At 39.8% G+C, this 72,089-nt stretch overlaps 1 protein-coding gene across 1 annotated transcript; it reads right to left on the reverse strand.

The window, feature by feature from the left end:
• Positions 1-32,361: 32,361 nt before the first annotated feature.
• On the reverse strand, positions 32,362-38,004 carry LOC109244424 (glucomannan 4-beta-mannosyltransferase 2-like). Its single transcript, XM_019411511.1, has 8 exons — positions 37,467-38,004; positions 37,109-37,207; positions 36,631-36,883; positions 34,078-34,188; positions 33,853-33,989; positions 33,624-33,737; positions 33,142-33,539; positions 32,362-33,026 (listed from the first exon to the last, which is right to left on the reverse strand). Exons 1-8 carry the CDS (start codon positions 37,794-37,796, stop codon positions 32,867-32,869), a joined length of 1,602 nt encoding a protein of 533 aa, XP_019267056.1. The 5' UTR covers positions 37,797-38,004; the 3' UTR covers positions 32,362-32,866.
• Between the last annotated feature and the right edge of the window lie 34,085 nt (positions 38,005-72,089).

A 72,089-nucleotide genomic window follows, 5' to 3' on the forward strand; every position in this document is an offset into this window, starting at 1 on the left:
CCAGAGCCGGTTGTGCCAAAAGCCAAGGCACCCTTGCCTAGGCCACCTCCCCCTTATCCTCAGAGGCTAGCCAAGCAGAAAAATAAGAATCAATTCAAAAAGTTCATTGACATGATGAAGAGCTTATCCATTAACGTGCCTTTGGTGGAGGCTTTAGAGCAGATGCCTGGCTATGCTAAATTCATGAAAGATTTGGTGACAAAAAAAAGATCCATGGACTGTGAAACTATCAAGATGACCCACCAAGTTAGTGCTATAGTACATTTAATGGCTCCGAAGTTAGAGGATCCCGGTGCTTTCACTATCCCTTGCACTATAGGGAGTGCAGACTTTGCTAAAGCTTTATGTGATCTAGGGGCAAGCATCAACTTGATGCCCTACTCAGTTTTCAAGACTTTGGGTATTGGGCCACCGAGGGCAACTTCCATGAGATTGCAAATGGCAGATAGATCAATGAAGCGACCATTGGGTATTGTTGATGATGTGCTCGTCTGGGTGGACAAATTTATCTTGCCAGCTGATTTTGTGATCTTGCACTGCGAGGTAGATTATGAGGTCCCGATCATATTGGGGAGACCTTTCCTTGCTACGGGGAAGGCTCTAGTGGATGTGGAAGCAGGGGAACTCACTTTCAGGGTGGGTGATGAAAAGGTCGTTTTTCATGTGTGCAAGCCAATGAAGTAGCCCATTTGTACAGAAGTGTGCTCATTTGTGGATCTTGTCACGGCTATGATAATTGATGATACTAGTGCAATGATCAATGTGGAGGACCCTTTGGAGGCTGTATTGTTGAATCTTGATGTCAATGATGATGAACTCCGAGTGGAGTGCGTGAATGCTTTACATGGAATGGGCTCTTATTCTTATGAGCCTAGGAAACTCTCCTTGGATCTTGAAAATAGAAAGACCCCTCCAACAAAGCCTTCAATTGAGGAACCTCCGGTGTTGGAGTTGAAGCCATTGCCTCCACACCTCAGGTATGGATTCTTAGGCCCTAATTCAACTTTACCAGTTATTATTTCCTCTTGTCTTACTAACATGAAGGTAGATGCCACATTGGCGGTGGTCAAAAAGCGGAAAAAGGCAACTGGATGGACTTTAGCTGACATTCGGGGAATAAGCCCTGCATTCTGTATGCACAAGATTATTCTGGAAGATGATGCAAAACCCTCCTTGGAACATCAAAGGAGGTTGAACGAGGCAATGCAAGAAATTGTGAAAAAGGAGGTGATCAAGTGGTTAGATGCCGGATTGGTGTATCCTATCTCTGACAGCTCGTGGACTTCACCGGTGCAGTGTGTACCAAAGAAAGTTGGTATGACCATGGTGACCAATGCTAATAATGAACTTATTCCAACCCGGACAGTGACTGGATGGAGGGTGTGCATGGACTACCGCAAGCTGAACAAGGTGACCTGCAAGGATCACTTCCCGTTGCCTTTCCTTGACCGGATGCTTGATCGTCTTGCTGGGCGTGCCTTCTATTGTTTCTTGGATGGTTATTCAGGGTACAATTAAATTTTGATAGCTCCAGAGGATCAGGAGAAGACAACCTTTACTTGTTCATATGGCACCTTTGCTTTTTCTCGGATGCCCTTTGGGTTATACAATGCACCGGCAACATTCCAACGGTGTATGATGGCCATTTTCACCGATATGGTGGAAAATATTTTGGAGGTGTTCATGGATGACTTCAGTGTTGTGGGTGATTTATTTGATGAGTGTCTGAAAAATCTGGATAGAGTGTTGGCCCGGTGTGAAGACACCAACCTTGTGCTAAATTGGGAAAAATGCCACTTCATGGTTGAGGAGGGCATAGTTTTGGGTCATAAAATTTTAAAGAATGGTATTGAGGTTGACAAAGCCAAAATTGAGGTGATTTCAAGACTTCATCCCCCACTTCTGTCAAGGGGGTTAGAAGTTTTCTTGGGCATGCGGGGTTCTACCGGTGATTTATCAAGGACTTCTCGAAGGTAGTGAATCCATTGTGCAAGCTACTAGAAAAGGATGCAAAGTTTGTGTTTGATAAGGGTTGTATGCAAGCCTTTGAACTTCTCAAGCATAAGTTGACCACCACCCCGATCATTACCGCACCCAATTGGAGCTTGCCTTTCGAGCTCATGTGCGACGCGAGTGATGTTGCGGTTGGGGCAGTCTTGGGTCAAAGATTGAACAAAATGTTTCATCCGGTGTACTACGCGAGCAAGACAATGAATGAGGCTCAAAGGAACTACACGGTAACTGAGAAAGAGTTGTTGGCTATTGTGTTCGCAATGGAAAAATTTCGGCCATATCTTATTGGAGCAAAAGTCATAGTGCACACCGATCATGCGGCTCTTAGATACTTGATGACAAAGAAAGACTCCAAAGCTAGACTGATGCGATGGGTCTTATAACTTCAAGAGTTTGATTTGGAGATTGTGGACCGGAAAGGTAGTGAAAACCAAGTGACGGATCACTTATCCCGCTTGGAGGAGGAAGGAAGGTCGTGTGATGGCCTAGAGATCAATGATGCATTTCCCGATGAGCAGCTACTTTCTGTGTCGATGAGTGATATTCCATGGTTTGCGGATGTTGCTAATTTCCTTGTGACTGGCATCATCCCGTGTGAGCTCTCTTCTAACCAAAGGAAGAAGCTCAAACGGGATAGTCTGGACTTCTATTGGAATGAGCCATACCTGTTCAAGATTTGCACCGACGGAGTGATCCAGAGATGTGTCCCTAGGAGGAGAAATCGAGTATCTTAGAGGCTTGTCATTCCTCTCCCTATGGTGGCAATCATGGATGGGCGAGGACAGCTTCGAAAGTTCTAAGTTGTGGTTTTTATTGGCCAACTTTGTACCAAGATGCAAGTGATTTAGTGAGAAGGTGTGACCAATGTCAAAGAGCGGGCGGTATTTCGAAGAAAGATGAGATGCCTCTAAACACCATTCTAGAAGTGGATATCTTTGATGTATGGGGTATTGATTTCATGGGCCCATTTGTAAGCTCGTGCGGAAACACCTATATCCTTGTAGCGATTGACTATGTCTCAAAATGGGTCGAGGCCGTGGCTTTGCCCAACAATGAAGCTAGGAGTGTGGTTGCATTTCTAAAGAAGAGAATTTTTACAAGGTTTGGCACTCCTCGTGCAATTATAAGTGATGGAGGATCGCATTTTTGCAATAGAGCTTTTGACACCTTGCTTGCCAAGTATGGTGTCAACCACAAAGTGTCTACTCCTTATCATCCTCAGGCAAGTGGCCAAGTTGAAGTCTCAAATAGGGAAATCAAGAATATTCTGTCTAAAACGGTCAATGCAAATAGGACTGATTGGTCTAAGAAGTTGGATGATGCTCTATGGGCGTATAGGACTGCTTACAAAACTCCGATTGGTATGTCTCCGTATCGGTTGGTGTTCGGGAAAGCTTGCCATTTACCGATTGAGTTAGAGCATAAGGCCATGTGGGCCTTGAGAAAGTTGAACCTTGATTGGGATGTGGCTGCAAATCTCCGTGTTGAGCAACTCAATGAACTTGATGAATTTCGTTTCCATGCCTACTCCAGTTCGTCCTTGTACAAGGACAAGATGAAGTACCTTCATGACAAATATGCTCGTGGCAAGGAGTTTAGACTAGGTGATTTGGTGCTCTTGTTCAACACTCGGTTACGCTTGTTTCCGGGAAAGCTAAAGTCAAAGCGGAGCGACCTTTTGAGGTAGTGTTTGTGACCCCGTTTGGTGCCCTTGATTTGAAGAACAAAAATGGGGAGATTTTCCGGGTTAATGGTCACAGGGTCAAGCACTACTTGGGAAAGTTTGATGATAGCCATGTGGTGGCACTTGTTCATTTCAAATGATTGGATGGTAACATGCGTCGTGTCACGACGTTAAATCAGGCGCTTCTTGGGAGGCAACCCATGTGTTTTTCTTTGTTTTTCACTGTAGGATAGGACTTATTTTTTGTCTAACTGGTTGTGAGATGCTACAGGATTGTGTTGATGCAGTGCATGACATAGTGGAAAAAGTGTTCAGGTCTCTGAAGTTGTCAATGCGGCCGCACTACATTTAGTGCAGACCGCACTGGTGAAGGATTAAATGTCCAACTCTCTGAAGTTTGCCACTGCGGCCGCATTACATTTTGTGCGGTCCGCGGTGGACTACTGTGGCCGCATTCCTTTATGTGCGGACCGCAGTGGTTGCCTTCTCAAACTCTGGAAATTGAAGTATTGTGCGGACCGCGGTCGATTTTGTGCGGTCCGCATTGGGTTGGTAAGATGGGCCCCAGGTCCTTTTCTATAAATAGGGCTTGAGGTCCTCCTTTTACACTTTTCGACCCTTTGCTCTCAGAACTCATAAAAGCACTGTTCACATTTCCCTTTGCTCGTAATTAACTACTTGGACTCGTTTAACTTCAGTTCTTCTCACATTTGGTAGCATTAACTTCTTTTTATTGTTTTGATTTTGTTAATTTCATTTAATTTTTGTTTTCTTTGTTTTCCCTCTGTTCTTCCCGTCCTGTTTTTTATTTGGTAGAATTCGGTTAGTTAATTTCTTGATTAAAGTAGCATTAGGTAGTTAAAAACACTGGGCAAACACATAGGAACCTTTCTTAGGTGTAAAATTGGACTTAAAATCAAAATACATTAAACCCTAAGTTAGTGTTGCTTCTGGGCACTCAGTGCAGACCGTGGTCGATTCTGTACGGTCCGCGATGCCTTAGTGCGGTCCGCAATGGCATTTGTGCGGACCGCATTGCTGAGTGTAAGTTCTCTGAAGTTTGGGGACTGCGGCCGCACTACATTTTGTGCGGTCCGCATTGGTCCCAATGCGGCCGCACTACATTTCCGCATTGCCTGGATACAGAGAGTGGGTAGTCTGAACCCCACCTCTGTGCGGACCGCATTGCCATTTGGTCCGCATTGACCTCTGTGCGGACGCACTACATTTTGTGCGATCCGCACAGTGTATAATCTGCACTGTTCACCAAATTCAAATGTCTGCAACATTTTCTTTCACTGCAATCTTGAACTTCATTGTGTATACTGATACTAACAAAGCATGACTGAATTTGTTTGCAGATAATGGTAAAATCAAGAGGCCAGGGTGCTAAACAACCAGGCAGAGGAGAGTCCTCCCAGGGGAGGGGACGAGGGAAGATAAAATTAGTCCCCAAAGTCCGAGAGGCAATTAAAGCAACAAGGAAGGCGATTCGGGCCGCTGATAGAGCTTCTTCCCATTCTTCGGGAAGTGAGTATGTGCCTTCCAAGGACCTGACTGACTCTGATTCTGTTCCGGAATACATGGATGATTTCCCGGACAGATTCAGGTTGACAGATGTACCAACTCTTCCAGCATCCCCCACTGCTCAGGCTTCAGTGCATGTATCTTCTAGGTCGTCTAAGGGCTCAGCCGAAGGCAGTAAGGATGAGTACTCCACCTCTCCCACAGCTTCATTATCTGGAGAGGGTGCAGTAGGAGAAAATGATGAAGTAGGGGGTGATGAGGTAGTAGGTGAAGGGGGTGAACCTCAGGTTGGCGAGCTTGCTAGAACTAGAAATCCAGAGGTGTGGCAGGACCGATTTGTCAGTGAGGTAGCTTATCACAAATTTAGGGAATGGTGGCCGGTGAGAAAGTTAATCCCGGAGAGGAGTTTTGTTGATAGAGATTTGTTACCTCACAACCCCAATGTGAGGAGGCAGTTTAGGGAGAGAATTGGCTGGGAGCACTTTTTGGGTGAATGTATAGATGCCAATGAGCACTTGGTCAAGGAATTCTACACCAACGTTGCCCACATCAAAAAGGGCACCAAGGTGACCAAGGTGCGAAACCTGAAAGTGTTGTTTGATGGGAAGACAATAAATGATTACCTAGGCTTTGATGAGGAGGATGAGTCCCTGTACATGGCGAAGATGGACTTAGGTGAGGAAGTCCGTCCGTGGTTGGCACAGTATCTGGCAATCCCAGGTACCACCCCCGATTGGCTGAATGTGGGCGTGAAGATTTTGAGAAGAAATTTGAACTTTGAGGCCAAAGGGTGGGAAACATTTGTGTGCAGCAGATTGGACCCCACTACTCATGACAACTCCCTCCCTCTTCACCGGGCAGTTTGGGTGGCATCGATCATGGCGGGGTACCCGATAAATGTCAGGAAGGTAATGTCTCGGGTAATCACACTTGTAGGCAGTGAGCATGACAGAAACTACCATTTCCCCAGCTTCTTGACTATGTACTTCAGTGACCTCAAAGTTGAAAAGAGGCCATTTAATATCAAGGTCAAAGCGAAGTCCCCATTCTCATGATACAGCATGCAGGGGGATGACAATCCAGAAAACAAAAACTTCAAGGGAACAACCACCGCATCAACTGGCCAGTTTGAAGAGCCAGTTGTAGTAGTGGCTCCTACTCAGCCAGCCTCCACCTCCACTGCCATTCCTCCGGGCCCATCCACTTCAGCAGACCCCGAGATCACCTCTTCCCGAGCCTAACCAGTGACTGCTCAAAGACTGAGCCAGCTCTTCTCAGCATCAACAATTGGATAAAGACAGCTTCCTCCAAGTTGTCTATCCTCACTACTACAGTGGAAGCTCAGTCGGCACCTCCGCCTCTGCAGGTCCCGTAGTCTATTGAGGATGCCCACAAGGAGATTCTGGTCAACCAGAAGAAAATACTTGACAACCAGAAAATGCTCGCTGATGTTGTTGATTCACATAGCAAGGCTCTCAAGGAGCTTGCTAAGGAGCACAAGAAGTTGATGAAGACGCGGGCCTCCAAGGAGTCCGTGAAGGAGCTGAGGGTTGATGTTGACAGGTTGAAGGCAGATAAGCTGCCTTTGGATTTATTGCTTCATGACCCTGCACCAGCAGCTCATCCCCAGCTAGAGCAGTCTCAAAGGCCTCCCAAGAGGAAGAGGATGATTCCCCGAGCGGACGATGCAGTCATCCAGTTGGCAGACCCACTGGAGGCCTCCTCCAGTCAGCCGCAGGATGCACCTCAGGAGCCTGTCCAGGTCCAGGCCCAGGTCCCAGCAGCAGAGCAGCAGGCCATAGGGGAACCAGTCTGAGGTTCCCGAGCACAGTGAGGACCCAGGGGCCACTTAGGAGCCCATGCAAACAGACAGGCCATAGGGAGTCTCTATATCCTTTTCCCTTTTCTTTTTTGTGCTTATTTGGCTTAGTTGGCATTGGGGACAATGTCACCTTTCATTTGAGGGGGGTAGGCCCTACCTTTTTTTTTTTGGATTTGGATGATTGTATATATTTGATAGTTTTTATGCTTTCTTGATTTTTCATCTTTGGTTTGTATATAATTTTAACATTTTGTCACATTTCTCGTACTTGTATCTTACTTTGGGTCTGTATATAAAGTTATGTTACATTGTACATATTCATCCCATCTATTGTATATTCGATCAAATCCCCTCTTGTACATATTCAGTTTACTTTCCGCAATTTTTTGTTCTTAGCTTCTTATTTATGTTCGTAGCTTCTTGTTTTGAACGTTTGCAATAAGCCTTTGATTTTCTTAATGCCACGGTTCTTTCCAAAGGTGGAGTTTGTGTGAACCGGGTGGCTCTTCCCAATGATGGATGGCGTGAAAACCTTCTTAAGGGTTTGAGTCTGTTTTTCTTTTCTTTTTGGCTTTTTAGTAGTTAGTGGTTAAGGGTGCCTCAAGCAAAGCTTCACTTGGGCCTAGCACATTTGCCTTTGATCTCATGGTCAAAAATAAATTGTTGTGTTTAGGATGGTGAAAGTCGTGACCCTGAGACTCTTGTGTTGACCGATAATCATCAAGTGGTTTTTCGGGACCATTGTGTGCTCAAATCTTATCTAAGGTCGTTGTGGGCCCTCGACTCTGTGTCTTTAGCAATCCCATAGCGTGTGTGGTGAGAAATTGCATTGCAAGTCCAAGTCCCGAGCCATTAGTCTAGAACTTGCCTTGAATGTTTGTTGAGGCAAAATCCTAAGTGAATTTTGACTTGAGACATGATTATAGGCTCTCCTTGATCCAAATGATAGCTTAAACACTTTCATAGCCTACCAAAGATAAAATCCTTAGTCAACCCTTTTGAGCCTTCCTTCAAGAACCATGATACAAGCCTTTACCCGTTCTAAAAGATACCCTCTCTTGGCATCCGATCTTTCCTTAGCACATGGCAAAAGTATAAGTTTGGGGGGGAGAGATGAGGATTGCAACAAAGTGGTAAAAAGGTACAAAATGAAGAAAAGGAAAGGCAATGAAAAAGAAAGAAAAGCAAAAAGACAAAAAGAATACTCAATGTGGAAAAGAATAAAAAAGGGATTCAAGAAAGCAAAGAATGAAAGGTGTGAAAAATTAAGAAAGGAAAAAAATTTGAAATGTATAAAAAAGAGTGACAGTGTGTCTCTCTTACCCCTGAAAGAAGTGAAAAGATTCAAAGAGTCAAGTGAATCTGTGCCCAAATGAAACAAAGAAGTGTTTAAGGGAAGATGGAACCTACTTAGACCAAACATTGCCTACCCGGAACCAAAAGCCTTCACTATGTCTCCACAAAATCCCTATATGATCTCTAGTTGAATGAAGTTTACATTAGTGGTGACTCACATAAGGGGCAAGCATATGGTACTTAGTGCCGGACTTGTGACTTTTCTTTGAGAGGGATGAGTGAATTCCATTAACCTCATTCTGAGTGCCACTATTCTAAAGGTGAGGTTTCCTTAGAGAGAGCCGAGGATGTGTGAGTTTGGGTTCCACAATGACTAAAGTAATTGAAAGAGTCCTTTGATGTGTTATGTCAACTCTTGATGCTCTTGTGTCTCACTTGATCCATGGTGTTTTAAAAGAGTAAATGTTGTTAACAATTCATGTGTATTGAAGGCAATTGTTAGTCCCAATTGATGCTAGATGAGGTCACTTTAGGATAGCTGAATTGTCTTGGATTTTCTCTTAAGGGGTGGGTCTTATTTTGTTTGCTTGAGGACAAGCAAAAGCTTAAGTTTGGGGGAGTTGATAACTAGGGATTTTGATACATTTTATACTCCTCCTTGCTTATGTTTTGATTAGAAATTTGTACAAAATAGTCTCAAAAGGCTGACAAGTTGTGCTTGATTGCAGGTTTGATCAACAAAGTGACAAGATTCAAAGTTCAGCTCAAAAAAGAGTGAAACTTACACAAGTACAAAGACAAAACAAAGCTCAGGCAAAACAGGCCCAATGCGGCCGCACACCATTCTGTGTGGTCCGCACAAGTGAGATTCAGAGAAGGTGATTTCCAGGCCAACAGGCAATGCGGCCGCATGAGATTTAATGCGGTCCGCATTGGAGTCACTGCGGCCGCACTCCATTTAGTGCAGTCCGCAGAACCAAAGATCAGAGAGGTGCCAGTTTTGGAGATTGAAGCCAATGCGTTCCGCGCTCCATTTCATGCGGACCGCACTAGAAGCCACCCCGGCCGCACTCGATTCTGTGCGGTCCGCATTGCCTGAGTTCAGAGAGCTGGAATTTTATCTTCAAAGCCCTAGTGCGGCCACACACCATTTTGTGCGGTCCGCACTAACCCCGCAGGGGTATTTTTGTCCAGACATTTCAGCTTAGTATAAATAGCTTCTTTTCCATTTTTAGGTCAAGCAGATAGTAAGTACTGAAGGCTGCGCTCGTGACTTCCGTTTCTTTAGCTATTTTGGGCAATTTTATCTTCATTTCAACATTGAATCTTCTAGTTTATCTTAGCAATTAATTAATATGAGTTGTTTTTCATTTATTTTTTTTGTTTCTCTCTCTAATTATGAGTAGCTAGACCCATCAGCTAGGGTTGTGGCTCAACCCTAGTGTGGGTAATTGATGGGTCTAGTATTTTAGAGCTTGATTGACTATGGGTGTTTGATATTTGGGCTAATTCCATATTTAATTGATAAATTAGTGGTTGCAAAAACTAGTTTGTGTTTAGTTGACTTTTCCTCTTCTTGAGAAAGAGAGCCTAAGTCTCTAGAATTAGTCCAACAAGGAATTGGGGCGTACTCAAGAGAATTGATAGCCCCAATTAAAGGGTTAAACCGAGAGATCGTAATACCCGACTTGATCCTCAATTGCTTGTGCAAATTCGCATACCCAATTGGTCTTGAGAAAGTCAATTCGGGCAAAATCACTTGAACTACCGAGAGGTATAGAGTGAGTAGAATCGAGCAATGGTTATATCATACTCCCCAAATGTGTCAATCTAGCTTTAGATTCAAGATTCCGTCAATTGACCACCTAGGCGAAAGTCACTACCCAGTGCCCTTTTAATCATTTGAACAACTTGCAATAGTTTAATCCTAGCTTATAGTAGTTTAATTGAGCATTGTAGTTTATAGAATTAGAACCATAATTAAAACCCAAAAATGTGTAGAAGTGCAATTTGGAGCAAATACACAACTCCACTTTAGATAGACACCCAACTCCAATATCTAGCTCTCTGTGGAATTCGATCCCGACCCTAAATCGGGTAAAAGCTGCTTCGACCTCTCTCGCTACTTAATAGTAGTGCAGGGTTGGCTTCGATCAAGTAGCGAGAAGAATCGGTGAATCTTATCCGAGGACCTCGAGATGAATTGCCCTAGGGCAGCTATGCATCCGGTTAATCTTTGCATGGCCTTCATGTTGTCCACGACCGCAATGTCTTCGACGGCTTTAATTTTGTCGGGTTTGATCTCGATTCCTCGATTGGATACCATGAACCCGAGGAATTTACCTAATCCGACTCCGAACGCACACTTCTCCGAGTTCAGCTTCATATTGTACTTCTTCAAAATACTGAAAGTTTCCTGCAAATGTTTCAAATGGTCCTCTGCTCGCAGGGACTTAACCAACATGTCGTCAATATAAACCTCCATCGATTTTCCTATTTGTTCCTCAAACATCCGGTTTACTAGGCGTTGATAAGTGGCACCGGCATTTTTTAGTCTGAATAGCATCATGTTATAGCAGTACTTACCATAATTAGTAATGAAGGAGGTTTTCTCCTGATCATCCGGGTCCATCCGTATTTGGTTGTACCTAGAATAGGCATCGAGAAAGCTGAGGATCTCGTGGCCGGCCGTGGCATCGAACACGCGATCGATGTTAGGCAGAGGGAAGGAGTCCTTCGGACATGCTTTGTTCAAATCCTTATAGTCTACACACATTCTTAGTTTGGTCCCCTTTTTAGGGACTACCACTACGTTTGCTACCAATCCGGGTATTTAACCTCCAGAATGGACCCTATTGTAAGGATTTTAGATACCTCGTCCTTGATGAAAGTGTGCTTGACCTCGGACTGGGCCTCCTTTTCTGCTTGACCGGATGAAATTTCGGGTCCAAGCTTAGTTTGTGGATGGTTATCTCCGGTGGGATCCCTGTCATGTCAAGATGGGACCAAGCGAAACAATCCACGTTAGTTATAAGAAATTGAATGGAGTTTTTCCTGAGCTTGGGAGTTAACCCTGTGCCCAGGTATACCTTTCGATCAGGTAGATGTTCGATCAATATGACCTGTTCCAGCTCTTCGACTGTTGATTTAGAAGTGTCGGAGTCATCAGGGACTATAAAGGACCGGGGAACCCCGTAATATCGTCTTTTTCAGTCCCTTGCTTGTATGGTTGGACGAGGCCGGTATCGGTGATTGCTATTTGGCCTCTTGCTTTGCTCCCGAACTTGGTTCCTTTGGCGCTGTGAGTGTTAATATCAGAATTACTTCATCGACTGCAAACATCTCTTTTGTTGCTGTCTTTTCTCCGTAGATCGTCTTAATCCCTCCTGGCGTTGGGAATTTTAACACTTGGTGAAGAGTCAAGGGCACTGCCCTCATGTTGTGGATCCATGACCTCCCGAACATAGCGTTGTACCTCATGTCACCTTCGATCACATAAAACTTGGCCTCCTGGATGGTCCGAGCAGCATTGACCTTGATGTTATTTCCCCCTTAGTGGTTTCACATGCCATGTTGAATCCGTTCAAAACTCGAACCGCGGGCACAATTTGATCTTGTAGACAGAGCTGTTCTACGTCTCTCGACTAGATGATGTTGGCCGAGCTACCTGGATCAATTAGCACACGCTTAACTCGAGATTTATTTATGAGTACAGATATTACCAGAGCATCATTGTGAGGTAGCACAATCCCCTCTGCGTCCTCGTTGCTGAAAGACAAGGTTCCTTCCGGTATGTAATCTCGAGTCCGTTTTTCCCTTGTGATGGACACTTCGGTGCGTTTCAACATCGGTCCTTGAGGGACATCGACTCCACCGATGATCATGTCGATAAGGTGTTGAGGTTCTTCCGGTTTGGTCTGTTTGTTAGAATCCTTGTTTGTGAAATGATTCTTGGCTCGGTCGCTCAAAAATTCTCGAAGGTGCCCGTTATTGAATAACCGGGCTACTTCCTCTCTCAACTGTCGGCTATCCTCCATTTTGTGCCCATGAGTGCCATGATATTTGCACATCTGGTTGGGATCTCTTTGGACTGGATCGGATTGTAAAGGTCGAGTCCATTTGGTATCTTTGATGCGTCCGATAGCTGACACGATGGCAGCCGCATAAACATTAAAGTTATATTCCGATAATTGTGGTGCTTCTTTAGGTCCGATAAGCTTGTCGAAGCCGTTCTTGCTCATGAGTCCTCGAGAGCTTTGACCTCGATCTCTTCTCCTTTCATTTCGCATAGAACTTCGCCCGAACCCACTGCTTCTACGATCTCCATTATATGGCTGGTACAGATCTCTGCTTGACCTCGGTTCACGGTCAATATCTCTCTTGATTCTGTCGACGGGTCTGACAGGATAAACGGATCCAGTAGGAGCCCCAAGTTGATCATCTTCGACCCTGATCTTTGATTGATACCGGTTATGCACATCGGCCCAAGTAACAGCCGGGTACTCTATTAGATTCAGCTTCAACTGCTGTGAAGCCACCAAGCTTCGAACATTAAGTCATTGGGTGAAGGCTTGAACGGCCCAATCATCAGCGACCGGCGGTAGGTCCATCTGTTCAATTTGGAATCGGGACACGAACTCTCTGAGCATTTCATTGTCCTTCTGCCTTACTTTGAAAAGGTCCGACTTCCTAGTCTCGACCTTGATAGCCCCAGCGTGTGCCTTCAGGAAAGAGTCTGCAAGCATAGCAAATGAGTCAATAGAATGAGGTGGGAAATTATGATACCATATCATAGCTCCCTTCGACAGGGTCTCTCCGAATTTCATCAGCAAGACAGATTCGATCTCATCATCCTCCAAATCATTCCCTTTGATGGCACATGTGTAAGAGGTAACATGCTCGTTCGGGTCGATCGTTCCATTGTATTTAAGAATCTCGGGCATGCGTAACTTCTTAGGGATCAGCTTGGGAGCCGCGCTTGGGGGAAAAGATTTTTGCACGAACCTTTTAGAGTTCAGGCCTTTCAATATCGGTGGCGCTCCTCGGATTTGATCGACCCTGAATTGTAGGTTTCCACCTTCTTGTCGTATACCTTGATCTTAATCTCTCCCGACTCAACCGGTTTTGTCAGTTCCTCCAGCATCTTCATGATTACCGGATTAGTCCCCGATTCCTTCTCATTCAATCTCCTTGAGGCCGATTCAACTCTGTGAACAACTTCTTGGGATGGCTCGGGCTCAATCCTACTTGGTGAGCGACTCTAGTTCTGGAATTGGGCTATCGCCGCCTGTTGAGCCTGTAACATTTCGAAGATCACCCGCAGGTTTATTCCACCATCTTCGCCACCATGTATGCTTTGAACAGCCGATCGAACATCCCTACAGACATTGTCCTCAGGATCGGTGGGCAAATTTGTGTTGATGGCCATATGTGAGCTAACGTCGATTGGATCTGCAATCGGGACTCCATCGAGATCAACCGGGGCATATCCTTCCCGGGTGCTACGTTATCGTTTTTACCGTGGTGGCAGAAATCATTGTCAACGTGTAGGGGTGCTGATTGAGAGTTCGACATTTTTATCCTGAAATAAGAGACACTCCAAAGAACAAGTGTAAAATAGTACGTGTTATGAAAATTTATATCAAATAACCACTATTATCCTTAGCCCCACGGTAGACGCCAAACTGTTTATCCTCAAAATCAGATAACAATTGAATTTATACGCGATTTTAAGGATACGTGATCTAACTTGATACAAATTGAGAAATCAGATTAATATTGGAATTAATGATAGAAAAGTAAATGAAAACCGCACAAGTTGAACAATCTTGGCCTTGAAGGTTGGTCACCCTCGAGTCAAAAATGTCTTAATCGATATCGGAACAGAATGATAAGATAGTAAGATCTAGTAATAACAGTATATTACTTTGGGATGCGTGTTACAATGCGCCCAATGAATTATCAGACCCCCTTTATATAGTAAAAGAGTCCTACTCTAGGTACATTTCTATAAAAGGAAAAAAGCTCTTGATTTGCTAATTGCCGGTTCCTTGCCGGTATGCACCGAGATTCCTGCCGTAATATCCGCCCGATCGCAGATATTCCGGTCTTCCGTTGTTACCTTTGAGCTCGCTCGAGGCTAAGGTCGACACCGGACTCAACGTTCCTCGAAGATAGGTCTTCCGACCTCAGGTTCTAGCTCGGTGAGACTCGAGGTCAATCTTCAGTCCGTAGTAGCCACGTTCTAAGCCAAATTTACTAAGTTGTAGTCGAGCTCGACTTCGACAGTATACAATATATATGGTGGACAATTCCAGGTGGAGACTTTTGTGAATTCTGCCATTCATCAATGTCAGGCAGAGACAGAACCTCCAGAAAACATGTTACAACTTCCTTTACAAAAAACATATTGTTAGGTGGAGAAGAAAACTTCATGTGACTTAACCTTTGTAGCTAAACCCTAAAGGAAGTCATCAAATTAAAGATTCTACTCAACCTAGATATATTATTTCAGAAAAAAACCTCTACAAATGTTCTTAGAGGTTTTCATTCAAATATCACTAATTATCAAGCCTATTCAAATAAAAAATTGATTATTTATATATTTTTGCTTAATTTCAAGGAAAGGGTTCAAATAAGAAATCCAAAAATACTAAAAGGTAACAAGGAGTCCTCAAAAACGATTCTATATTTTTAACGATAGTGGGAGGTTTTGGTATTTTGGTTTTTTTTTTTTTCCCCATATGTTGGTAATCTTTTAATTCGAGCTTTGAACTTCAAATAATCATTTTTCAGATTGCCACATAAGCGACTAAAATTTGAACTCTCTGGGATGTCCACTTAAATAAAGTTATATGGTTTTTCTTTTGAAATCTTGTGTCATTTTCGCAAAAGATACTGCACAGCTTCATGGTTACTTTCCAATTCTATTAATCAAATCCTTGATGATTGTGACAAATATTAATATATCAATCATCCAAATCCTGAGACACTCAAATAATTGCTTGTCTTTTGGTACTATGTCATAATCTTTTCTGAGACATATGCAAAGGTACTTTAATTTTTATGTGTCAGCATTAGCACGTTTTGAGCAAAGAATGCTAAAAGTTGGTCATCTCATATTATAAAGGGCATGATGGAATATGTATCTTTCGGCTTTTGCTTGTAACGATGAGAAACAAGGGAAAGAAACCAAATAACTTTTAAGAATGGTGAATTTATCTTTAATTTGTCGGCAGAATGATGTAGATCTTGGTTGTTTAATTTTATCTATTTAACTATGAGTAATAATATAATACAACAGTGGTTTTCTCTTTGCAATTCCCTAAGTTAACTTTATATAACTATAGATTGACACTCATACTTTATGAACGACTTTTACAAGTGTTAGGTGTATACTGCAGATATATGGTTGCTAATTCTATAAAAATTGCAGAAATACGCTTAAGGTAATTAATGAAATTTCTTTGTGACCCACATCAGCTTTAAAAAAATATATGAATTTCACCGAAAGCATAAAAAAATTACATTAAATTTTCCATACTCAAGGCTGCACTAGTTTTTCCTTAAAGCAGCACAGCCTATGACATGGACTTTGCTTATAGAAATTTCCAAAATCTCAAATCAACAAATGATTCAACACAGTTGGCATCCCAAATCTTAATTTTACTATAAGGTAGGACAATCTTAAATTAAAATAACAACTTTTCTTCTCTATTCGTTATCCTATTATAAAAAGTGATCACGCCCAACTATGCCTTATAAAAAGGATTAAGCGGTCGTTGCAAATATAATCCGGTTCACAAGTCCGGAGTCGAATCTTACAGAAAACTAAGGCTTAGTTACAGTTGTTCAATATTGCTAAGAAACACAAGTCCAAACAATTTCCTAATTATAGAGATTATAATATTTATTTCTAACTAATTAACTAACAGCTGTTATAAAGCAATAAACTTATCAACTAACAAGGATAAAATTTGAGACAAGACTAAGGAGGTCTAGAGTTATGACTTCCCCAATTGTCGGAATCCTTCCCGCTATGCCTTCTATAATTTCGCCTAAGTATTCTCTACTGATCGTGAGTACTTCGGGTGTCATAATTCTCTTCCGAGCAACTATCACAATTTACTAGACATATTCTTCCGAACTACGCTAGCTTGCACTAGTTTGCCGCTCACTAAGATCGCACCAAGGTTTCGTTATTCATAATCCCACCTTTAAACCCTTCGTATCGATTTCTCACATACGTCAGGAGTGATGTTGTTCAACAACTACCTAAATACGTACCCTTTTCCAAGCAATACATACTAAATAGGCACATTCAATTGATGGTCATTCAATCAACAACAATAAACACGTAGTTGAACAAGTAGAGAAATCCAACGGCTCAATTATATACAAACATAACAAGAATTTATCCTACAAAAGGTTCTATCAAAACTCTAGATAACAAATTAGCTATTCATAATAGTATGAATAACTACAATACTAGAATTCATAACCAATAATGGAAATAGGAAGAAGGAAGTGAAAAACTCGTAGAAGAATTCTCTGCCTTGCTCCTAATGTGTCTCTGCCTCCTTAGGTCCAAAGTCTGTCAAAGTCCTCAAAATATCATTTTTCCATGTATATATACCAACAGTGGCGGACCCAGAATTTTTATCAAGCTGGTTCAAAATGAAAAGAAGAAAATATACAAAGAGGTCAACAAAAACTATATATTAATAAAATATATTTTTCAACTATCCTCTACGAGTTTTCATTTCCTGAAACGTATTCATAATAGTCTCATCAGAAATGGTGTTAAATATTTTACTTTCTACATAAGGTACCAAACAACCGCTCATGAATTCGTCATTCATTCGGTTTCGCAATTCACTCTTGACCAACTTCATCGCCGAGAAATTTCTTTCAACTGTAGCAGTGGCAACTGGTAGAAGCAAAGCAAATTTCACAAGGCGAAACACAAATGGATAATTCAAATGCTTCTTTGTCTTAACTAGTGTTTCAGAAAGATCAACAAGTCCTTGTAGATTTGCGAACCATTCATCAACATCACGAACATCAACAATATAAGTTTCAAGTTGATTTTTGAGCGTTACCATTATATTATCATCAAAATCATCAGGATAAAATTCAGTCATCATCAATATCTTGTTTATGTCAAAACTTGAAAATGAATCAACTAGATTTAAGCAAGCTACTCCAACAAGCAAGTTCGTTGTCACCTCATTAAAACGAGCATTGAATTCTTGAACTTGCCGATCAATAATCTTAAAAAATATACAACACGATAGTGATGTAAAATAGTATAATCAGCAACTTTACGTCGAGATCCCACATTACTCCATATTCCCCCTTTTGGGGAGTACTTACATTTAGTGCTACAATGATCTACGTATAGTTGTTTAACCTCTTGATTATTGGCATCTTTTCACACCACCGATGACCCTTACTCGCCTTGCGGTAATCCTTCTGTACTAAGGGTAACGAAATTCATTACTCACAAGGTTGACAATTACTATAACTGACACATATAGTCTCTTAAGCTTAACTTTGCTCACATTGCTTGCTTTAGGGAAGCGTCTTCCTGAGTGACCATTCTTTGAATTTCTCATGAACCTTTTTCTGTTGCCCATTCTGTTATCGCTGGAACGAAATCTAAAATTCTCATGATGTCCACCACTATCAAATCACTCAGCCCCTAATATATGTTTGGTTTATCTTGTTCACCAGTCCATACTAATTTCTATTATTCTGAGGTCTAACTTCTCCTTCTGGTAATCATGTTAGAGCCACGAACTTATTTTTCGAAATGAAGGTGTGACTTTATGGCCTATACCCTTTTATTGTCTCAAGGCCTGTCACCTCTCGTATTTTCCTTCACTTGACTATAGACTCTGTAATACTGTCATCTTTTTGATCTACCGTTGTTATCCATGTATCATATCTTACTCATAATGCTCCATTAACTCTCTCCTCACTTCCCGCCAACATGTATGTCTATCACTTTATTCTGAAAACTTGAACAAGACGTTCTTTTGCTTTTAGCTCCCCTTGCTCCGTCCATTGGCTCATCGAATTTCCTAATATTATTTCTCTACTAGGACCGGAGCCACACTAAGGTAATATTTATCCCTTCTAGGCTTCCAGTGGGTGCTAATATATTTACCCACTTTCCACAACCCTGTTTCCTTCTTGCTCGCACGCAGCAACCAGTGACAACCCGTAAACCATCTACGGCATTTGACCTTGTATACCTCCGGAGTTGACTCCCATACTATCATCTCACGACACTCTCTTACGCTGTACATTTTACAAGCCCTGGATAGGCGAGCTTTATCGGGAAAATACATGCCCTTTTCCAGCACCGTTGGTCTAGACTCATCTCGCATTGCTGGCCGAATTTTGTCAAGATCTCTTGTGAGGGCATCCACATCCGGCATACTTGGCAAATTATCAAGGTAGGGAATATGCCCTGAATGAAACGGCACTGGAACTCGTACACTCTTGGTCTAACGGGAGGTGGAGGAGCATGCTCCCTCGTCAGCTCAGGTTCGACATTCACTTCCTCCTCCTCACCACCCTCATCAGGGAACGGTGTGTCATCTCCAGACTCATCGACATTGTTGTCATAATCACTATTATCTTCCTGACTCTGCGCATCTGCCAAATCACGAGTAAATACGTCGTCTACGGGCAACTGAGTGTGGTCAGGACCACCAAGTTGCTCGTTTGCACTGCACAAACAACAAAATGATAAGCTACTCAAATTGATAAATACTTTACATATAGATATATCACTTCACTTATAAGTCGTAATGTGTTGACATTCCATGATGGACATTATCCCGTTGGTGATGACTCCCGGATGGACCACCGTGATGCAACACACCAAAACTACGTATATTCCAACTAGGCGTGGGGTCATAACTTGTAAAATTCATATCTGGATGGTACCCCCTGTGGAATATATGAGCGTTAATACAAATTCAATACAACAAAAATATACATCGTAACACAAAGGAAAATTGAAGTTTACCACTCGTCTTGTGGATTATGTAAAGCATGAGAGAAATTATTTCCTCGCTGCTCATTCGCCGGTGGTGATAAGTTTAAATCAAGGCAAACTCTAAAATTCATATCTGGACGGTACCCCATGTGGAATATATGAGCGTTAATACAAATTCAATACAACAAAAATATACATCGTAACACAAAGGAAAATTGAAGTTTACCACTCTTCTTGTGGATTATGTAAAGCAAGAGAGAAATTATTTCCTCGCTGCTCATTCGCCGGTGGTGATAAGTTTAAATCAAGGCAAATTCTTTCATTCGGAACCTATTCGGCAAAACCTGCTCCAGAATAACCACTCGATGACTGGGGGTTATCCCTACTATGCGCAACCTCATTATTGGGAACGTCTTCAACTTTGACGTACATTTCCAATATTTTTATTACAAGAAACTCCCGGTATTCATCCGGAGTCCTCAAAAATCCCTCAAAGTTTCATCATCGTCGATGTTAAACTCAGCGTAACAAGCAACCCCTTGCGGAGTGACGGAATACGGATATCTTCCGGTTACTTTAAGGTTCACCGAACGTTTCCTCACACTCAATTTATTACATAACAACGATACCAATCTATTGTACTCCATTGTAAGTGGCATTTAACATGACACTTTGGAGATAAACTATAGCTCACAGAGTTATTCGCCACCACAACCTCACCCCCCCAATATAATGAAACCCTTATTTTTCGCTCTTCAGACATTATGAAAAAATGCTTGAGAATTTAACAAGAAGAAAAGTTTGAACGGGAGTTAGAATATTTTTTGAATGAATTTTTGTAAAATCCTAACGCCTTTAAATAAGGCATGCCTAGCTCGGGGGGTTGAATTTTTGAGGTATAGCGCTCTTTTAAAGAGCGCTATACCCATCTGAATTATTGTTATGTCAGTTAAACGCAAGAGACTTACTGGTGGGACCTTTATCTATGTATAGCGCGGTATATAATTGCGCTATACATATATAGCACGGTTATATACAGTGCTATACATAGCTGTCATATCAGCCCAGCATAGCGCGATTCTTTAATGCGTTATATATATATAGCGCTCTTTAAAGAGCGCTATACTTTAACGGCCAAAACTCCGTTAAAGTATAGCGCTCTTTTTATATATAGAATGATCACTCTTTTTTTACACGCATTTATGTCACTTGTGTCCAAAAGAACCACAATTAGGTTCTGGGCTCTTTTAAAAAACATATCTAGCTAATATGTACACTTAGACAAGGTACTGTGCCCCTTCGTTACCAGCAGATTGCGGACAAAAATTGAATGATGTGCTTTTCTTCTATGACAAGATTACTGCCATCAGCACACTTAATATTCTTAGCTTTTTGATGATAAGCTATAATTACGTATTTCGGTCGCTTATTACACTCTAATTTACTGCACTTTAATTGAGTTTGAGCTTTAATCGCTAGTATTTTGCACTAACTGTGTGTTTTATACCTTGTAGGAGTGATTCCGATCTATGTAGATGTTATGAAATGAATTCAAGTTATTCTGGAGCTTTGAAGTCTGAGTAAAAGCCTAAGGATTAAGTTGGGATCGTGTTCGGGATCAACGGATGATAGGGCAACGAAACGAAGAATCGAGCAGGCATATTGCGCATTGTCTAGTAAAATACATATAACTTTTCTCTCAGAACTCCGTTTGGGTTCCACAATATATTTTTGCAAAGCTAAATCAAAGGGTACAACTTTCATGTTTTACGTTTTTTTAAATAACCAACAAAACAGGGTGAAAAGTGCGCGGCCGCGCATATGGGCCAGAAAGTGTGAAAAGTGCGCGGCCAAGTGCGCGGGCACACTTCCAGGTGTGCGGCCGCGCACGTCCTGTCTGAAAAAAGTGTCCTTTTTCACGTAGGAGAAGGTATAATTGTTTGGGCCTTACCCTACTTGGTATACATGGGCGAACCCACATGGAGTCAACGCTTCGTCGAAAAATAATACAGTGTATATAGGTATATTTTTTCTGTCTTCGAAAAAGTAATGGTATAAAGATTATTTTGAACCTGCTTCAAACAAGTAAATTGCCTAGCCTGTTGGTAAAGAGGGTTCAAATTTTCCACATGGTCCTGAGTTCGAAACCAGTTAGTCACATATGCCCTCTATTTTTAGTTTTTTTAATATAGGTCTCTTTTCCTATAAAAACTATGCCATTTTTTTTAAAATACCCCCCAATTTCCCAAATCAGAAAACGATTAGAATCTCTAATCCGAAGCCCTTCGATGCCTCTCTCTCTCTCTCTCTAGTTCAATTTCAAAGAGAATCGCTTCCATAGTCACCTCCTCCGTTAGCCCCTGCCGAGAAGGTCATCTCCCTCAAAGACAAGGGGCTTCATCTTGGTATCTAACTAAAAGTTCAGGTGATCAATAAGACTAATTCTAGTTTTCCAATTTCTACTATTTATTCCTCTTTTGCATAAAGATTTAATCCCAATAAATTTCCTTCACCTCTATGTACTTTCTTCTCTTTGCTGTAGTTCAATTTCAAAGAACATTGCTTCATAGTCGTCTCGTCTCCTCCATTAGCCATAAGCCACTACCGGTTCTCGTTGGGTCGCCTTTCTCCGTCTCTCGCCATTAGCCCGTCAATTGTCCCTATCATGTTTCTCACTTGCTTATATTGCAGATTATTGTAATTTATGCTTTGAAAAAAAATTCAGATTGTTTTAATGGGTTTTGGCTGAGAAACTCAATTTCAATTTGAGATATACCAAGTTAAGTGTTTTTTTAATATAATTTTTACTCTTAATGGAAAATGGGGAAAGGTGAGAAATTGAGAGTAATAAACTTGCTTATATTGAGAAGTTAAGCACTTTTTCTCTTTAGTTATAATAAATCTTAGATTGTTGTTGTTGGTTTTGAGTGAGAAATCCTTTTTTAGTTTGAATATGCATATACGTACACATGATTTTTTTGGGGGTGTATGTGTACTTTTGATATGGAATGGAAATCAGTTATGTTTCCTTGATGTAGTCAAGGACATTTTCCTTGGCTCGTTGTTGAATCAACAAATTTCCCTTTATAAAATAATATTTAGCATGCAATAGAAGTTTTTAGGACTGAAGTTCCAAAATCTAGGAAGATCACCTTTGTTGTTATCCATGAATGAAAGTTTCATTGCAATAGTTCTGTAATTTGATGAGTGATCATTACTTGGGTTGTCTTCGGCCACATTAATTCTTCTTGTTTAAATTTAAGGTTAAACATATACAAAATTATTCTTCTAATTCTAACTCTAATTTGGCAATCCATTTTGTGTTATGAAGAGATTTTACCCTCCAGTATCTTCCAAGTTAGCACAACCAAGTTCATCCTCTCCAATTGCTACTCCCGTGGAACAAAATTTGAACCAATTAGAAGAGCAACCTCAGTCCTCTAAAAGATAAAGACAATAAATTGATCTTGATTTTTTACCGACTGATCCAAAGGAGAGAATACCTATTAGAGATTATCATCCAAATGAGAGTGATGAGATTAGAAGAGAAGATCTCCGAAGAGGTCCTTACCAACCCCGATATCATAAATTTCCTCAAAGAGATTTTTCAGACTTAAAGCATCGTTTCAATCCTAAATGGTTTGATGAATATGGTAATTGGTTGGAGTACAGTGTGATAGAAGATGCAGGTTATTGTTTGTGTTGTTACTTGTTTCAAGATAAAGACATTCATAAAGGTGGAGGCGATGTATTTTCAAGTTTAGGATTTAAGAGTTGGCAAAAAAAGAAGAGATTCGATATGCATGTTGGTAAGTCGAGCAGTATTCATAATCATGAAAAAAGGAAATGTGAAGATCTATTAAAACAAAAATAGTCAATTCAAACTTCATTTGATAGGAAATCCAGTCAAACCAAGCTCGAATACAAAATTCGCTTGAAGGCGTCAATTGAGGTTGTGAGACTCCTATTGAATCAAGGATTGGCATTCCGTGGACATCGTGAAGATGAATCATCATTAAACAAGGGTAACTTTCATGAGATTCTTTCATGGTATGCAGAAAGGTGCGATAAAATCCGTGATCTTGTGTTGAAAAAGGCTCCAAAGAATGATCAGTTGACCTCTCATAAAATTCAAAAAGACATTACCATTGCGTGTAAAATTGAAACAATTAAAGCAATTATGGACGATCTAATGAATCATGTGATGTATCACGCAAAGAGCAATTAGCTATTGTCTTGCGATATATTAATAGATGTGGATCTGTGGTGGAGCATTTTATTAGGATCGTTCATGTTCGTAATACTAGTGCTTTATGTTTAAAGGAAGCAATTATTGATTACCTTGCTCAACATTCTTTTAGTTTATCTTATGTGCGTGGACAGTGCTATGATTGAGCAAGCAACATGCAAGGGGATTTACGTGGCCTCAAAACTTTGATTCAACAAGAAAGTAAATCCGCTTATTTCATTTATTGTTTTACGCACCAACTTCAATTGACTCTTGTTGCGGTATCCAAAAAGTGTCTTGAAGTGGGAGAACTTGTATTATTGGTTTCTAATATATTGAATATAGTGGGAGGTTCTTTTAAACGTATGGATGATCTTCGAGAATCTCAAGAAGAAAAAGTTCAAGAGGCATTAGACATGGGTGAACTTGAAACTTGTAGGGGTTTGAATCAAGAACTTGGTCTTGCCAGAGCTGCCGATACTCGTTGGGGTTCGCACTACAAATCTTTTAAGAACTTTATTTCTATGTTTGGCTCAATTATTGATGTTCTTGATACTATCGTTGTTGATGCTCAGACTTTAGAAGAAAGAGCTAAGGCAAAGGGATATCTGAGTACTTGTCAAACATTTGAGGTTGCTTTCATGTTGCACCTAATGAGAGATGTTTTGGGGATCACAAATGAGCTTAATACATCCTTACAAAAAAAGGAGCAAGATATTGCAAATGCTATTCTACTTGTTGAAGTGGCAAAGAAACGGTTGCAAAAGCTAAGAGAAGAAGAATGGGATTCACTTATTGATAAGGTATCTGCATCTTGTGTCAAGTATAATATTTTGATACCAAACTTTGATGACTTCTATGTTAACTCCGGATCAATGAGAATCACTTCAACTTGGATTTTGACTTGATTTATCTTGTCTTGATTCCTCACTTGGAAGTGTCCATTACGTACAAGATCAAAGAGTGTATTACATTCGTCTACTAGGAATATGGGTGTACTATTACCAAAAGAAAGGCATATCTCGGGCACAAACGTGCATTTGAAATTATTTATGGTGACTGGGATAAGTCATTTTCATCTCTACCTAGGTACGTGGACGCACTGAAACACTTTAACCCCGGGACTGTTGTTGAATGGAAGCATGAGCAGAGTCCAGGAATACCGGAATATATATTCAGATACGTGTTATGGACATTTAAACCGTCAATTGATGGTTTTGTGCATTCCGTCCGGTAATTTCCTTAGACGGTACTCATGTCTATGGAAAGTATGATATTAAGCTGTTGATCTTCGTTGCAGTAGATACCAATGGACAAATATTTCCACTAGTTTTTGCCATTTGTGCCAATGAAAGTGAAGAGACGTGGATGCTATTTTTGAACCACTTGAAGCAGCACGTTGTCAAACAACGTTCAGGTATTTGTCTAATATTTAATCGGCATGGTGGTATTTTAAGTTTTGTACAGCATTTGCCTAAATGGCAGGAACCCTATGCATACCATTGTTACTGTGTGAGGCACCTGAAGGCCAATTTCCAAAAGAAATATCCCAACAAGGACTTGCATGATTTAATGTGGATGGCTGCAACTGAGCACCAGCAGTGCAAATTCAGGAGGCGTATGGAATCGATCCGGCAGTTAGACGAAAGAGCCTATAATTGGTTGATGCGACATGAGCTTCACAAGTGGACATTGCATGATGATGGTGGCAGACGATGGCGAGCCCTGACTACAAATGTGTCGGAGTCTTTCAACGGGTTATTGAAGTCTGCACGTGGATAGCCTGTCACTGCCATGGTCCGGATGATATTCAAACAGATGGCGGAGAGGTTTGTTGAAAGGCATAGAGGTGCATCAGAATTGATGGACAGGGGTGTTGAATATATGCCAATACCGATGAGAAGATTTGAGAAATACAGGAGGCGAGCACATTGGCATTCATATTTACAGTATGATCACGACCGGGGTATTTTTGAAGTTCACACCCTTATCCGTCAACACCGGGGGAATCTACACATCGTAAATGAAGCCAGCATGTTGTGTTCATGTGGGAAATGGACCATCTACCACATGCCGTGCTCACATGCCATGAAGTGCTTTCAACAAACAGGTTTAGGGGCAACCAACTATGTTGGTAGGCAATACAGTGTTACTGCATACGTAAACACATATAGTGGGCAGTTGCAGCCATTGGGTGCTGAGCATTATTGGTCGCCGGAACCATTTAAAATGTTGTGTAACAAGGACTATTTGCGCAAGCTACAAGTGCAAAAGAGAACGCGTATACGGAACCAAATGGATGTTGGTGATACCGTTTATGCGCGTAAATGTGGCATATGCTCGCAAACGGGATACGACCGTCGTAAATGTCCTTCAGCTGGTTTGGGTGGCGGTGGTAATCCAGCTCCTCGTGCAAGTTCGTCTAATGAACCCAACTATCAAGGATACACCTAGTGTTTTGTTTTCGTAATGTTTTTTGTAATAAGTGTCTGTACTTTTTTATGTTGCAAGATGTATCAAATAAAATTATGTTTCCACAGCCTTGTTACATCTTATTGATATTTAACTTTTTCAGTTGAGTAAATTAATGAATTTCTCCCTCCTGTTCATATAATCAAAAATAGTATTGGATTAAAAAAATAGAAAATTTTAACGTTGACTTTCGAGTTTCACTCTAAAATTATTAGAAAACTACACTGTCAGAGGAGGAAGATGTTTGATAAATAAGTGAATATATGTAGCGCGGTTAAATACTACATTTTGTGTGTTCAATCTGAAAAGCTGCCGCTGTGAAAAAGTTATTTCGTTTCTAAAAAAATATTTAACACGCTATATATAGCACGGTTAAATACTACGTTTCGTGTCAATATGTATAGCGCGGTTAAATACTACATTTTGTGTGTTGTCTTGTCGAACTGAAAGCCCGCCTGAGAAAAAGTTGTTTTGTATCCGACAGAATCTTTAACACGCAAAGCATAGCGCGGTTAAATACTACGTTATGTGAATATATATAGCGCAGTTAAATACTATGTTATGTGTGTTGTCTTGTCGAACTGAAAAGCTGCCCGCCTGAGAAAAAGCTATTTCGTTTCAGAAAGAATCTTTAACACGCAAAGCATAGCGCGGTTAAATACTACGTTATGCGTGTTGCCTTGTCGAACTGAAAAGCTGCCCGCCTGAGAAAAAGTTGTTTTGTATCCGACAGAATCTTTAACACGCAAAGCATAGCGCGGCTAAATACTACATTGTGTGAATATATATAGCATGGTTAAATAGTACATTATGTGTGTTGTCTTGCCTATAAATAACGGGCGCATTCTAGTTATTTTCTGCGCTTAACAATAACCAATAGCAAAACTTTCCATAAAAGCAAGGTTTTTTTTTTTACGCTTTAACAAATGTCTGAACGCCTTTATGTACCAAGGTGCGAGTGCGGCAAAAAATGCATGATGAAAGACTCTTGGGATGATGGTGAAGTTGGATGCCGCTACTGGAGGTGTGTGAACAAGTTTTATAGGGTTCCCGACGAACCTTTTTGCAATTTTGAGGTATGGATTGATGAACCCTGTAATCTGGAATGCAACAAACGTTCTTTGCAGTATCTTCATAATTTGGCCTTAAAACAGTGGGAATATGAAAAAGATATAAACGAGAAATTGCGGAGTTGAAAGAGAAACTGAAAGAGGTGGAAGAAGAAAAAAATAAGTTGGAAGAGAAATTTAAGTGGTTGGAGCAGAGAATACTAGGCGGTGGTGACTAATGTATGACATGTATGTGTTGAGTGTAGTACTTTATCTTTATGTTTCCCGTGTCATGTGTTTTCATTAGTTGTACTGCATTTAAATTATGTTAAGTTTCTATGTTTGTGTTTGTGTTGTAGTGTTAAAATAAAGAAGAAACGGGGAAATAAAAACATAATGCGCATATTATGTAAACATAAAAAATTATTGTTATTATTTACATAAAATAATATTTACATAGCGTACATAAAATACAAATATAGAAAATCAATGTGTCCCACAGCCTGTGTGCTTCAATGCAGCCGCTGGCCTGAGGCGCATCCCATCCCTCCCGGATACGCTATCAGGATCATCCCCATCACGTCGCCTCTTTATTTGAGGATGCGCTGCAGCATGATCGTCAGTAGTGCTGGAAGGATCGGTAGAGAGGCCATCGGTCCATCAGGAACCTACAAAAGAATAAGTCAGCTCAGTATATAAAAATATATATTAAGTCACAACAATTTAAATTGTCTTAATTTGGTCTCGTTGGGCTCCTGAATATAATCATCCGTCGCAGCCATGTCAGCATCGCACGAAGGGGCCTCCGTGACGGGCGGGCATGAAGCCTTAATAAGAAAATTAATAAAGTTATGGAAAATAAATAAGAAAAGTAAAAACAAATTTAAATTTAATATTAATAAAACCATACCTGCACCTGTGATGATGAGTCATAACTCAGCCGGCGCCCACTATCCAAATCTCGGGTTGGCCGATCCTCAGCAGCGGTCGATGGCCTGGAAGTATGCATCCCAATCCTCTCCGGTAAGGTCCGTGCCCGTGATCAATAATGGACCTGACGGGGTCACCTGCGAAGTCCCTAGAGTGAGCTGCATCCCAAGGTTGTATGACGGCATGCTGCTGGGATACTCGTTCGGCTCATGTAAGTCACCAGGCAGATCAGCAGCAACATCATCAACGGGGGCCTCAACACCTCCTTGCTGGGGATCACCTTCTCGCCGCCCACCACGACCCCGTGCGGCAGCCCTGCCTCGTGGGGCACCCCCACCTCGAGGGGCAGCCTTGCCTCGTGGGGCACCCCAACCTCGAGGGGCACCCCCACCTCGTGCGACATCCCTGCCTCACTGGTAGTGCTCTGGCGCCACATAAGCAGGGTCGTGTCCCAAGCGCTGATCCTCTCGAGCTCGCTGCAATGTCCAGGCAGCCACCTCTGTAACCTGTCGCCCGTAATCGTGCAAAGTGGCCGCTCCCTCACTAGCATGCTTCTGCATCTGCAGTCCCATCTGGTAGACTATATGTAGGCCAATAGCCTGCACAACGTATAAAATATAAATTACAGATATTGCACTAAGTTACAGTTATATAATTAATAATAACAGAAAACATACCGGGCCTCGTGCCGCCCAGCGTATGGAACGTACCGAATGGGATTCTCGATAAAAAGTCGGGTAACACGGCGGTACCGGGGCATATAGAGCTAAGTAGTCTCCGTCTAGATCTGTGAAAGGGGGGCAAAATTAGGTCACCTCGTCGGTCCCAAGTATGGACATGCGCCTCTAGCCATGCTACAAATGCGTCGTCCACCCTGGAACGATCATCCCGCTGATAATGTGTAGCCTCTCATGTAGGCCTCCTCGGTATGTACTGTGGACGGCCAAACTGGCGAAGTACCCGCTCCGTGTCATGATGCTCCACAATATCGAGGCATATCAGCGGGGCGGAAGTGCTCCAAGTCAGTCGGCCGGCCGAGCAATAATCGGGCAGGCCACCTATCAAGTCGTCGCTATATGGCGTCCAGATGAACTATCAAACAACAACAGAAAACATGAGTATGCGCAACACATGTGAAGCTATACCAAGTAAGTTTAGGTACACATTTACCTGTGCGCCCTCCAGCATATCCAACACATCCCTACAAAGGGGGAGATTATGTCGAGCATCTTAATCTCGTACCAAGCTATCATGAATTCTTATGTGTCAATTTTAATATTTTCATAATTTTGTATGTTTGATCTATAAATTAAATAATTAATTTTTATCATATTTAATTGGACGGAGTATCTACCTATGGGTTCCGGGATCGATATTTGAGGCCCAGTAGCACCAAACTATCCTGATTTCTCATATTGTCAATTTTAATATTTTCGTAATTTTGTATATTTGATCTGTAAATTAAATAATTAATTTTTATAATTATACAATATTGAATTGGACAGAGTATATACCTATGGGTTCCAGGCTCGATATTTGAGGCCCAGTAGCACCAAGCTATCCTGAATTCTTATGTGTGTCAATTTTAATATTTTCATAAATGTTTGTTTTATAAATTAAATAATTAATTTTTGTAAATTGTACAGAGTTTGTGTATGATCTATCGGTATAAGAGATACTTAAACTACAAGGATTCTACGCTAAAAGGCTCTACATTTTACTACGCTAAAAGGCTCTACATTTTACCACGCTAAAAGGGCACTAGTCTTTAAGCAAATAAATAATCTAAACTAGATAAAAACAACAAATACATTTTAATCACAAAATATTCACGAAAATACATATAAAATAGTAAAAGAAATTTATTAACATTTTTATTAACAAAACAAAATGATTTCTCAATTTTTACATATTTTTTAGAATACAAATATCTTAGTTCGGATAAAAATAGCATACTAGTTTAATCGCAAAAAAATACAAAACAACATGGAAACACATTCAAAATAACTAATATGCATTATTATACGAGTTTCGACATAAACTAAATCGGAATACCTCGATTTATGTTTTTTGAAAAGTCGATGAATTGAAAATTTGAGCCCGAAACGAGGAAACCACAACAATAGAAGACTTGGCTAGGATGTGGGACCTACAATCTTATCTTTTTGTGTGACGAGTGGGTTCCACTATAATTTTTAAAATTAATTTTTTTTTTTGTGGGGAGGGGGGGAGGGGGGGGTTCTGTTATTTTTTAAAAATGGGGTGGTCTGGTTCGATGATCGTGGGGAAGAAGAAGGGGCCCTATTTATCTATGTATAGCGCGGTATATAATTGCGCTATACATATGTAGCGCGCTTATATACAACGCTATACATAGCTGTCATATCACCCCGGCATAGCGCGGTTCTTTAATGTGTTATATATATATATATAGCGCTCTTTAAAAGAGCGCTATATATAGAACGGTCACTCTTTCTTTTTTACACGCATTTATGTCACTTGTGTCCAAAAGAACCACAATTAAGTTCTGGACTCTTTTTTTAAAAAGCCTCAAGATAGGCAACTATTAGGATTTATTTCTTTTCATATTAGTCAAAATAAATGGCATGCACGACAGGTATGTAATAATTACAGAATTTTATAAAAAATAAAATAAAAAAGCATAGAGAAAACTTCGATATGCAGTAAAGTTATTGCATATGAACTGCAGTACTATACTTACAGATTGCAGCCATTATGTGATATTTTGGGTCTTAAGGATAAGTCTACAAAAGGAAATATGTTACCTTGGTTTCATTCTTTTATGATAGTGTTTGGTTGGATATGAAATTTAAAAACGAAATAAAAACTCATTAAGAGCCTGTTTGAAAAGCCACATTGGAATTGAATTTGGGTGTAATTGGATGTAATTACACAATTAGACATGTTTGTTTGGCCAACAAATTACTTGGTCAGCATGTAATTGGGTGTAATTGGAGGGGTGTAATACACTCTCCAATTCTCAAGGGGGGGGGGGTGAGAATTGGTGGTAATTACACTGTGTAATTACAAGGTTGCTTTTTAGTTTCTTTCCTTTTTATTTTATTTTATTTAATTTTCCTTATAACTTTTATTTCTATTTTTTTAATTTTAATTTTGCTTTTTAATTTTTTTTTTGAAATTTTGAAAAATATTTTTTTTTGTACATTATTTATCTTTTATTTCTCTACCTTTACTTCTTGTGATCCCATGTAATTGCTTATACTTTATCTTATTTATTTTATTATTCTATTTTGAAACTACACCTCCTAATATTAGAAATAATGAATTATTAACAAACTTGGCATATAATGAGTGATGCAGTTAAAGTAAAATTTTATTTTTAACTATGATTATAAACTTATTATGTTTCCTAATCTTAAGTTGTAGTGGAACTTACTATTATTATGTTGGAATTTGACATATGTTAAACTTTTTTTTTTGTGTGTGTGTTTTAAAATTGCGCTATATTCATGGTTCCGATTTACTTGTTTTAGTAGTATTGACTCACATCGCATATTGTTCATTTTTTTAGTTAGAATTGATAGATTAGTTTTGTCAAATATTGTTAATTTAGAATATATATGAATTTATTTTATCAAACAAGAATTCCATGATGTTCTTTACAAAACATATGTTTTTAGTTTTGTAAGTATCTAAACTAATTATTATATATATATATATATATATATATATATATATATATATATATATATATATATATATTCTAAATTACTTTTTACAATTTAATTATAAATGTATGGTTACCAATTAATGTATATTCACGAAAACATATACATCTTAAATACCAAATATAATATCATTTAAACTTATAAAAAATTATAGGCATATATTTATTATATTATCTTTTAAGTTTTGATAATTACTTCATTTAAAATTTAATCTAATTGTGTAATTACACTTGTCCAACCAAATAGTAAACTTGTAATTACACTATGACAAACAAACAGTTCGTCATAATTGTACAACTGTGTAATTACTAGGTTGTGTAATTACTACCCTAGTAATTACATCAATTCCAATTACCTGATGGCTTTCCAAACAGACCCTAAGTGAAACTACTAAATACTTATCAATGTGGATGTATCTGGCTAAAGAGCTGAGACTGCAAGCCTTGTGAAGCAGAGTTCACAAACTTCATTTGAAGGTTAAGGAAAAAATCTGCCAATTTGCTCAAGTGGAAGTTCAACATGGCTTGTCCTCTCATGAAATAGAGCTGTTTGCTTCTTGATAAAACCACGGAAGAATTCATTTCTATAAGGAAAACTTTCAGGTAGAGACAACAGAAAATTACTGAAGCTATTTTAAATCACTTGCTTCTATTACCTGTATATTGATGGTGTACTCTTTATACATACAATGATCATCAAAAGAAAAAGAATTGGAACTAGAATGACAAAAACTTAGATCATACTGCTAGTTTGGCCCTTTTTGCCATATCCTCAGCTTATGTCCCCTTGAAAACCAATAGAAAACACCAAGGGAACAAGGTAAAAAAAAAAGTAAAAAGAAAGAAAAATGACTTACAAGCTAAAGAATTACAATGTCACACAAAGAAAACACTTCAATAGAAGAAAAATACAATCTATCTATTCAACTAATGCATGCTTCTTCTGTGTTCTGTGCTAATACAAACATCTCTTTGCTTTTCATCCCTTTTATCAACATTGCATCTCTAAGAAAATATTTCTCTGGAGGTTCGAGTTGTTATGCCTCCAAAAATGGTTGCCGGACTTATACTTGTATTTTCTTTATAGAAGAGGCAATACAGCAACAAAAATTCTTGTTTGTGCAATTATGAGGGGACTATGGTGCCAATGTAGCCAAATCCAGCAATTGTAAAGGTAATAACTTGGAGGAAGATGTAAAGGAAGTATTGGTTTTTCCCATAAAGAACATCATAGCATCCACAGAAGAAAAGGAAAGCTGCAAATCCCAATTCTTGTGGAAGAATCCTGTACAAATTAGGCCAACTGATGGTTAAAAACTGGTACATTCTGATGTGTTATCCTATCAAGAATATGAAAATTAAGCTTCATTCAAGAAGGAAGTTGAAGGGAGTTTCGTCACCTATCTCCGAATAGAGATCCTCGAGGTTTCTTGGTTGGTTTCGTTTTATCTTTGTTCTTGAGAGCATCACCTAGTTTTTCAGTGACAACCCATTCGTTAGCTCTCTTAGCTTCGAGCAAGCCAATAAATGTAGCCTTGGTTCGGTGGAAAGCCATGACGTTCTCAAAGAGAATCCAGTAGAAAAGTAGATGAATTGACCTTGGAGTTCCAACAGAATTGAGAATTGTGATGATGCAGGGGATGTAGATGGCAGCCCAAACAGGTATTTCAACTTCAGGAACTAAAAGACTCAACGGAAGAACAACGCAGAAGAAGAAAAAAGTGACCATATGAGCTATGATCTTTCGGACGAAGAAGAAGCTGTAGATCACATAAAACTTCTTCCAAATATTCACTCTCTGTAAACAAAACACAAAACAATTCAAGTTCTTTATTAGCATGCATATAATGTTGTTGCAAAATTGAATTACAACATTGCATACCTTGTTCCTAACAATCTCCATCACCATTTTTCTGAACAAATTGGCGGGGCCACAAGACCAACGATGCTGCTGAAAACGGAAGGCTTTGAATGTACTTGGAAGTTCACTTTTCACCTGTATTTCAATCACAAGAAAACAGGAAAAAGTAAATTTTCGTTTAGTAACGATGACAACTCTTCAAGTAAAATTAGGCAAGCAGATTGGTTCTATGAGGAAATTGATCAAACACCTGGAGATCACCAAGGTAAAGAAACTTCCAGCCTTTGAGGCTAGCTCTAACTGCAAGGTCCATATCCTCCACAGTTGTTCTATCTTTCCATCCACCAGCTTCATTAATCGCTGCTATTCTCCATACCCCTCCAGTTCCTGTTAACATTAATAATTACATAAACAACTGCATTAATTACAGATTGACCGAGTTATTAATGTAAGAAGTAATTAATATCTGCCTTACCGTTGAAGCCAAAGAATGCATGAGTAGATGAACCCACTTCTTGCTCCACTGTGAAATGGTAATCTAGTGACATCTCTTGCATTCTCGTCAACAAGCATTCGTTTGAATTCACTGTTTAATATATACACAGGATTAGCTCAGTTTGCTCCATGGTAATTAATTAAAATATTAAGTTTTCTGCTGAATTTTGTAAAAGTATTTGACAAAGAATTACTACAAGTTACGTAATTTCTTTTTCAAATATATCAACCTTTATATAATGAACACACTTAATTATAACTAGTGAATAAAACTTAAACCTAAAGGGGCAGGCCCTAGTATCAATCATGAGGAAAAGAAGTGGACCTGACTTTTCTGACTCAAAATGAATTATCCACGTCATCAGACACCCAGGAAAAGTGACTTTCATTTTCGATTTTAATTTATGTTGTCTCATTAATTTACTTATACACCACACGTTTGTCGAATGTAAGTGTCGGCGAGAACTGTAGAAAAGAAGTCCCACCAAAGTCTGAATGGAGCCACTTTAAATGACGAATCTACCCCCTCCATTGACCTCACATCACAGTTGACAAAATGACAAACCTACCCCGGATATGTAGCAGTTTCTCGCCGGTAACTGCGGGGGGTCTGTGACTTGCTCTCAACAAACAAGACAGGATAACGTCATTACTCACTGTTTGCTGTCGCTACTACTGATATCCAAATAAACAAACCTCTGACAAATTCTTCAGATTTCTTTTTTTAATTGCCTATATATTTATTGTGTTTAGGAGAATTAAATTGAAAATCTTTATTTGGACTGAACATTAAAGCATGAAAGTAAATAAATAATTTCTTACTGCCGCTAAAATATGATTTTTTTATAATTTGTTGCGTGCTATTGTACTAAGATTCTACCAAAAGCATTATACCAACAACCACGCAATACACAAATCAAAGGTTAAACTACCACACTCTTGGGGTGTGTTTGGCACGGAGGAAAATCTTTTTTATGGAAAATATTTTTATGAAAAATGAATGATTTTATCATTTATTTTCCCTTGTTTGGTTGGTGAGAGGAAAATATTTTTTAGTATTTGGTTAGAGAGTAATATTTTTTTTTGTGCTACTCTCCTTTCTCTTTCCCCCTCCCTCCTAAGTCTCTAAAACTTCATACAAACCCAAAGGAACTAATGTGCTACTTTACTTTTTCACTCAAAAATAACATTAAAATTTGTGTTTAATAATTAAAAGAAATACTCTTTTTTTGGTTGAAAAAGAAAGTACTCTTTCTACAACATGAAAATAAAATACTCATTTTATTGAAATAAAAGAAAATACTTTTTCTGCATCATGAAATGAAAAAATATTCATTTTGGTGAAATGAAAAAAAAAATATTTTTTTTACATCATGATAAGAAAATACTTCTTTTGTTGAAATGAAAAAAATACTTTTTTACACGAAAAGAAAGTATTCTTTTTTTGTTACAATGAAAAAAAATACTTTTTTATATCATGAAAAAAAGTACTCATTTGTTGAAATGAAAAAAAAAATCAACTATAACATGAAAAGAAAATACTATTAATAATATTTTTATATAGGGTGGAAGTGGGGTGGAGGGGGTGGGGTGGGGCTGGGGGTGGGGTATGGAGGTGGGTTGGTGGGAGTTAATGGGGATTGGGAATAGGGTGGAAAAGGTTGAGAAGGAGTTTTGAAAATATTTTTCCTTCTCTTAATAGACATTTAGACCAACCAAACATGGGTAAATTAGAAAATATTTTTCTTCTTACCAAACACACCCTTGAAATCTAACAATTTCCCTAGTTATTCAACAAGAATATGAAATGCCACACAGCACAACTCAATCTACAACCTTGAACCTGTTCAAGAAGGGCAATAACTAGAGTAGCTCAGTTGTTTGTTATTTGAATTTCCGCGTATCTGTTGAGGGGAAAAAAAGAAATAGTGTAGTTGCTAACATGAATTACTACAAGTTATCATGTTGACTTATAAGTCACGGTTCGAATCGTAACAGCAATCGCTAATGCTTTCATTAGGATAAATTATTTATATTATACCTCTAGCGGTGTGGTCATTTTCCATAAATGCGAGATGCTTGCCCTTTTATAGTTGTTAAAGTGGAATTGTTATGGTCTAAGCACGAGGTACACGGTGGCAAGTCGGAATTGACTAGGTGGGTGGGGAAGCTAGAATGGTTGGTCCCACCACCCGTGACTGACGGATTTTCATGGACCCACACTCAATAATAATGCACCAATGTTAAGAAAAATCCTAAAGCTTACTTCCCTAAAGAGAAAAAAAGGTTTCCACAACGGTGATGAAAGACTGCAATATCAGTACAAACAGTTAAAACTTTCTTTTTTCTTCTTCTAGTGAATATGTGCATAAAATCTTTTAAAATGCACAAGTTTAACGTGCAGTAAAAGTAACTAGTTAACATTAACAGCTGGAGTAAGAGAGCACCGACACTTTCGTAATAGTAACATAATGCAATTAATGCTACTAATTGATAAATGATTAGCTTAATCATAGTTAACTTCGAGGCTTACCAAAACGCCAACGACCTTGAACAAGTGCAATTTCCGAGTTATGTACAAGGAAAGGAATAGCTCGCCGGAGAAAATCCGGTTCAGGCCGGAAATCGGCGTCAAAAATGACAACGTACTCGCAATCTTTGACATAATCACGCTTTAATCCTTCTTTAAGAGCTCCAGCTTTGTAGCCTCCTCTACTCTCTCTGATTTGGTATCTAATGTTAATGCCTTTGCTTGCCCACCTTAAGCATTCTTTCTCAACCAAATCCTTCAATATTAATAAATGCTTCATTATTTTACTTACGAATTAAAAAAGGTGGGAAAAAAAAAAACAAAGGGAAGGGAGCACATAATCATTTATTACTGAAGGAAAATGTTGGTTTTGGTGGGTGAAAATGTGTAATGAAAGATGGCACATTCTTAATCAAAGTAAAATTGAATGGCATTAAAATTCAAGAAATTTAATTAATTTCCAAAGGATTTTGTTGGATACCTTAATGAGAGGGTCAGTAGAATCATCAAGAACTTGAATCACAAGTCTATCTGATGGCCATGATAGGTTACATGCAGCTCCTATAGAAACCTTGTAAACCTGTCTCAAACACCATAAAAATTTGACCTTCAAAAACACAAAAAATAAAGAAAAAAAAAAAAGCAATCCGATGCATAAAGCATTCCGTATTGTTGCAAGGCTCGGGGAAGGCCACACTCTTAGGGGTTGTGATATAGGCAGTCTACCCTGATACATGCATCTGATTTCACGGCTATAGGTCACGCGAAGACAACTTTAATCATTGCTCCAAGGTTCCCTCTACCAAAAAAAATAAAGAAAGAGAAGGAGAAATAAGCACCTCTTTTTCATTGAACATGGGGATTTGAACAAGTACCATAGGAAAACCTGCATTCCCAATCTCTAAATCCTCACGCATTGCTTCCCATTTGTACCTTTTATCTGGTTTTTTCAAGAAGAGTTTTACAAGAATAATAACTATACCCATATAAAGCCTTTCAATGAAGAGCATAAGTTCCATAGCTAAACATATATACACAGCAACTCTCAATAATGGAACAATTAATGGGGCTTTAATTAATTCCCACATTAACCCAATTTGCCCTGCTATATCTGCTGCTGTCCCCTGAAATGTCTCTGGTAATAATGCATTTGTAGAAACCTCTGCCATTTTTCCTTGCTTTCTTTAGCTCAAACAGAGAACTCTGTTTCTCTTTTTCTACTTTCTATTTTCTAGCTTCAGCCAAAGAAAGAAATACTCCTCTATCTTTTTTTCTATGTTAAGATAGAAGAGGGAAAGAGAAGTATAGCGGCATTGTGCATAGGATAGAGAATATGTGTGTGTTGAGTGAGTAACTGAGAGAGGGAAATGGGGCAAGTTTTATAGTCAAGTTTTGAGCTTATTTCTACAGTCCACTGACTTTTCAGTTTTACCCTTCTGCCTCTCTTTCTTTTTTTTTTTTTTTCTTCTTTTTTTTATCTTTTGTTGTTATCAAAGTGTTAAATAAAACCCAACTGTTCATGATCCAAATGAAAGGATAAAAGGAAAATGAAAAATGGAAGTCTCTCAACTGTTCCAATTTCTGGCGCTACTGACCTTTCTACCAAAACAAACTGTACCATTAATAACAGTTGGTCAACCTTTTGGCCATCTGAAACACCTTATGATGGGGTGTAATTCAAGATTCTGGGGAATAAGTGAGTAATGCTTAATCTATTAGTGGGCTTTTAAAGAATTTAATTTTTCACAATGTGAAGTAGTACTTTTGTCATAACATAAAATTCTTTTATGCTACTCCTTCCGCTCTAAATTATTTGTCACGTTTTGTCGGTCGAGAGTCAAATTACAACAAAAAATGTCCAACATTTTAACATGTATTTTATCATTATATTGATACAAGAATAGTTACAAAAAATAGTACTTCAACTATAATTTTTGAATATCTAAATTTTAATTTTAAAATATTAAATTAATTTAATCCAATTTAGATTTAAAAATTAGCCAAGTTAACTGTAAAAATAGCACGGGCTAACCAGTTTTCGGACTGGTCATTCAAAATTAGCCAGCTTTTGCAAAGTCATTGAAAAATAGCCATTATTTTGCTGCAACACAGAAAGTTCCAGCATAATATACTGGAGATCGGTGCACCTATGTATGAACTTTCAGCATATTATGTTGGAACTCCAACACGCGGAAAGTTCCAGCACAATATACTGGAGATTGGTGCACATGTGTATGAACTTCTAGCATATTATGCTGGATCGGTATATTATACTGGAACTCCAGTATATTATGCTGGAAGTCCAATATATTATACTGGAGTGCCAGTATATTATTATACTGGAACTCCAGTATATTATGCTCGAGTATTTTTTGGATTTTGAACAGTGTTTCGTTCAGATTTATCTTTACATGAAAAATGGCTAAATTTTGATTACTTTTGTGGCTATTTATGAATGACCACTTGTAAATCTGGCTATTTTTTAATTTCTCCCAAGTTAACTTTAAAAGCGGAACATACAAGTATTTTGGGACGGAAGAAGTACTATATAGAAATCAAACTCCAAACCATATTAATTCTTTATCCCATGAGCTGCTAATGCTTCGGTTTTTGGCCTGCCACGGAGTTTCATTTATCCTCTTATACTTATGGCGTGCATTAGGGACAATGCACAATTTTAAGTGTGGGTGAAGAGACTGTTTGGGTGATTTTCTATGCTATTTTAGTTGTATGTATTCTATGTATGTTAAAAAAAATTAGGCAGAAATAATTCCTCTTGGTTTTTCTTATGGCCACAGTTCTTTTCCAAGGGATGACTTTTGAATCGGGTAGTAGTTTTTCTTGCAAGTCGAATTTTCAAAAAGTTTTGGACTTTTCCTGACGATGGACTTCCTAGACAGTTTTCTTGAGGGTTTAATGTCCAAAGGAAAACACACACAAAAAAAAAGATTTTCCTTTTTCTTCTTTTCTTTTTGAACTGATAATGGAATGGAAAGAACTTGAGTACCTATACATTTGACATGTTTTATATCGGGCTTTGGGCTAGAGCATTTGAACTAAGTACTTTCTTCATGGTCTTTGTAATTACATGCCTTAAAATATATGTGGCTTTCATTTGACACCGAGGCTCATCTTTCGACTCTTGTGATTAATTCCCGTGTACTTATATTTTATGATGACTGTGCTAGTTGCTTTAACTTGAGAGTCGAGTCCGAGCCGTCCTGAGTGAGTCATGTGCATTGTGTGAGGTGAGATTTTAGTGTACTATGTGCCATCCTTGCTAGTCTAGAACTTGCCCCATGTGTGAGTCAAAGCGAAATGATTAAGTCTTATAAGTTTGGGAAGTGATATAGACATTTCTTAATTGACCATTTAGCCTATTTGCCTACCAGTGATAATATTATCCGTAGTCAACCTTTTTAAGCCTATAGACCTTTTCTTTGGCAACCACAGTACAAGTCGAATGCCCTTTATTCTTAATCAATCTTGTTGAACCTTTACCTCCTAAAGCACTTAAGTAGCTAGAAGAGTAAAGAAAGAGAGTGGGTAGCTTTTGAGTGGAACCATAGGATGGCTGACACAAGGTGCACTTGTGTAAAAAAAAAAGGGTACTAGCAGAAGACCAAATAAAGGAGAGTGTGAAAATAATGAATAACACCTCTGTATCTTTGTCTGGGCTAGTATGTATCTATATGTTGATGTGCTTAATAAAGAAGGGCTTAAATGTATATGATTTCATGGCAAAATATTGAATTGGTAATGACAAAAGGTGCTTGGAAGTGAAGTGTAGTGTATTAAAACGCTTAGAAGGGCGTGATCAAGTATTCTAAAAATAAATTTTCATTTTTACTTGTCACTTTTCGCATATCAAGAGAAAAATAATTTATTTTTCCTGTTTTTCCATTAGCATTAATTATTCATTCCAAATTATTTTTCAAATCCATTAAAACTATACACTAATTAACATGGGTATCATGATAAATTATGCACTTTATTTATTATTTTTTAAAGGGTGTACAAAGTCAATAGTAAACAAGTAAAAGTGGACGGAGGGAGTATAAATTAAAGTAATCCTATCACCAATAAGCAAATGTACAAGTCAAGAATACATACTCTTCTAGCTACCCATATAATTCTTACACAATTATTCCATATGCTGCGGAGATGGTAAATATATAGTCTACCATTCATACTGGACCTCTCACTAGCATCACTATGTCTTTCTAATTCACTCATTAGGCAAAAGATTTAAATTATATGCATTGATGATGTAATAAATTTTTTGCACTACTATCAATAACTTAATTTATTATAACATGTTACGTACCATATGTTAAAAAATTGCCAATCAATGAAATTACCTATTATTATACCTTTTAATTACGGAGAAGGGTCAAATATGTTCTTATACTATTGAAAAATATTTAATATTACCCTCCGTTATACTATCAGTCCAAATATATCTTTAACGTTATACTATCGGTCCAAATATATCCCTGACATCATGAAAGTGGTACAAACCTACCCTTCCTCCGTTAACTGCCTCCCCTATGAACATATTTGGTTGCTACCTCACCATTTCACCCTGTTTGCAGCTACTAAGTTCAATTACTTTAAAGTTCTATCATTATTTTGAAGATTTCACTGCCTATACTTCCTCTTGCTTTTCAAAATACCCGTTGCTTCTCCGGCCGACCCTGGAATTGTACGTACCTTTCGCTTGACCTTACAAATTTGTGTTTTATTTTGCATTTCCTTGTGTTGTCGCTGAATTTGTAAGACCTATTTAGGAAAAATTTAGTAGCACTTTTATTTTAACATAAAACGTAAAGAGAGAAAAAATGGTAGCCTTCCAGAAATGTGGTTGAAGAGAAAGAAACGAAAAAAATTAACTCTCGTGCCTAGGTTGTTTTTCTTTCTCACCATGGTCAATTTTGAAACCTTAAACTAGTTTGCCTGTATCTTTGCTTAGTTTTTTATATAAAACAAAATGTATTTTCGTTCATATAAGCATGAATTTTGAATAGCAAAATCAGAATTTTCTCGGTTCACATTGTTTCATATTATCTTTAGTTGTTAGCATTTCTTTTGATATAGTTTGTTTGTATATCTATGATCTGTGATTTTTCTTCAAATGAATGGGAAAGAAAGGTTGTGGGGAAGGGATGAAAATGGGAGTATAATGGTGAGGTGGCAATGAAAATATTGTCATATGGAGACAGTTAACGGAGGAAGGGTAGGTTTGCACCACTTTTATGATGTCAGGGATATATTTGGACCGATAGTATGACGTTAGGGCTATAGTTGGACTGATAGTATAACGGAGGGCAATATTAAACCTTTTTCAATAGTATAGGGACATATTTGACCCTTTTCCGTTTTAATTATTCTCATTGAATCAATATTTATATTATAGAAGTTAAAAGTGAAGAACACATTGACACACGTTCTGACATGTAGATAAAGGATTAAAAGAAGTAAACACAAAAGACTTGTCTCAGTTCACCTAAAGATTGAAAGGGGAGGTGCAGAGTAGTTAGATTGGATCAAGGATTCAAGATTCATGTGAAAAACAGCTTGGCCAAACCGGATAGACAGGATTCTCAAATTGACACCAAGACAAGTGCATATGATCGAAGTTTTCCACAACCTACTGGTATTTCCCTTTTATTTTGAAAACTTAAGGTATTTGAACAAGTTTGTAAAACAAAAAACGGATTCCTATTAGTAGTAAAAGTAATTCTTTTGGTATAAGAAGAAAGCTGAAATTTGTAGCTTTTCCTTAAAAGCAAAAGTAGAAACTTCATCCAAGACATTTACAAATTTTTCTCCTTAATTTATTGCATTTGTCTCTCACGATTTTTTATAATATCGCCCTGTCTTCGAAAAACAAAATTTTGATATCTTACATGTTCATTTTTACAATTTGACACTCAAAACACTTATCAGAGAGATTGATTATATATAAATTAATTGTTTATCTAGTATTGAACAATTTAAATATAGTCTAGTCGTACCAATAAGAACCTCAGATAATAGGTGTGGGTTCAAGTACTTGTCCCCCTTTCCCTTCTTCTCCTTCTTTAAAATGCCAATGTAGTAATAGTAAATAATAATAATAATAATAATAATAATAATAATAATAATAATAATAATAATAATAATAATAATAATAATAATAATAATAATAATAATAAATAAGAAGAACTTAAAATAACAGTAGTAATAGGGTTGGATTTTTTTTGTTTGGTAGTAGCAATAAATATTGCTCTATATCTTTGCAAGAAATCATCACAAGGAGCCGCCCTAGTTTGGGCGTAATTTAAGCATGGACCTTTGTCTCCCTCATGCGTGAGCCTTACAAATTTGAAACTTATCAAAATGATTGAAAAACAAAAACAAAGAAAAGAAAAAAAAGAAAGAGAATTGACCGATGCTTTTGGCCAAAACAATTGACGAAGGAAATTAAAGATAACCAGAGTCCAAATATTGATCCTCTTTTCTAAAGCAATGATATAATATTTTCTAGCAAGACCAAAATTGGTTCACCAATATTTACTAAACTGTCGGCAACTAATAAAAAGAGAAAACGGAAAAAGATGATTTATTAATCTGTTTTCAACTTTATCAAGCAAATCAAGAATATCTTAATGTTACCTCAAGCATTCGATATTAGAAAAGTATTGACTTTCTTTCTCGAAATGTATTGACTCAACCATTTCAAATTTACATACTAACAGAAATGTATTGATTCAACTATTTCTGCGAGAGGCTGTTTTCACTACTCGAACACTGGATCTTCTACAACAACTTTATCAGTTACGTCAAGGCTTCCCTTCGACGTACAAAAATAATAAATCATTTTATATCAAAAAGTTCTTTGTTCCCAAAACTCAGAATTCAACTAGAGAAGAGTTCAACCAACAAAACTGCATATGCATGCTTGACCAAGTTCAACAACCATAAAAGAGTTCTCTTAATTACAAACTCAGTTATTCGTTCCCACGTACTTACAAAAATAATTCAAACGGCGGCAGAGAAAGAAACAAGTCCTTAGGAACTGAAATAATGCAACAATTGGTGTGTAGAACTTTGAAGTCCACAGAAGATATACATGCTTTCCTTTCCTTTTAGGTAATTGTTTAATTCCTTCTGAAATAAAATAAGATTATAAATGGCCAAATGTGCATGAAGCAGCGCAGGAATTAGCGGGATTTGCTATAGGATTTTGGGAAATAGATATAGAAGAGTACCCATTGGTAGTTACTTGGCCTTCCCAATTAATTCTCTGCGCCGAAAAGGACAACACGAAGCACTTATATATCTCTTTCTCTATTGTCTTGATTATTGCTTGTTTACCTCTAATATACGAGTAACAATTAAATGATTTATGGTTTTAAAGATACGTGATTTAGTTTAATACTAATTAATAACCAAGAAATTTGAAGTATAGATGAAAGAAATAAGTAAGATCAAACTAGTAGATAAGTTAGTCTTCGACCTCGAGCCCAAGTGACCTCGAGATTGGTTAAGAACAATAAAGCAAGAATAACAAAGCAAAAAGACAATTCTGATGAACAATAAGCGAGAAAGTAAGAGAGTATATTCTTTGCCAATGATTAGATATCTTACAAATGAATGGGCTCCCCTTTATATAATAGGGGAGTCCTAAATAAGGTACATTTCCGTTTTTAGTAAGGAATCTAATTGGACAGCTGTCTAATCGCCTAGTACGAGCCCGTACAAATCCGTTCCGGAATTTACGCCTTGATCTTTGTTTCTATTGCCGGAATCTCGCCTTTTCTATTACAAAACCACAACGGCATTATCTCGAGGTTGGTCACGCTTGGCCTTGATATTCATAGGACATTCTGATCTTTGAACTTCGAACTCTGCCATCGGGCTCGGACCCCAGTCTATTTCGGACTCACTCTTGAAGTGATCCTTGAGCCTACGAAATCGGGTAGCCCCGAATTCTACCGTATATAGATAGTCCCCTCATTTTATGGAGTATAACAACAAGAAACGAATTGAGTCCTTGATCTTTACCCCGATTTGCCACGACATTATCATCGTGACGTAAGCGACTGAGGAAACAAAAGCTTGGAAACTGGCGTTTCCCAAGGAAGACTCCGAGAACTCTAGCGAGTCCGGTGGTGGAGGAGATTCTGAGGGTGAAGACACTTCCGCCGATAAGGATCGTGCTGCTTAGGCATCGTGCTCTTCGTAATTTTTTGCTTTTGAGGCTGATTAGCCCTTACGAGGAACTCTTGATCGTAACCTATAGCCCTTGTAAAAAGGTTTATATAAAGCTTTTTTCCTTCCATGGCTTCTGAATTTGCTACCCTTTTGTGCGGGTCAAAGCGCCTTAGCATAAAATTCCTTTTGAATGTCCAAAGTTTGAGACGGTAATGACCGACAATAAGTACTGTCTTCGAACATTTCTGATCAAGGGACCCTGGATGACTATTTGAACTTGAGTTTGAGTAGCTCTTAGGCTTAACAGTTGATGAGGTAAGGTAGCCTTTGGGCTTCATAGTCGAGTGAAGATTTGCTCGAACTCGAAGTAAAGTTAGCCCTTGAGCTTTATAGATAGTCTCCGGGTGAAGGTTTGCTCGAACTCGAGTTAAGATAGCCCTTGGGCTTTTATAATCGAGTGAGGATTTGCTCGAACTCGAAGTGAAGTTAGCCCTTAGGCTTTATAGATAATCCCCGAGTGAGAGTTTGCTCGAACTCGGGTTAAGGTAGCCCTTGGGCTTTTTTGATCGAGTGAGGATTTGCTCGACCTCAAAATAAAGTTAGCCCTTAGCCTTTTTTATATTTGCCCTTAGGCTCTTTAGATCGACCCTTAGGCTCTTTTAGGTCAGCCCTTAGGCTCTTTAAATTGGGCCAATTCGGCCTCTAAAAATGGCTATAATTTTTCCCTCTTTTCGGCTAAAAGACTTAGTGAAAATTTTTCTATGCCTTAGTATGTGTTTTTTTGTACCCGTTGGGTTTTTCGAAGGTTCGACCGATCGGAACCTTATTTGTAATTCGTTTGTGTAACGATAATCGAATACCTCTTAAGGCTTTTTCGAAGGCTGATGTTATCGAAGCCTTTAAATTATTCGAGGGCTGATTTTATCGAAGCCCTTTATCATTTGCTTTTGCCGAGGGTAGCCTAATTTAATCGTTTTTTCAAAGTGTTTGAAGGCCTTTATTTTATGGCGGAAGTCGGACGTCTTCGAGCCGCATTATTTCGGCCATAGCCTTTTTATAGGACCGTAGTCTTTAGTATGGCCGTAGCCTTCTGGTACGTCTCTTTGACTTGTTTCCCGATAACATTTCAAACTTGTTCGAAATGTTAGTCTCCGAGTGTAACGGCCTTGGCATGTATATCGGGTGTAACTCTTTGAGGTCTTATTATTTCGAACTTAGATAGCTGAGTAGGTAGTCCCCCAGTGTTCGGGATATGCTTGCACTTAGGTTAAGATAGCCCTTGGGCTTTTATAATCGAGTGAGGATTTGCTCGCCCTTAGGCTTCATGGATAGTCCCCGAGTGAGAATTTGCTCGAACTAGGGTTAAGATAGCCCTTGGGCTTTTGTATTTGTTACGGATTTCGGGCGTCTCCGCTTGTTAATTTGGTTGTAGCCCCTTTAGTTTGGAATTTGCCCTTTGGGCTTATCTTCTGTTTCACTTCGAGCTTGTCCGAAGTGTCAGTCCCCGAGTGAGGTGGCCGTGGCCCGTAAAGTCGAGGATTTCCTTTTAAGGTCTTATGGTCTCGAAATGTTAGTATTTTGATTCCGTTTATTTTTGGGACGGTAGTCCTCAAGCATGGGGTCAGTTGTTCGAATTTCCGTCGTGGTCGGCCTTTAAGCATGTTTACCAATAGATCAAAAATATGAAATTTCTAAAGCCGGGGGTATTGGCAAGGAAAAATAATTCTCTTAATAGATGATTGTACATGTGCGCACATTTGATGTTAGGGTCCAAGTAACCTATACGGGCACGGTTCATCTGACCGTTTGGGCCTCACAACATTTTCCTATCGAGACCCCGTTGTCACGGAGCGATTTCCTTGCAACAAAGTAGACATTCAAGGATAATGCCCTAGTACTCGAGGCTTATTGTAGGGAACCTCGGATACTGTTGAACTGCTCCAAGTTAGCACGAACAACGGTTGCCTCGTTAAAAACCTCGCTGGAAAAACCCATTTGGGACAAAAACCGTTCTAAGGGCAAAAAGAGTGAAACACGTGCTTCAAGATCCAAAGCTTCATGCCGATCCTTGTCGATAGCCTGCAAGTGTTAGTAAAAAAAATAGAAAGGATTGGACTGGGGTCGTACCTTTATTCGGACTTCGGATACTTAATGTGATCTTCCTCGGCATAAAGCCCCCGTGAATTTTGACCTCGATCATTTCTCCTCTCATTTCGTGCGAAGCTTTGCCCAGAACCGCTGCCTCTATGGTCTCCGTTGTATGGTTTATATCGATCTCCATTCGATTTCTACTCTCGATCGATATCCCTTTTGATCCTATCCATGGTCCTGCTAGGATAAACGGACCCCGAAGGAGTCCCCAGTTGATCATCCTCGACCCTAATCTTCGAGTGATACCGATTATGTACGTCAGCCCAAGTGACAGCTGAGAACTCGATTAAACTTTGCTTCAACCGCAGTGAAGCAATGGAACTCCGAGTGTTGAGACCTTGAGTGAAAGCTTGAACAACCCAGCCATCGGTGACCGAAGGCAAATCCATTCTCTCCGCTTGGAACCGAGACACGAATTCCCTGAGCATCTCGTTATTTTTCCGTTTTACCTTGCAAAGGTCCGACTTCCTTGTTGAAATTTTAATGGCTCCGGCGTATGCCTTTACAAAAGAATCTACAAGCATAGCAAACGAATCAATAAAATTAGGGGGTAAGTCATGATACCATATTAAGGCACCCTTCGATAGAGTCTCCCCGAACTTCTTCAGCAGTACATACTCGATTACGTCATCTTCCAAGTCGTTTCCCTTTATGGCACACGTGTAAGAAGTAACGTGTTCATTTGGGTCAGAGGTTCCGTTGTATTTAGGTATATCGGGCATACCGAACTTCTTTGGGATGGGCTTCGGAGCCGCACTCGGAGGGAACGACCTTTGTACGAATTTCTTGGCATCCAATCCCTTCAAGATCGGGGGAGCTCCCGGTATTTGATCGACACGAGAGTTATAAGTCCCCACTTTTGTCATTATCCGCAATCCTCTTTTCCCCGGACTCGGTCCTCTGGGTGAGTTCCTCGAGCATCCTTATAATTGTGAGGTCAGTCCCCGAGCCATTTTCGTTTGACCGCTCTGGTGTCGGTTCAGCACATCGAGTGTTTTCTGGTTCGACTATACTTTGAGTTTTGTGCTGACTCTGAAGCTGAGCGATAGCAGCCTGTTGAGCTTGTAGCATCTCAAACATCACTTGGAGGCTGGCTCCCCCGTCTCCTATACCCTGTGTTCCTTGGCCACCAGATCGGGCTTCCTTGCGTGCATTTCCTCCGGGGTATGTGCCTAAATTCGCGTTCAAAGCAATGTGTGAACTAACATCAACTGGTTCCACATTTGGAACTTCCCTAGGGTTTATCGGTGGTACACTGACCCCTATATTGTTGTTTTCCCCATGAAATCCAAGACCATCATTGTCGTGTACAGGTGCGTTTTGCGAGTTTGGCATGTTTTAGCCTGAGAACAAAGACTCTTGACAAGAACAAGTGTAAAAATAATGTGTGTTATGAGAATCGGTACTGAAATAATCACTATTATCTTTGGCCCCACGGTGGGCACCAATCTGTTTACCTCGAAAATACGAGTAACAATTAAATTTGATTTATGATTTTGAAGATACGTGATTTAATTCAATACTAATTAATAACCAAGAAATCTGAAGTATAGATGGAAGAAATAAGTAAGATCAAACCAGTAGATAAGTCAGTCTTCGACCTCGAGCCCAAGTGACCTCGAGATTGGTTAAGAACAATAAAGCAAGAATAACAAAGCAAAAAGACAATTCTGATGAACAATGAGCGAGAAAGTACGAGAGTATATTCTTTGCCAATGATTAGATGTCTTACAAATGAATGGGTTCCCCTTTATATAAAGGGGAGTCCTAAATAAAGTACATTTTCATTTTTAGTAGGAATCTAATTGGACAGTTGTCTAAATGCCTAGTACGAGCTCGTATAAATCCGTTTCGGAATTTACGCCTTGATCTTTATGCTATTGCGGGAATCTCGCCTTTTCTGTTACAAAACCACAACGGCATTATCTCGAGGCTGGTCACGCTCGGCCTTGATATTCATCGGACATTCTGATCTTCGAACTTCGAACTCTGCCATCAGAATCGGACCCAGTCTAGTTCGGACTCGCTCTTGAAGTGATCCTCGAGCCTACAAAATCGGGTAACCCCGATTTCTACCGTATACATTGCTGTTAAACGTAACCAAGTGATCATAATAGTTCTTCTTGATCTATGATGTCTTTCACAATAATAGGAGGACTGTTGTAGAATCTTTACAATCTTATTAGTAGCAAAAGAAATACCTCGTTCAATCCCATTTTAGCACAGACTAATAGATCCCAATTGTTTACTATATGTATACGGTAGAAATCGGAGAGCTTGATTTCTAAGGTTGGATTACATTCCGAGTCCGAGTTCTGGAAGCTCGAAGTAAGAATCAAACCAGGGCCGGATGAGCGCACCTCGTGAAGCAAATCGGGGACCCGTCATGATCTGCCTCGAGGGTAGTACAATTTCGAGTACACTCAAGAAAGAGCAGGAATTTCCAAGAACACGTGGGTCAGGGTATAAAGTAAGGGATAAGATTTGTATGAAATAGTACAAGTATGTACTAGGTTGTTATACAGTTGTACTAATAGAATTCTTTACCATAATTGGGAATGTACCATATTAGGATTTTCCCCTTCTATATAAAGGGACCCCAATCTTTGTAAAGGATATCTCATTCTCTGCAACAAAATATTCTACTCTGCTTTTCTTGTTTAACGTGCTAAATAATTGTTCTTCAGCTTTATTGTCTTTACTTTATTGTTCATACTTCATTGTTCTTAATTCACCTCGAGGCCCTTGAGATAATCGAGCTCGAGGTCCTTATTACTCTAACAACACTGGTTTGGTTCATCAATTCTTCTTACTTACACTTAATATTATTTGTACATTCACTAGTATTGGAATAAATCACATATCTTTAAAACCACAAATCATGTTTAATTGTTACTCACATTTTTCGAGGTAAACAGTTTGGCGCCCACCGTGGGGTTAAAGATAATAGTGATTATTTTAGTGCCAGTCTTCTAATTGTCACACCTCCTTTTTTCACTACTACACCCCGCGAAGGGTATAATAAAAGGAATTTTTCCAATTAAAGGACAATCGAAACGGGATTCGTTTATTAAGAGATTCAGAGTCGCCACTTGGGAGATTTATGGTGTCCCAAATCACCGGTTTGAATCCCGAATCGAGGAAAGGGTTTGACTCTGTTTTACAGTTTGCGAACCAGAAACCCGGGTAAGGAATTATGTTAACCCGGGAGAAGGGGTTAGGCACTCCCGGGTTCCGTGGTTCTAGCACGGTCGCTCAACTGCTATATTTGGCAAAAATATGATTTTAAAACATGTTATCCTATTGTGCAATTTTAAAAATTACTTACCGCTTTTAATCAAAATTTGTAAGAAAGTGAACGTCGTTCAAAAACGTATTTTTGGATCACGTCACATGAAATGCACCCGGATCCTCGACACATTTTTATTCAACATTTTGGGATTTGGATTTGGGTCGCATGAAATGCACACCCGAATTTAGGAAGGTAAAATTATTAAAGAACGCGCCTAAAGCGACTAACGTGTTATTATCTTTGCGGGAGGCCATGAAAATTCGCTAAACGGCACGTCCCGAATTCTAAGTATTTTAATATAAGCATTTAATGAGGGCCCCGCAATTTATGCATTTTTGTTTGGCGAGGCTCATCTCATTTTATTACTTAAATGCCAACTTAAAGCAAACTACGATTTTCTGTTTATTGTTTTTGTCTCTAAAGGGCCTAATTAATTTGCATTATAAAGTCCGGACCTCAAATTCAAGTCCGGATTCAAACAAGAGGGGAGAACCTCCTAATTCGAATCCGCCACCTAACTCGAAAAGCCCAAATTTATATTATAAATTAATCCCCATATTCCTAATATAATTTTGAAGGCTTCTTGACTTCTAGCATATTTGGGCCTTAAGGTTTGGCCCAGGTCTGCTCAAACAGAGGTCGTCCAAAGGGCTGGGCTAGGGTGCAAGCCCAATTTTTAAAAAATATCTTGTACTTAGTGGACTGCCCAGGATCTATTGCATTTAGCTGGGCCGATGCTGGCCCATTTCCTTCATGGTTCAAAGAGTCGAACTAATATCGGCTCATTGTCACTAGGCATCACCTTCAAATTTAAACATACATATGCATTTAATAATCTGGTCATTTATTCCAGGTTTAACACCTGTTAATTAACCTTTCAGCTTTTAAATCTACACTTATTAATAATGAGTAGATAAATAACATGTAGTTAATAACACATGGACACTTGATCTTGGCAATTGGCATTCAAATCACACACAGCATCCGATCCTTTTATTAAGCTGTTAATTAGTATGAAAGCTGGGAGAAATCTACTGTTTAGTCAAGGGCCAGGGATCAAATTTAACACCTGATAAGGTTGTACTTATGGAAACTCCACTTTGCTAATTCAACATTTGAAGTCATTCCAGGATGAATATATAACTCGAATTATTTAAAGACAGGAACGCAAACTAATTACTTACAGATGAAGTGTGATTTTTCATGCTTTTTGTGATTCAATGCTGTAATCTTAGGCTATACTAACTAAGTCTACATACGGACATGCTGAAATAGTTCAAAGCAGTCTAATAATCCTAATTTATGCAACTATCAACTACCAATTCACGATCTCACATAGTCTATAATCAAAACTAGTGTTAAAGTCCAATTAAACAGTCCGTGTTTACATTGTTCAGGTAGTACAAATCAAACAATTAACGTTCACTAGCATCTAGTTAACTACAAACAACAGGAAGTATCCAATAACTGCAGATCTGATGAACACTTGTATTTCAACTTCAATTCAAAGCTACATCATGTGAATTCGAAAGTATGTACCTGAAAATTGAAATTCAACAAGAAGAGAGGAGGATCAGCGGCAGAACAAATAGTTAGCAGGGTCAAATAGCAATTTAACAGCTTCAAGACAACCACAACAGTCAGTTTGAAATCCCAGCAATGAAGTACCAACAAACAGACCCAAAAATCGACCAAATGAACCAGTTTCTACTTGAAATCAATCCAGAACTCTTTAACAAACTTCAGCAGTCGAATTTTAAGCTAACTAATGCCAAATCAAATCCTACAACTTGAAATTGAATCCAAAATCTTAGTAGCACAGTATTTTTTGAGTTTTCAGCTGTTTTCTTTTGTTTTGGTTTTTGGTTTTTGAAGATCTAGATCTAGAGAATTTTGAATTTGAAATTCAGATTTGAGCTGATGAAGACTTGTGAAAGTGGAGGAAATTTTCAGAGCTTGAAAACCTTGTTCCCTAAGGCACTAGTAATGCCTTTTTATAGTCAAAATGAGGGGCAACCTTCAGATTTCAGTTTTAGCCTTTAGTCCCTCAATTATTCTCAGCTTTTGACTAACTAGTCCCTAACTTACTGACTTGTTGCCTAAGTTATTACCCCTGTTTTTGTGAATTCAGCTTAGAACCTATTCTAGAAAGTCCTAGGGAGTTCCATTTCAGTTATTAAAAGATTCTCTTGTCTAAAATGCCTAACTTACCCTTTATCTATTTAATTTGTTAGTCCCAATTAAGTTCATCCACTACACAAATCAACCATTCGAGGACTATAGTCTAATTACCAATCTAATTACCAATAACCAAAATCGAATTAAACCAACTGAAAATTGAAACAGAACACAAATTAAACCAAGAGTAAAACAGAATTGCTTAATCATGAAGCACAACCAGTCAAGTGAGAAAGGACCTTAATGATTGGAACAAAAATCAAAAGAAAACTTAAACCTAAAACCTATAATCACTGACTATGGATTAATCAACAATAACTATGACAAAATAACAAAACAAACTCAGGTCATTGATTATTAGAACAAAACAAATCAACACAGAAGAGATCAAACAATTATTGATAAAAACTCAATTCAAGCTTTCGTGAAGAGAAGGCAATCAAAAACAGAGAAAGCTTACTTGTGAAATTCTAAGGTTCTACCGCTTCTGAACTTAAACTTCGATGACCCTGGGTGAGACTTGAGGTATACTAATGACGGATTGGGAACGAGGGAGGTGAGGATAACACGTAATTGTGAATTTATCGGGGTTTGAGAATTTTAGGGTTTTGGACCGGGACTTGATCCAAGATTCGAGCAGTTTGAGGGACATTTGAAGTAAAAGGAGTGTGGATTCGTGATGTAGGGGGGAGGTGAACCCATGGTGTAAATTTGGTGATGATTTGGGACGGCGCCGCCGTGGGCGGCGGAGGTGGCGTCAACAAACTCGAATATTCGAGAAGATTGGGTGTGATTCGAGCCATGGAAGTTTGGGGTTTGGAAAGAGGAGGTCATGGGGAATCCACGGTGTAAATTTTAGGTCGTTTGGAGACTTGCCGCCGGCGGCGACGATTTTCGGCCGGCGGCGTTAGGTTATAGTCTCTGATGGTTATGAGAGAGATGAGACCGGGGGGGGGGGTATAGGATTCAGACCGTTTTATGTTAATGAGACCCCACTTCAGGACCGTTGGATTGATGAACCTCGACGGTCCAGATCTGTTGATTCTAAAACGGTGCCGTTTCAGTTAGTAAAAGGGGCAGGCCGAGTTTGGGGTATTTGGGCCGGATCTGGTTGGGTGTGACTTGGTCCGATTTTAGGGTCCTTTGGATTGAATGGCCCAAATTCAACCTTTTTAAGTCTTTATATTTGCTTCTTTTGTTTTCTTTTCTTTTTCTTCTTTTTTGTTGTAATTTCTTTTAATTTGGCACCAACAAAGATCTGAATTAATTCCTAAAATTAAAAAGAAAAACTAATTAATCCCAAAATGACAATTAGCACAACAAATTAACCCAAAATTACTCAAAAATCAAAAATCGAACTAAAAAGTGCAAACTACACTATACTTTTGATTTTTCCTTTTATGAAACAATTAATCTAGTTAATCCTAAAATGTAAATTAAACCTTAAATGCACACGCCAAACGCATTCTTTTATATTTTTCATATGAATTAAAATGCACAAATAAAATGCAAACAATTAAGAGAAAATAACACAAAAATTCACAAAATTGCAAAATAATGAAAGAAATCATTTTGGTTGAATTTTTGGAATAATTCATATAGGGCAAAAATCACGTGCTCACACTAATAACACACGTTATTCTTCACACTTTTTCTTGTCAAAGATTCTTTGATTTCAGGCTAAGATATCTCTAGCACACAAAAGGCACCTGCTCATGACAGTGAGGGACTTGGAGAAAACAGCGGTACAGGGGTCGGTGTACCACCCATAAACCCAGAGGGAGTGCCAAATATGGAGCCAGTTGATATCAGTTCGCATAACGCTCTAAACACGGAAGCAGGCACAGACCCCGTAAGGAATGCACACAGGGAGGCCCGGCCAGGGGATCAAGGAACGCCAGGAAATAGAAGAAGGGGGATCCAGCCTCCAAGTGATATTCGAGATGCTACAAGCTCAGTAAGTCGCCATCGCTCAACTTCAGAGTCAGAATAGAACTCTAAACACAACTGAACCAGTAAACACTCGGCGTGCTGAACCAACGCTAGAAAGGCCCGATGAAAATGGCTCGGGGACTGACCCCGCTATTATGAAAATGCCCGAAGAACTAACCAAAAGAATCGAGTCCGAAGAAAAGAAAATTAAAGAAAATAACAGAAAGGTGGAGACATACAATTCAAGGGTCGACCAAATACCAGAAACACCTCTGATTTTGAAAGGACTGTACTCGAAAAATTTCATACAAAAACCTTTCCCCCCAAGTGCGGCTCCAATGCCCATTCCCAAGAAGTTTCGCATGCCCGATATACCGAAATATGACGGAACAACTGACCCTAACGAACATATTACTTCATACACTTGTGGAATCAAAGGAAATGATTTGAATGACGATGAAATCGAGTCAGTATTATTGAAAAAGTTTGGGGAAACACTATCAAAAGGAGCTATGATTTGGTATCACAACTTAGCTCCTAACTCTATTGATTCATTTGCTATGTTGGCGGACTTGTGAAAGCACACGCTGGGGCCATAAAGGTGGCCACAAGAAAATCGGACGTCTTCAAAATAAAATAAAGGGATGACGAGATGCTAAGGGAGTTTGTGCCCCGGTTTCAGATGGAAAGAATGGAATTACCACCGGTCTCCGATGACTGGGCAGTTCAGGCCTTTATGCAAGGTTTGAATGAAAGAAGCTCGATTGCATCTCGACACCTAAAGCAGAACTTGATCGAATATCCAGCTGTGACATGGTCGGATGTGCACAATCGTTATCAGTTAAAAATTAGGGTCGAGGACGGCCAGTTGGGATCCCCCTCGGGCTTAGTTCAACCTAACAGATTTCCAGCCAAGCCCCCGAGGGACACAGACCGGGGATCAAGATTCGACAAAGAACGGTATCAACCGTACATCGAAAATCGAAGGAACATTTCAAGGCGTAACATACCTCGGAATGATCGAAGAGCAGATCGAGGCCAAAGTTCTCGTGAGCAAAACCGGGTTTGATAGGCATTCGGGACCGGTGGAGGCACCCAGATTATCAGAATACAACTTCGATGTCGACGCCTCGGGTATCGTCTCAGCCATTGGCAAAATTAGAGATACTAGATGGCCCAAGCCTATACAGACCGATCCTTCTCAAAGGAACCCCAACTTAATGTGTAAGTATCATGGTACTCACGGGCATAGGACCGAGGATTGCAGGCAGCTCAGAGATGAGGTAGCCCGATTGTTCAATGAGGAACACCTTCGTGAATCTCAACGACCGGGCCAAGAACCATTTCCAAGAAAGAGATGCAAACAAGAAGAATGAACCTGAAGAACCTCAACATGTCATTCACATGATCATCGGTGGAGTCGACGTCCCACAGGGACCTATATTCAAACGTACCAAAGTATCTATCACAAAGGAGAAACGGACTCAGAACTATATGCCCGAGGACGCTCTATCATTCTGTGACGACGATGCAGAGGACGTATCCCAGCCTCACAACGACTCCCTGGTAATCTCTATCCTTTTAAATAAAGTTCAGGTTAAACGTGTTTTAGTGGATCCAGGTAGCTCTGCGAACATAATCAGATCGAGGGTCGTGAAACAACTCGGCCTGCAAAATCAGATTGTACCTACGTCCCGAGTGCTGAATGGCTTCAACATGGCAAGTGAAACAACGAAGGGAGAAATTATCTTGCCAGTAAACGTAGCCGGGACAATACAAGACACCAGGTTCCATGTCATCGAAGGTGACATGAGGTATAACGCACTCCTCGGGAGGCCATGGATACACAACATGAGGGCAGAGCCTTCGACTCTCCATCAGATGATGAAGTTCACGACAGAGGAAGGAGTGAAAACAGTCCACGGAGAACAGCATGCTGCAAAAGAGATGTTTGCAATCGAGGAAGTGGTGCCGATACCCGAACCCTTGACCTCGGAGAAGTCGAGCCCCAAAGGTAAACAGGTAGCTAAGTAGCAATCACAGCTCCAAGCCTAGACGGAAGCAGGATAACAGGTACCCGAAGACGAAGAAGGGAACTCCCTAGCTCCTCGAACCTTCGTTGTTCCTGAGAAGCCCGATGCTACTAAGTCAACCGCTCAAGAGAAAGGTACACCTGGGAACGGGATTAACCCCCAAACTCAAGAATAAACTCATTTAGTTTCTTATTGATAATATGGATTGCATTGCTTGGTCCCATTTAGATATGACAGGGATTCTGCCGAAAATCACCGCACGTAGGCTGAGCAACAGTCCAGGTATAAACCAGTAAAACAAAGAGGGAGGCCCTCAGTTCGAAAAGCCTCGCATCAACATCCAGTCAACAGGATGTTCGAAGAACAAACATGTTAAATAACGAAAGCCTCTATTGATGATATGACTGGTTAGGTCCCTGTGCGCAGAGGACCATTTTAATTCATTTGCAGGAAACAGTCAACATTTCGGGGCGACGCGGGACGAAGCTCAACCTAGAGAAACGTACCTTCGGAGTTGGCACGGGTAAGTTTCTCGGCTTCATGGTGTTAAATTGGGGCATCTGAATCATCCCCGACCAGTTCAAGGCTCTCGAAGATATCACGATCGCGGATAGCAACATAGGACCGCATTAAGCCCTAGGAGTCATTGGTAAAGGATCTTACAAGCTCGGCACGATAGAAGTTCTCAAAGTCTCGTGATCTCGAAGACACCCCTTCTTACACGAAGGCCTTAGGTTTTAAAGCATGCGTTGCACTCTTTTTTCCTTGGCTCAGATTTTTTCCCAAATGGGTTTTACCGGCAAGGTTTTTAACGAGGCAACAACTATGTGCTGCCTAAGGAAAGCTCGACAGTATCCAAGGTTTCTTCTTAACCAACCCCGGATACTGGGGGGCATCACCCTCGGAGGTTATATTTTCAAAGAAAATACTTCATGCCTAAGAGAACGTCGGTAGGAAAACTTTGTAATGGGCCGAACGATCAGATGAACCGTGTCCATACAGTAATCAAGACCCGACAACAAAGCATGTACACATGTATCAATTTTGTTAATATAAAAAACACTTGGTGCTTCAAAGAAGTCTACTATTACACGAACTCTACATCCTACGGGAAATGGATTAAGAGCCAAAAGCATAGAAGCACCCGAATACTCGGGGACTGTTATCGACAGTCAGTACAACCGAGTCATCAAAATTTGAATTAATAAGACCTCAAAGAGGCACCCCCTCAAAATAAAGGCCAAGGCCAATATACTCGGGGACTAACTTCTCAAGCAAATTCGGAAAATTATCGGGAAACAAGTCCAAGTGACAAAGCCGAAGGCTACGGCCATATTAAAGACTACGGTCATATAAAGGCTACAGCCAAATAATGCGGCTCGGAGCCGTCTGACTTCCGCTATAAATTAAAAGGCCTTCCAACACTTTGTAAAAAACGGTTAAATCAGGCTACCCTCGGCAAAAGCAAAATATAAAGGGCTTCGATAAATTCATCCCTCGAAAAATCCAAGGGCTTCGATAACATCGGCCTTTGGAAATACCTAAAGAGGTATTCGATTATGTTTACACAAACAAATTACTAATAAGGTTCCGATATGTCAAACCTTCGAAAAAACCTACGGGTGCAAAAAACACATGCCAAGGCATAATGAAAATTTCACTAAGTCTTTTAAGCCGAAATGAGGGAAAAATTATATAGCCATTCTAAGAGGCCGAATCGGCCCAACTTAAAGAGCCAAAGGGCCGATATATAAGAGCCCGAGAGCCAACTTAAAGAGCCTAAGGGCCGATATATAAGAGCCTAAGGGCCAACTTCGAAAGGCTTAAGGGCCAAAAATGTATTATCGAGACTCCGTTCTCACTCAACCCGGACTCAAGAGTCACGGTATCCCGAGCGTTAGTCGGATCGATTTAAACTTGCTCAATGATTACTATTTCTATCAACAAGGATCTAAGGGTTTATTATATCTCGGGCCCAAGCCCATTTCAGGGCCAATCATTCAAGTTATGCAAAAGAGGCATTCCATAAATCAAACAGTATGATATCCAGTACAAGTCGGAAATGAGATGAAGAGTTCCTATTATATTTCCAAAAGATGGTTACAAGGGATGTTTTCACAAGGGATACCTACACAAAAACAAGACAAGGAAACCTAAAACTACTCCGGAGTCACATCTTCGACAGTTGCATCCTCGGGAGCCGTTTCTTCAAAATCCTCATCCTCGGAGACTTCACCTTCGTCTCCCCCACTCTCGGAGCCAGTGGCTGAATCATCCTCATCAGAAAGCAGAGCGGCAGCCTCTTCTTCCAAAATCTTTGCCTTTTCAATATCGGCTGAGAGATCGAAGCCGCGAGCATGCACCTCCTCGAGGGTTATCCTCCGACATTGACGCCTAGCATGGTCAAGTGCACTCGATAACTTGACTTCTGCTGCAGAAGAGATCTCCTTTGCCCGAGCATTAGCTGCTTCGGCATCGGCTCGGTACGAAGACATAATCGCCTCAACGTCAGATCTGGCCTTAGCCAACTCAGCAACGGATTTAGCTTTAAGCTCCTCGATGTCGCGGCCTCGAGCTAGCCTCTCCTCCTTCACACTTTGGAACTGACGTTTGAGGGAAGCCAGCTCTTCTTGAAGAGTTTCCTTCTCGGAGGCGAGATTATACATGCTTTGCCTCCACCCCAAGTTCTCGGCCTCTTTCATTTTAAGGTCCTCCTAAAGCTGCACAACCAAGTCGGCCTTCTGATAAAACTGCAAAATTAAATGTATTAGACGTCAAGACAAGCAAGTTCATAACAGGTCCTCAAAGGCTATATTACCTTCTCAACATACTCGACCCGTCCTTGGAAAGCCTGTGTCAATTCAAATCGAAGATCGCTGATCTCCACCTCTTTCTTAACATAGAGGGTTTTAAGATCGTCCCTCTCTTTCGAGATCTTTTTAAGCTCATCCTCACATCGAGCAAGATCGGTTCGAGACTTGGAAAACGGCTTTTGTGGAGCACCACGGCCTTCATAAAAAAGGAGGAAAAATGGATTTAGGAACAGCAAACGCGCAGGCGCAGGCATAACAAACAGGAAACTCACTTGTTTGAAGAGTCTACGAGCCTCATCGAAAATGAAAGAAGCGTCTGGGTCAGGTCCATCTTCAAGCCCTGCAAGTCATTCTCGAAAGATGTCATGTCTTTCATGTCTTGCCTCCACTTCAGAAGACCTCATATTCTGAGCATCTCGGATTTGCCCATCAGAGAACTCGGGGCCAAGAGGTGAATCATCTACATTGATTACCCCAAATGATACACTTGCGGTGTTCTCTTTGTTTTGAAGAGGCTCGGGACTGGGCCATTCGGCCTCACCCTCTAGATGGCCTCCTAGGCGAGGTGCCTTTTTTCTGCACGACAACTCGGGGGCTTTATTTGAACTCCCCTCAAAGATTTCTTCGATTTTGGAATGTGCCGCATCGACCTTCACCGGCTCGACGGACTTCGAAGCACCAACATTTCTTCTTTAACGGGCTACTAATAGGCAGTCGTCATCTTCATCTTCCTCCTAATCTCGAAGGCGTTGGATTATTTCCGGAGATAAGGCCGCCGTATCAACCTTGGACCTTCGAGCCACGCTCTTTTTAGGCTTCGGGGGATTGACGGGCGATTCTCTTTTTCTCTTTCTTTCTTTAGGAGATTTCAGAACTTCTTCTTCATCATTCGGGGCCGGCCGCAAATCAATGGCGTCTCCAAGACCTACATGAAACCGAGGTATGTATCCCACGGCAGAAGTACAAGAAAACAAACAAGAAAACTCACCATGGTTTTTGGCCTCCCATCGACCCTTGGCCAGATCTCGCCAGCAACGCTCCGAATAAGACGAGGCGAAGGCCAGCTTTCGGACCTAGCCCTCGAGGTCCGGGACCCCACCAGGAAACCAAGTAGCGGCTACACCATCATAAAGGGGATAGTGATCGCTGCCAACTCCGCACCACTAAAAAGTAGCAAGAGAGGGTCGCAATAGCTTTTACCCGATTTGTGGGTCGGGATCGAATCCACAGAGAGCTAGGATTGGAGTCGAGTATCTATTTAGCTTAGGATTGTGTGTGTGTTCTTAATTGATCTTCTCATAAATTTTGGGGTTTTCTTTATATTCTACTATGATCAAAATACAAATTATAATTGCAACTAGATTAAGCTAAGAGATAAATTGCTACAAGTTGTATCTAATGGTTTAAAAGGCACTAGGGTAGTGACTTTCACCTAGGTGGCTAATTGACGGGTAATTGCATCTAAGGCCCGATTGACATGATTGGGGAAATATATTGTAACCGTTGATCAACACTACCCACTCTACACCTCTCGGTAGAAGGAGTGGTTCTGCCCAATTGACTCTCTCGAGACCAATTGGGTATGCATAATTGCCCAAGCAACTAGGGTTCAAGTCGGGTAATTACTCTCTCGAGGTTTAACCCTTTAATTGGGACTATCAAATCTCTTGAGTACATCCCAATTCCTTGTTGAGTCAATTTTGGAGACTTAGGCTCTCTTTCTCAAGAAGAGCCCAAGTCTACTAAGCACAAACTAGTGTTTGCAACTACTAATTCATAAATTAAACCATAAAATTGACCCAACTAACAAACACCCATAATCAATCTAACCTTAAATTACAACACCCATCAATTACCCACACTAGGGTTGAGCCACAACCCTAGCTAATGGGTCTAGCTACTCATGTTTGAAGAGAAAATCAGAGAAATAGATGAAGAGAAAGACATATTAATTAATTACTAAAGTAAATACAAAGTTTCAATAATAAAAACTACGTAAAGATGCCAAAAAAAACGAAGAAAGGTCTTCTCACAAGCGCAGCTACAGTGCTAAAATATCTAACACCCTAAAAATGGAAAAAGGTTCTATTTATACTAAGCTGGAAAAACTGGACAAAAATACCCCTGCGGGGTCAGTGCGGGCCGCACAAAATGGACTGTGACCGCACTAGGCTCTTGGACTTGAAATTTTGGCTCTCTGAACTCAGGCTCCGCGGACCGCGCTGGATGGACCGCGGCCGCGGAGATTTCTAATGCGGTCCGCACAAACATGACCGCGGACCGCGCTGGCTTGAACCTTGGCAAATTACATCTCTCTGATCTTCTCTTTCGGGGACCGCACAGAATGGTGGTGCGGCCGTGGTGTCTTCAGTGCGGGCCGCACAATATATACTGCGGCCGCACTGCTTTGATGCCTTGAAAAACCAGTCTCTGAATCTCCCTAGTGCGGACCGCATAGAATGGACTGCGGTAGCACTAGGCTAGTTTGTCCTAAGATGTCTTTGTCTTTGATACTTGTGCAGGTTTCACTCCATTTGAGCTGATATTTGACACCCCGTCACTTTGTTGATCAAACCTGCAATCAAGCACAACTTATGAGCCTTTTGGGACTATTTTGTAAGAGTTTGTAATCAAAGCGTAAGCAAGAAGGAGCATGAAACACATCAAAATCCCTAGTTATCAACTCCCCCAAACTTAAGCTTTTGCTTGTCCTCAAGCAAACAAAATAAGACCCACCCCTTGAGGTAAAATCCAAGAATTTTCAGCTATCCTAAAGTAACCCCGACTAGCCTCAATTGGGACTAACAATTGCCCTCAGTACAAATGAATCATTAACAACATTTAACCTTTGAAAAACCATGGATCAAGTGCGACACAAGAGCATCAAGAGTTGACTCAACACATCAAAGAACTCTTTCAATTACTTTGGTTATTATGGAACCCAAACTCACACATCCTCAACTCTCCCTAAGCAAACCTCACCTTTAGAATAGTGGCACACAAAACGAGGTTAATGGGAATTCACTCATCTCTCTCAAGGAAAGGTCACAAGTCTGGCTCTAGGTACCATATGCTTGCCCCTTATATAAGTATCCACTAATTTAAGCTTCATTCAACTCAAGATCATATAGGGCTTTTGTGGAGTCATTGTGAAGGCTTTTGGTTTAGGGTAGGCCATGTTTTTGTTCAAGTGGGTTCCATCTTCCCTTAAGCACTTCTTTTGATTCATTTGGCACAATTCACTTGACTCTTTGAGTCATTTCACTTCTTTCTGAGGGGTTAGAGAGACACATTGACACTCTTTCTTATGCAGTTCAAACCTTTTCTCCTTTTTCAACTTTCCACACCTTTCTTCCTTTTTCATTGCTTTCCTTGAATCCTTTTTTATTCTTTTTCACATTGAACTTTCTTTTTGTCTTTTTGCTTTTCTTTCTTTGTTATTGCCTTTCCTTTTCTTCACTTTTGTGCCGTTTTACCACTTTGTTGCAATCCTCGTCTCTCCCCCCAAGCTTATACTTTTGTCATGTGCTAAAGGAAAGTTTTGGGTGCCAAGAGAGGGTATCTTTTAGAACGGGTATAGGCTTGTATCATGGTTCTTGAAAGAAAAAGGTCTAAGGCTCAAAAGGGTTAACTAGGGATCTTATCATTGGTAGGCTATGAAACTGTTCAATCTATCATTTGGATCAAGGAGAGCCTATAATCACGTCTCAAGTCAAAATTCACTTAGGATTTCGCCTCAACAAACATTCAGGGCAAGTTCTAGACCAATGGCTCGGGACTTGGACTTGCAATTCAATTACTCACCACACAAGCTAAGGGATTGCTAAAGACATAGAGTCGGGGGCCCACAACGACCTTAGATACGATTTGAGCACACAATGGTCCCGAAAAACCACTTGATGATTATCGATCAACACAGGAGTCTGAAGGCCACAACTTTCACCATCCTAAACACAACAATTNCTATCGGGGCATCAATACTACAAATCAATGCATAGTCAATCAATTGGCTGGGGGGTCAACTTCATGAAATTACCCCCAGCCAATTGATTGACTATGCATTGATTTGTAGTATTGATGCCCCGATAGAAGGTTTGTTGGATCATCGCCTCCGTCATATCATTATTGGGGCATTCCTTCACCATTGTTCTAAACCGCTCCCAAATCTCATGTAAAGGTTCTGTGGGTTCTTGTTTGAAAGCTAATATTTCATCTCGAAGTGCCGCCATGTGCCCGGATGAGAAAAATTTAGCAATAAACTTATCCGCCAACTCATCCCAAGTTGTGATGGAATGGTTGGGGGATCTCTCTAGCCAATCCAATGCTTTCCCCCCGAAGTGAGAACGGGAAAATTCTCAACCTAAGAGCATCTTCGGACACATTCGTCTGCTTGCTACCCCACCATGTATCCACGAACCCTTTTAGATGTTTGTAGGCATTTTGATCCGCAGTGCCCGTGAAATACCCACACTGCTCAAGTAAAGTCAACATCACATTGGTTATCTGAAAATTGCCCGCCCAGATTCTGGGAGGGACAATAGCACTCTCATAGCCTTGGTTCGGTAGCACCCGAGGAACCGCTCTTGGAGGTGGCGGAGGAGGGTCTAGAACGTTGTCATTAGCATGGTCCTGGTGGCCTCGTCGTGGTCTGGGAGGTACAAGAGGCACCTCATCGTCTCCAATATCCTCAACTTCCTCCCCCGCAAGCACATTTCCAAGAGGGTAATTTGCATTTAAAGCCATTTTGGTACCTGTAGTATTAACACACACGAATTAGTAACAAAGAGGGAAAGAAGCACAAAACTAACTAAATAGATAGCCAAAACCGTTAGCTCCCCGGCAACTGCGCCAAGAAATGATCGCTGCCAACTCCGCACCACTAAAAAGTAGCGAGAGAGGGTCGCAATAGCTTTTACCCGATTTGTGGGTCGGGATCGAATCCACAGAGAGTTAGGATTGGAGTCGAGTATCTATTTAGCTTAGGATTGCGTGTGTGTTCTTAATTGATCTTCTCATAATTTTGGGGGTTTTCTTTATATTCTACTATGATCAAAATACAAATTATAATTGCAACTAGATTAAGCTCAGAGATAAATTGCTACAAGTTGTATCTAATGGTTTAAAAGGCACTAGGGTAGTGACTTTCACCTAGGTGGCTAATTGACGGGTAATTGCATCTAAGGCCCGATTGACATGATTGGGGAAATATATTGTAACCGTTGCTCAACACTACCCACTCTACACCTCTCGGTAGAAGGAGTGGTTTTGCCCAATTGACTTTCTCGAGACCAATTGGGTATGCATAATTGCCCAAGCAACTAGGGTTCAAGTCGGGTAATTACTCTCTCGAGGTTTAACCCTTTAATTGGGACTATCAAATCTCTTGAGTCCATCCCAATTCCTTGTTGAGTCAATTTTGGAGACTTAGGCTCTCTTTCTCAAGAAGAGCCCAAGTCTACTAAGCACAAACTAGTGTTTGCAACCACTAATTCATAAATTAAACCATAAAATTGACCCAAATAACAAATACCCATAATCAATCTAACCTTAAATTATAACACCCATCAATTACCCACACTAGGGTTGAGCCACAACCCTAGCTAATGGGTCTAGCTACTCATGCTTGAAGAGAAAATCAGAGAAATAGATGAAGAGAAAGACATTAATTAATTACTAAAGTAAATACAAAGTTTCAATGATGAAAACTACGTAAAGATGCCAAAAATAGCGAAGAAAGGTCTTCTCACGGGCGCAACTACAGTGCTAAAATATTTGATACCCTAAAAATGGAAAAAGGTTCTATTTATACTAAGCTGGAAAAACTAGACAAAAATACCCCTGCGGGGTCAGTGCGGGCCGCACAAAATGGACTGCGGCCGCACTAGGCTCTTGGACTTGAAAACTTAGCTCTCTGAACTCAGGCTCCGCGGACCGCGCAGGATGGACCGCGGCCGCGGAGGTTTCTAATGCGGTCCGCACAAACATGACCGCGGACCGCTCTGGCTTGAACCTTGGCAAATTACATCTCTCTGATCTTCTCTTCCGCGGACTGCACAGAATGGTGGTGCAGCCGCGGTGTCTTCAGTGCGGGCCGCACAATATATACTGCAGCCGCACTGCTTTGATGCCTTGAAAAACCAGTCTCTGAATCTCCCTAGTGCGGACCGCATAGAATGGACTGCGGCCGCACTAGGCTAGTTTGTCCTGAGTTGTCTTTGTCTTTGATACTTGTGCACGTTTCACTCCTTTTGAGCTAATATTTGACACCCCGTCGCTTTGTTTCTGCAATCAAGCACAACTTATGAGCTTTTTGTGACTATTTTGTAAGAATTTGTAATCAAAGCGTAAGCAAGAAGGAGCATGAAACACATCAAAATCCCTAGTTATCAGTTAGACCAATGAAAAATATAAAGTCGGGGAAAAGAAAAGAAAGTAGGGTATAAGCCTGCTACGTACTCACGTTTCATGTTCCACTCCTCGGGGAACGGCATCCAATCAGCAGGAAGCAGATCGGAGGTCCTGACTAGAACGAACCGGCTCATCCATCCATGGTCTTTGTCCTCATCGATACTATAGAAGAGAGATTTTAAGGATCGGCGTTGCAATTTTATCAAACCCCCACGATAAAGTCGGCGACTATACAATCTGATCAGATGATCGAGGGTAAAAGACATCCCCTCAACTTGGCTCGAAAAGAACCTGATTAAGTAAACGATTCGCCAGAAGGAGGAGTAGATCTGGCCAAGTGTCACTCGGTATCGTTGGCAAAAGTCAAGAATAACTGGATCAATGGGACCTTGAGCCAGAATTGCAGGACCCAACGTAAATGGGTAGGTATATACGCTCAAGTACCCCGCTTTGTATGTAGTAATGTCCTCCTCGGAGGAAGGAATCACTATTTCTTTATTATCCCACTTGCAATCCTCCTTTACTTGCTCGAGCTCGGCCTGGGTCACCAAACAAACATATCGAGACATGGGCTCGCATCGGCCCGGTGTCGATGCAGGTTTCTCGATTTTGAAATCGGATGTTATTTCACACAGGGGGATGCACTCCTCAATACGAGGGGGCATTACCGGTTTACTCTTGGACGATCGAGAAGATGAAGAAGATTTTTCTTTTTGGGAAACCGCTTTAGAGGTTTTAGCCATCGCAATGCAGAGGATCCAAGAAAATGAAGAGTGTTGATAGTGAAGAGAAGGGAGAGTTCAAGGAAGTTAAAAAAGGCTAATGAGACTTTGAGAACAATATGAGAGTAAAGTTTTTAAGGTTGTGAAATTTGTCTATTTATAGAGGTCATTTAAGCGTGCCGGGGAAGCCAAAAGGCCGACCGTCAGCCGCCTCCAATTAATAATTTTGGCAATCGCACAAAAAGCAACTTTTCAGTCGCTTCAACCGTTGATGTCACGATATTGTCATCAGGACCGAGGAATTAAGGATTAATTCGTCGAAAATCATAAAGGGCAGTTTGTAAGTAGAGTTCGACCAGAGTATCCATTCGTTCACTAACCCCAAGGGCTATCCCAGTTTGAGGAGTTCTCGCTCGAGAACTGTGAAAAGGCCTAAGGGCTATCCTTATTACAAGTTCGAACAAATGCCTGCTCGACTGCAAAGCCCAAGGGCTACCCGAGTTGGAGAAATTTCTCACTCAGGGACCACAAAAAGATGTAAGGATTAACTCCATTTCGAGATCTCGCTCTCACCTAACTCGGGCTCGGGATTCACGATGTTTCGAGTTCACATTTAAGCTCAGCTCGAGGATTAACGAGAACCTCGAGGGGTATTATATTGATCAATTAAAAACCTAAGGGTTTATTATGTCATGAGCTCGATATTTGAGCTAGCCATTGAAACTATATAATCGAGTATTTTACGAATAAAGATAGAATAAAATTCAGCATGGATCGAAAGTTATACAAGGATCTTTTTATACTTCCAAGGAATGTTTACAAAGTATAGCTACGGCACCCACGAAGGATACTTACACAGGAACAAAGAAGCAAAAAACAAAAGCCAAAGAACCTAATCCAATTTTAAGACCACGTCCTCGAGAGCATCGTCTTCGAAAATCCTCTTCTTGGGGGCACCATTTCAAATCTTTGGAAACGTTTGTATAGGGCAGAAGGCCCTCGATAGATGTAATTATATCTGCAGCAGCCGAGATTGAACATTCCGTTGAAGTTTTGGGCCACAATACATTAAGAAAGAACAAGCAAAAGAAAAAAACCAAAAGGGATTGCAAGATGCACGAGCAACAATCCAAGAGTGGTCATCCTCGAAACTATGTTCCAGTGTGGGATGCAAAAGTTAGTAGATAATAGTGCCACCTCATTCCATGGAAAGCAAAAGGAATGAAGCGCCACGCCAGGTTGAAGTTAAGAGAGATGAGCAGTAGTGTAAAGTTCGCATATCTTCTGATACGGGAGGGATTCGGTGCCTTTCTCTCGTTGTCTCGAGCCGAAGCTTTGAAAAAGGAAGCCTTGGCGTAACTGATAAAGTCGCTGCCATGTGACCTTGTGGCCACAGATTTGAACCGCGGAAATAGGTGATTAGAGGAAGAGGTAGAGAATGGAAAGGACTAAAAGTAGATGAAGAAGGAATACGTGTAGTTTTTGTTCAGCCAAGTAACCTCTTATTTATAGAAAGGCGGCGACGGGACCGGCGGCGCAAGTGGCCGACAAAGGCTGAAGCGTATTTGACGTTTTGGGGAAGCACGCTGACATGACATTTCCGATCACTTCAAGTGCCTATGTCACGGGCATGACATCATCACGAGTGGTTCCGGAAAATCGAGGTTCAAATCGTTTCTTATCATCTTATTATAAGAAACGTGGGGACTATCTGTATACGGTAGAAATCAGAGACTCGATTTCTAAGGTTGGATTACACTCCGAGTCCGAGTTTTGGAAGCTCGAAGTAAGAATCAAGCTAGGCCCGGATGAGCGTACCTCGAGAAGCAAATCGGGGACCCGTCATGATCTGCCTCGAGGGCAGTACAATTTCGAGGACACTCAAGAAAGAGCGAAAATTTCCAAGAACACGTGGGTCAGGGTATAAAGTAAGGGATAAGATTTGTACGAAATAGTACAAGTCCGTACTAGGTTGTTATACAACTGTACCAATAGAATTCTTTACCATAATTGGGAATGTACCATATTAGGGTTTTCCCCTTCTATATAAAGGGACCCCAATCTTTGTAAAGGATATCTCATTCTCAGCAATAGAACATTGTACTCTGCTTCTCTTGTTTAACGTGCTCAACAATTGTTCTTCAGCTTTATTGTCTTTACTTTATTGTTCATACTTTATTGTTCTTAATTCACCTCGAGGCCCCTGAGATAATCGAGCTCGAGGTCCTTATTGCTCTAACAACACTGGTTTGGTTATTCAATTCTTCTTACTTAAACTTAATATTATTTGTACATTCGCTAGTATTGGAATAAATCACATATCTTTAAAACCACAAATCATATTTAATTGTTACTCACATTTTTCGAGGTAAACACTATATATAGTGTTTACCCTAAAAATCGAGTAACAATTAAACTTGTAATGTGATTTTAAGGATACGTGATTTCACTTAATACCAATTGATTAACTTAGAGATAAATGACGGGAATTGACAAGAATGTAAAACAAACCATGCTTGGACAGTGCCCTCGAGCTGATGAACCCTCGAGAATAGTGAAATAAGAACAGTTAAAGAACAATAAGTTGATGAACAATAGAGAAATATTATATTGCCTTGATCTGTATGAATGTGTGGTGTTTACAAATGATGGGGACCTCTCTTTATATACTAGAGGAATCCTAATTGTGGTACAATTCTAATTACGGAACTAAATCCCATAATTGATACAAATAACCGCCCTTGATTTGATCCGTTCCGAGATTTCCGCCGTGATCTCCGACCGGTTACGGATATTTTGCATTTCCGTTATTGCGTTCCGCTCGAAGCTGATCATATTTGGCCTCGATCGTCGGGGACCTCGATCTTGATGGGTACCTCGATCTCCGAACTCGGTACCTTGTCTTCGTGCTCAGGCCTGATCCGTTACGAGGCTGACCCTCGATGCAGTTCTCTGATCTTAAAATAATGGCAAAATCGGGCAAGCCCGATTTTACCCGTATACATATAGCTTTGCACATGATCAACCTTTCGTCTATCCACATGAACCATGACTTTTTTTAGATAGATGGACAGATGATCAGGTGCTTGCGCCAAGCAAATAAATGTAACATGTGTTATGCATAAAAAATTTACCAATTAATTGTGTTATATGATCTTATGATTGAATTAATTAATATACAATTAATTTGATGTAAATATCATGTGCATACAATAAAAAGAATTAATTTTTCAATTTGGTGACTGCGGTTTGTTGTGCAATTCACTTCGTTCGGCTTTAATTCGCTTCACTTATCTCGTGAAGACGTTGGATAGAAGACGAGCTTTAGAAAGAACAAAAAATTAGTTGCTGGCTGCAAATGAGCGAGAGTGACGAGGGGTAGAGTTTACTGTAATCCCAATCTCACGCACCTTCCTAAAGTTGCCCATTTATTGTTGCTAACTTGCTTTGAGATGTACCGTACAGACACAGTTGCACACACTGTTGTAGGGTTAGTTTCGTCTTTCTATTATACTGATGTTAACTACTCCATTCTAAGGATCCGTTTGGCCATACAAAATAATTACTTTTTATTTTTTTTATTTTTTTTGGAATCAGTGTTTGTCCATAAAAATCCAAAATTCACTTGAAGATGAATTCTAGAATTTTTTCGAAATTTAAAAACTCTTAAAAAGCGTTTTCAAAATTCTCACTTCAAATCACTCACAAAAATTCAAAAATAACTCCAATTTATATTCATATTCTATGACAACTCTAATTTTCAAATATCATTTTCAACTTGAATTTTTTTATATTATTTTCAGGTTTTCACAATTCTTATGTCCAAACGCTCATTGAGTGTTTGTTTTAGAAATACAAGGGGTTTATAAAAAAGGAAGGGATACTATAGGGATGTTCAGCATAATATTCCCTAAATTAGACAACTCGAGAAAATGTTACTCCTTCCTTTTCAATTTAAGTGAATCTATTTTATGGACACATAGTTCAAGAAAAAAAAAAGATTTTTGGTCCTTGGTTTACATGTCATAACATTTGTGTGATTATAAGATTTTTAAGATTTGCGATCTTAAGCATATCATAATATTTGTATGACTATAAATGCTTCTCACTACAGGTAAATCTGAAAGTTTAAATTAAAATATTTTTGAATTTAAAAAAAATTATTTTTAAAACAAACTAAAAGGAAAATAAATTGACATAAATTTAAAATAAAAAGATAGTGCTATCATTGTTAGCTGTTTCACATTTGCCTTTACAAAATATATTAGCTTGCGAAATCCAATTAGACATCGGGAGCATTTGACCCTTTTTTTTTTTTTTACTTTTTCTAGGCGGTCAAAAAGCAAAAGTTGGTTTCTGGCTTTCCGCAACACTTATTAGTTTTGGCGGCTAATGCAAAATCAGTGAATCTTTCCCGCCAATACTGCCGCCAATTCTTCTTCATATTCCGTCATTTGTCCGTGTCATTAGGAAAATATGCGTCCAAAAAATAAAAGTTATTTAAAAAAGAGAAATTTAGTGAGTTGACTTCCCGAGTCAACTCACCACTCTACAATGCTCTCTCTGTGTTTTTCTTTCTTGCTGCTACCTAGTTGTGTAAGTAAAATGAGTAGATAATATTGACTAAGAACAAGAAGGAAAGAAGAGTACAACTTATCAAAAATACTATGTCGTCGCAAGCCACTGCCTTGAAAGCGATTTCGGCCTGACTAGGTGCAAATAGTTAAGACCAATCGTTCCCCAAGGTTCCACATCACCTCCAAACACGTGCACTCGTGGCTGGAAGTTTAGAACTTGCACAAAACAGTTGCCCGGAAAGAAGAAAAGATGAAGGTTTTTTCTGTAGTTATTACAGAAATTAAAATGTTATAGGAAGAAAGTAATGATTAGCAAGATAAATTCTTCGTTAAGAATTGAGTGAATATGATGGCTAATGATCATCTTATTTATAGGTAATTAGGGAGGTAGACAAGTGTGGAGAGTCTTTTAACACTTGTCCAAATATATTAGTCCATTTGACAAGTGTACCTTAGTCTTCCATGCATGAAGACACATGGTAGATTTGCATAGCCACTTATCAAAGTCATTCAACACTGGCTTTAAATCAATGCCACATATAAAAACTCTTGCCATGTAAAGAGTATTTGGCCACTTGGAAATAGGTAGGATACTAGTAAAATAAAACGGCAAAGGGCCAAATATATCCCTCTACTTTATTGTTTAATTATACCCTCCGTTATACCATCGGCCGCTTAAAGCCCCTACCGTTATACTTTAGGCCAGATATGTCCTTATCTTGGACGGAATGACACGTATCACTACCAGATTAAATTGACCCATCCTTTTTTTATCCGGATACACTTTTAAAAAGATCCACTACCCGACCCAAAAGTCCACCCCACTGCTCTTCTCTCTTTTCTTTTCCTCCTTTCTTCTCCCTCACCTCACTGTTGTAACCATGGCCGGAATATCCACCTGCACTTGTCGGAAACCATGGAGAACCTTCAAAGTTGTCACCTCGCAGCTTCTCTTTCCCTTTCTCTATGCCTATACACACATTTACATACGGATCTGGAGAAATACATACAAGAGGTCGGAGATCTGAAAATTTTGATTCCAGATTTTGGTGAATCTAACCAAAAATAATGTACTCGAAACTTTCAGATCTCCAACTTTCAAAACTTGGGTGAGTTTATCAATCGAAATCCTTTTAAACAAGCTTATTCAAAAGTCA

The sequence above is a fragment of the Nicotiana attenuata genome, unplaced genomic scaffold, assembly GCF_001879085.1.
Source record: "Nicotiana attenuata strain UT unplaced genomic scaffold, NIATTr2, whole genome shotgun sequence".
Taxonomy (NCBI): domain Eukaryota; kingdom Viridiplantae; phylum Streptophyta; class Magnoliopsida; order Solanales; family Solanaceae; genus Nicotiana; species Nicotiana attenuata.

Bases quoted from the DNA above. Each gene is read 5' to 3' on its own strand.
- LOC109244424 (XM_019411511.1), bottom strand. From the start codon at position 37,796: ATGGCAGAGGTTTCTACAAATGCATTATTACCAGAGACATTTCAGGGG. The intron at 33,990-34,077 runs GTAAGGCAGATA...TAATGTTAACAG, and splicing joins TGCATTCTTTGGCTTCAACG to GAACTGGAGGGGTATGGAGA. The intron at 33,027-33,141 runs GTGACGAAACTC...TAATTTGTACAG, and splicing joins GGATCTCTATTCGGAGATAG to GATTCTTCCACAAGAATTGG.